Source organism: Actinia tenebrosa, unplaced genomic scaffold, assembly GCF_029948245.1.
Source record: "Actinia tenebrosa isolate PJP-AT-01 unplaced genomic scaffold, QUT_ActTen_1.0 PGA_scaffold15__27_contigs__length_11533743, whole genome shotgun sequence".
Lineage (NCBI taxonomy): Eukaryota > Metazoa > Cnidaria > Anthozoa > Actiniaria > Actiniidae > Actinia > Actinia tenebrosa.
The window spans coordinates 11,456,161-11,526,517 of record NW_028292575.1 but is presented as its reverse complement, the minus strand read 5'-3'; the positions used below and the strand labels follow the sequence as shown (position 1 = coordinate 11,526,517).

Here is a 70,357-nt window from a genome sequence, read left to right as displayed (position 1 = left end):
GACCTTTTTCAAAAACATGCATTATTCATAAAATGTTTAAAATGGCTCATTTTTGGCCAAAAAGCATAGACTATAGCCTATGGTATTGATCGATTTTGGGTGTTTTTCACACCTTTTTAAAAAACATGCATTATTCATAAAATGTTTAAAATGGGTCATTTTTGGCAAAAATGCATGGACTATAGGCTATGGTTTTGATCGTTTTTGGGTCATTTTCACACTTTTTCAAAAAATATGAATTATTTATGAAACTTGAAAAATAGGTGTTTCGGGCCAAAAAGCATGGACTATAGTCCATGGTTTTGATCGATTTCGGCTGTTTTTCACACATTTTCAACTTATATGACTTATTTATGAAACTTGAAAAATGGGGGTTTTGGGCCAAAAAGCATGGACTATAGCCCATGGTTTTGATCGATTTCGGGTGTTTTTCACACCTTTTCAAAAAATATAAATTATTTATGAAACTTGAAAAATGGGTCATTTTTGGCCAAAAAGCATGGACTATAGCCCATGGTTTTGATCGATTTCGGGTGTTTTTCACACCTTTTCAAAAAATATGAATTATTTATGAAACTTGAAAAATGGGTGTTTTTGGCCAAAAAGCATAGACTATAGCCTATGGTATTGATCGTTTTTGGGTGTTTTTCACACCTTTTTAAAAAACATGCAATATTCATAAAATGTTTAAAATGGGTCATTTTTGGCCAAAATGCATGGACTATAGGCCATGGTTTTGATCGTTTTTGGGTCATTTTCACACCTTTTCAAGAAATATGAATTATTTATGAAACTTGAAAAATGGGTGTTTTGGGCCAAAAAGCATGGACTATAGCCCATGGTTTTGATCGATTTCGGGAGTTTTTCACACCTTTTAAAAAAATATGCATTATTTATGAAACTTGAAAAATGGGTGTTTTTGGCCAAAAAGCATGGACTATAGCCCATGGTTTTGATCGTTTTTGGTTGTTTTTTTATACCTTTTCAAAAAATATAAATTATTTATGAAACTTGAAAAATGGGTCATTTTTGGCCAAAAAGCATGGACTATAGCCCATGGTTTTGATCGATTTCGGGTGTTTTTCACACTTTTTCAAAAAATATGAATTATTTATGAAACTTGAAAAATGGGTCATTTTTGGCCAAAAAGCATAGACTCTAGCCCATGGTTTTGATCGATTTCGGGTGTTTTTCACACCTTTTTAAAAAATATGAATTATTTATGAAACTTGAAAAATGGGTGTTTTAGGCCAAAAAGCATGAACTATAGCCCATGGTTTTGATCGTTTTTGGTCATTTTCACACCTTTTCAAAAAATATGAATTATTTATGAAACTTGAAAAATGGGTGTTTTGGGCCAAAAAGCATGGACTATAGCCCATGGTTTTGATCGATTTCGGGTGTTTTCACACCTTTTTAAAAATATGCATTATTTATGAAACTTGAAAAATGGGTGTTTTAGGCCAAAAAGCATGGACTATAGCCCATGGTTTTGATCGTTTTTGGTTGTTTTTTTATACCTTTTTAAAAAATATGCATTATTTATGAAACTTGAAAAATGGGTCATTTTTGGCCAAAAAGCATGGACTATAGCCCATGGTTTTGATCGACCTTTTTCAAAAACATGCATTATTCATAAAATATTTAAAATGGCTCATTTTTGGCCAAAAAGCATAGACTATAGCCCATGGTTTTGATCGATTTCGGTTGTTTTTCACACCTTTTCAAAAAATATGAATTATTTATGAAACTTGAAAAATGGGTTTTTTGGGCAAAAAAGCATGGACTATAGCCCATGGTTTTGATCGATTTCGGGTGTTTTCACACCTTTTCAAAAAATATGAATTATTTATGAAACTTGAAAAATGGGTGTTTTTGGCCAAAAAGCATGGACTATAGCCCATGGTTTTGATCGATTTCGGGTGTTTTTCACACCTTTTCAAATTATATAAATTATTTATGAAACTTGAAAAATGGCTCATTTTTTGCCAAAAAGCATAGACTATAGCCTATGGTATTGATCGTTTTTGGGTGTTTTTCACACCTTTTAAAAACATGCATTATTCATAAAAGGTTTAAAATAGGGTCATTTTTGGCCAAAATGCATGGACTATAGGCCATGGTTTGATCGTTTTTGGGTCATTTTCACCGTTTTCAAAAAATATGAATTATTTATGAAACTTGAAAAATGGGTGTTTTGGGCCAAAAAGCATGGACTATAGCCCATAGTTTTGGATCGACCTTTTTTCAAAAACATGCATTATTCATAAAAATGTTTAAAATGGGCTCATTTTTGGCCAAAAAGCATGGACTATAGCCATATGGTTTGATCGTTTTGGGGTTTTTTCACACCTTTTAAAAAACATTGAATTATTCATAGAATTTTGAAATGGGTCATTTTTGGCCAAAAATAGCATGGGATATAGAAACTTGAAAATGGTTTTTGATCATGTTTTTGAGTCATTTTCACACTTTTTACAAAAAAATATGAAAATGAAATTTATGGCCGAAGAAGAGGGGAATAAGCTCATGGTTGTGTAGGGTGTGGGACTTGGGATTCAAAAAATTTAAAAGTCATTGGCCAAAAATGAATGGACTTAGTCCATGGTTTGATCGTTTTGGGTCATTTTCAATCTTTTCAAAAAAATGACTTATGATTATTTGAACTTGAAAAATGGGTTTTGGCAAAAAGCATGGACTATAGCCCATGGTTTTGATCAAATTCGGGTGTTTTCTCACTTTTCAAAAACAATATGAATTCTTTGTGAAAGTTGGAAAAATGGGTGGTTTATGGTTGGCTTAGCCCATGAGTTTTTATCGATTTGGCGGTCATTTTCACACATTTTCAAAAAAAATGAATTATTTATAAAACTTGCAAAATGGGTATTTTGGCCAAAAGCATGACTATCGCCCATGGTTTGATCGATTTCGGGTGTTTTTCGCCCTTTTCAAAAAATATGAATTTATTATGAAACTTGAAAAATGGGTGTTTTTGGCAAAAAAGAATGGACTATAGCCATGGTTTGATCGTTTTTTGGGGTGGTTTTCACACCCTTTTTGAAAAAATCCTTGCAATATTCATAAAATGTTTAAAATGGGGTCATTTTTCGCCAAAAATCATGGGACTATAATAGCCCATGGTTTTCGATGTTTTTGTCATTTTCACACCTTTTCAAAAAATAGGAATTATTTATGTTGAAAAATTGGGGTTTTTTCCATGGTTTTGATCATTTCGTGTTGTGTGTTTTTCACCTTTTCAAAAAATATGAAATTATTTATGAAAAAAATATGGGTGGGTTTTTGAATGGGACCATATGGTTTTTTATTTCGGTTGTTTTTTTTTAAACCCCCCCCCCCCCCTTGTAAAAAAATGAAACTAAAAAAATGGGTGTTTGGCCCAAAAAGCATGGACGATATAGCCCATGGTTTGATCGATTTTGGGTGTTTTTCACACTTTTTAAAAAAAAACAAAAATGAATTATATCATGTTTAAAGGGGATTTTGCGTGTGTTTTCACAACTCTTTACATAAAAATATGAATTATTTATGAAAACTTGAACACGGGTGTTTTTGGCCGGTTTAAAAAGCATTGGACTATAGCCATGGTTTTATCATGATTTAGGGTGTTTGTAACACCTTTGTAAAAAGTAATGAATTATGTATGAACTAACAAAAATGGGTGTGTTTGGCCAAAAAAGCATGGACTATGCCCATGGTTTTGCTCGATTGGGTGTTTTCACACCTTTTTAAAAAACATGCATTATTCATAACATGTGTTAAAGTGGGGTATTTTGGCCAACAAAGCGATGGACTATGCTATGGTTTTGATCGTTTTTGGGGGGTTTTTCCCCCCTTTTAAAAAAAAAATGCATTATTCATCACTGTTTAAAGTTGGTCCAATTAATTTGGACAGAAAAAGCTCTATGGCCTCAGCCCTTGTTTTGATCGTTTTTGGATGTTTTCTCACATCTTTTCAAAAATATGAATTCTTGGATGAAACTTGAACCAAATGGGTCATTTTTATGGCCAAAAAGCATGGATATAGCCCATGGTTTGGACACACGATTGTTTGGTGTTTTTCACAGCCTTTTACTAAAACATTGCATATTCATAACATGATTTAAAGTGGGTCGACATTTTTGGACCAAAAGCATGGATATCGCCCAGTGCGTTGATCGTTTCATTGGGGTATTTTTCACACCTTTTCAGCAAAACATCCATTATTCATAAAAAGTTAAAACTGGGTAATTTCCGCCAAAAAGCATGGACTAAGCCCATGGCTTTGATGTCTTGGGTCATTTTCACACCTTTTTCAAAAATAGAATTATTTATGAACCTTGAAAAATGGGTGTTTTTTGTCAAAAAGCCATGGACTATAGCTCATGGTTTTTGTCTCGATTTCTGGTGTTTTTTACCCATTTCAAAAAATATGAATATTTATGAACTTGAAAAATGGGTGTTTTTGGCTCAAAAAGCCATGGGACTATAGCCCATGGTTTAGATCGATATCGGGTGTTTTTCAGACCTTTTTAAAATATATGTATTATTTATGAATACTTGAAAAATGGGTGTTTTAGGCCAAAAGCATGGACTATAGCCCCATGATTTTGATCGATTTTGGGAGTTTTTCACACCTTTTTAAAAAACATGCATTATTCATAAAAGTTTAAAATGGGTCATTTTTGGCCAAAAAGCATGGACTATAGCACATGGTTTTTGATCGATATCGGGTTTTTTCACACCTTTTTAAATATATGTATTATTTATGAAACTTGAAAAATGGGTGTTTTTGGCCAAAATGTATGGAGACTTAGCCCATAGTTTTGATCGATTTTGGGTGTTTTTCACACCTTTTTAAAAACATGCATATTTCATAAAAGTTTAAAATGGGTCATTTTTCGCCAAAAAGCATGGACTAAGCACATGGTTTTGTATCGTTTTTGGGTCATTTTCACACCCTTTTCAAAAAATATGGAATTATTTATGAACTTGAAAAATGGTGTTTTTGGCCAAAAAGCATAGACTATAGCCCATGGTTGAGATCGATTTTCGACCTTTTTAAAAATTATGGAAAAATGGCCAAACCGAAGCGTAGGGAATAATACTATAGCCTCGTATTTGGGGGTTATTCCAACCCACCATTTCAAAAAAATATGAATTATTATGCCTTGAAAAAGGGGTGTTTTTGGCCAAAAAATGGACGATAGCCATGGTTTGATCGATTATCTTTTAAAAATCATATGTCTTATTTATTGAAAATGGGGGTTTTGAAAAATGGGTGTTCTGGCCAAAAAGTATGGACTAAGCCCCATGATTTTGATTTGAGCGATTTTGGGTTGGGTGTTTTCACACCTTTTTAAAAAAACCTAAAAAACAGATCTATTCATAAAAGATTTCAGTTTCAAATGGTCATTTTTGGCCGAAAAACCATGGAACTATTAGCCCATGGTTTGCAGACTGAAAATTGGGATGTTCCACACCTTTTTAAAAAACGATGTTTTGGAGTCATTTTCACACACTTTTCAAAATATGAATTATTTATGAAACTTGAAAAATGGGTGTTTTGGCCAAAAAGCATAATTATAGACTATAAGCCCATGGTTTTGATCGATTCGGGTTGTTTTTCTCACCCTTTTCAAAAAATATGAATTATTATGATGAACCTTGAAAAATGGGTGTTTTTGGCCAAAAGCATGGACTATAGCCCATGGTTTTGATCGATTTCGTGTGTTTTTCACACCTTTTCAAAAAATATGAATTATTTATGAAACTTGAAAAATGGGTGTTTTCGGCCAAAAAGCATGGACTATAGCCCATGGTTTTGATCGATTTCGGGTGTTTTTAACACCTTTTTAAAAAGTAAGAATTATTTATGAAACTTGAAAAATGGGTGTTTTTGGCCAGAAAGCATGGACTATAGCCCATGGTTTTGATCGATTTTGGGTTTTTTTCACACCTTTTTAAAAAACATGCATTATTCATAACATGTTTAAAGTGGGTCATTTTTGGCCAAATAGCATGGACTATAGCCTATGGTTTTGATCGTTTCGGGTGTTTTTCACACCTTTTAAAAAAACATGCATTATTCATAAAAAGTTTAAAATGGGTCATTTTTCGCCAAAAAGCATGGACTAAGCACATGGTTTTGATCGTTTTTGGGTCATTTTCACACCTTTTCAAAAAATATGAATTATTTATGAAAGTTGAAAAATGGGTGTTTTGGGCCAAAAAGCATGGACTATAGCCCATGGTTTTGATCGATTTCGGGTGTTTTTCTCACCTTTTCAAAAAATATGAATTATTTATGAAACTTGAAAAATGGGTGTTTTTGGCCAAAAAGCATGGACTATAGCCTATGGTTTTGATCGATTTCGGGTGTTTTTCACACCTTTTCAAAAAATATGAATTATTTATGAAACTTGAAAAATGGGTGTTTTTGGCCAAAAAGCATGGACTATAGCCCATGGTTTTGATCGATTTCGGGTGTTTTTCACACCTTTTCAAATCATATGAATTATTTATGAAACTTGAAAAATGGGTGTTTTTTGGCCAAAAAGCATGGACTATAGCCCATGGTTTTGATCGATTTCGGGTGTTTTTCACACCTTTTTAAAAAAATATGAATTATTTATGAAACTTGAAAAATGGGTGTTTTTGGCAAAAAAGCATGGACTATAGCCCATGGTTTTGATCGTTTTTGGATCATTTTCACCCCTTTTTGAAAAACATGCATTATTCATAACATGTTTAAAGTGGGTCATTTTTGGCCAAAAAGCATGGACTATAGCCCATGGTTTTGATCGATTTCGGGTGTTTTTAACACCTTTTAAAAAAGTAAGAATTATTTATGAAACTTGAAAAATGGGTGTTTTTGGCCAGAAAGCATGGACTATAGCCCATGGTTTTGATCATTTTTGGGTGTTTTTCACACCTTTTTAAAAACATGCATCATTCATAACATGTTTAAAGTGGGTTATTTTTGGCCAAAAAGCATGGACTATAGGCCATGGTTTTGATCGTTTTTGGGTGTTTTTCACACCTTTTTCAAAAACATCCTTTATTCATAAAAAGTTTAAAATGGGTCATTTTTGGCCAAAAAGCATGGACTATAGCCCATGGTTTTGATCGATTTCGGGTGTTTTTAACACCTTTTAAAAAAGTAAGAATTATTTATGAAACTTGAAAAATGGGTGTTTTTGGCCAAAAAGCATGGACTATAGCCCATGGTTTTGATCGTTTTTGGGTCATTTTCACACGTTTTCAAAAAATATGAATTTTTTATGAAACTTGAAAAATGGTTGTTTTTTGCCAAAAAGCATGGACTATAGCCCATGGTTTTGATCGATATCGGATGTTTTTCACACCTTTTTATAATATATATTTATTATTTATGAAACTTGAAAAATGGGTGTTTTTGGCCAAAAAGTATGGACTATAGCCCATGATTTTTATCGATTTTGGGTGTTTTTCACACCTTTTCAAAAAATATGAATTATTTATGAAACTTGAAAAATGGGTGTTTTCGGCCAAAAAGCATGGACTATAGCCCACGGTTTTGATCGATTTCGGGTGTTTTTCACACCTTTTCAAAAAATATGAATTATTTATGAAACTTGAAAAATGGGTGTTTTTGGCCAAAAAGCATGGACTATAGCCCATGGTTTTGATCGATTTCGGGGGTTTTTCACACCTTTTCAAATCATATGAATTATTTATGAAACTTGAAAAATGGGTGTTTTTGGCCAAAAAGCATGGACTATAGCCCATGGTTTTGATCGATTTCGGGTGTTTTTCACACCTTTTAAAAAAAATATGAATTATTTATGAAACTTGAAAAATGGGTGTTTTTGGCAAAAAAGCATGGACTATAGCCCATGGTTTTGATCGTTTTTGGGTCATTTTCACACCTTTTTAAAAAACATGCATTATTCATAACATTTTTAAAAGTGGGTCATTTTTGGCCAAAAAGCATAGACTATAGCCCATGGTTTTGATCGATTTCGGGTGTTTTTAACACCTTTTTAAAAAAGTAAGAATTATTTATGAAACTTGAAAAATGGGTGTTTTAGGCCAAAAAGCATGGACTATAGCCCATGGTTTTGATCGATATCGGGTGTTTTTCACACCTTTTTAAAATATATGAATTATTTATGAAACTTGAAAAATGGGTGTTTTTGGCCAAAAAGTATGGATTATAGCCCATGGTTTTGATCGATTTTGGGTGTTTTTCACACCTTTTTAAAAAACATGTATCATTCATAACATGTTTAAAGTAGGTCATTTTTGGCCAAAAAGCATGGACTATAGCCCATGGTTTTGATCGTTTTTGGGTGTTTTTCACACCTTTTTCAAAAACATCCTTTATTCATAAAAAGTTTAAAATGGGTCATTTTTCGCCAAAAATCATGGACTATAGCCCATGGTTTTTATCGTTTTTGGGTGATTTTGACACCTTTTCAAAAAATATGAATTATTTATGAAACTTGAAAAATGGGTGTTTTTGGCCAAAAAGCATGGACTATAGCCCATGGTTTTGATCGATTTCGGGTGTTTTTCACATCTTTTTAAAAAATATGAATTATTCATCAAATGTTTAAAATGGGTGTTTTTGGCCCAAAAGTATGGACTATAGCCCATGATTTTGATCGATTTTGGGTGTTTTTCACACCTTTTTAAAAAACATGCATTATTCATAACATGTTTAAAGTGGGTCATTTTTGGCCAAAAAGCATGGACTATAGCCCATGGTTTTGATCGTTTTTGGGTGTTTTTCACACCTTTTTTAAAAACATCCTTTATTCATAAAAAGTTTAAAATGGGTCATTTTTCGCCAAAAAGCATGGACTAGGCCCATGGTTTTGATCGTTTTTGGGTCATTTTCACACGTTTTCAAAAAATATGAATTTTTTATGAAACTTGAAAAATGGGTGTTTTTTGCCAAAGAGCATGGACTATAGCCCATGGTTTTGATCGATATCGGGTGTTTTTCACACCTTTTTAAAATATATGTATTATTTATGAAACTTGAAAAATGGGTGTTTTTTGGCCAAAAAGTATGGACTATAGCCCATGATTTTGATCGATTTTGAGTGTTTTTCACACCTTTTCAAAAAATATGAATTATTTATGAAACTTGAAAAATGGGTGTTTTCGGCCAAAAAGCATGGACTATAGCCCATGGTTTTGATCGATTTCGGGTGTTTTTCAAACCTTTTCAAAAAATATGAATTATTTATGAAACTTGAAAAATGGGTGTTTTTGGCCAAAAAGCATGGACTATAGCCCATGGTTTTGATCGATTTTGGGTGTTTTTCACACCTTTTCAAATCATATGAATTATTTATGAAACTTGAAAATGGGTGTTTTTGGCCAAAAGCATGGACTATAGCCCATGGTTTTGATCGATTTCGGGTGTTTTTCACACCTTTTAAAAAAAATTTGAATTATTTATGAAACTTGAAAAATGGGTGTTTTTGGCCAAAAAGCATGGACTATAGCCCATGGTTTTGATCGTTTTTGGGTCATTTTCACACCTTTTTAAAAAACATGCATTATTCATAACATGTTTAAAGTGGGTCATTTTTGGCCAAAAAGCATGGACTATAGCCCATGGTTTTGATCGATTTCGGGCGTTTTTAACACCTTTTTAAAAAAGTAAGAATTATTTATGAAACTTGAAAAATGGGTGTTTTTGGCCAGAAAGCACGGACTATAGCCAATGGTTTTGATGAATTTTGGGTGTTTTTCACACCTTTTTAAAAAACATGCATCATTCATAACATGTTTAAAGTGGGTTATTTTTGGCCAAAAAGCATGGACTATAGGCCATGGTTTTGATCGTTTTTGGGTATTTTTCACACCTATTTCAAAAACATCCATTATTCATAAAAAGTTTAAAATGGGTCATTTTTCGCCAAAAAGCATGGACTAAGCCCATGGCTTTGATCGTTTTTGGGTCGTTTTCACACCTTTTCAAAAAATATGAATTATTTATGAAACTTGAAAAATGGGTGTTTTTGGCCAAAAAAACATGGACTATAGCTCATGGTTTTGTTCGATTTCTGGTGTTTTTCACACCATTTCAAAAAATATGAATTATTTATGAAACTTGAAAAATGGGTGTTTTAGGCCAAAAAGCATGGACTATAGCCCATGGTTTTGATCGATTTCGGGTGTTTTTCACACCTTTTTAAAATATATGAATTATTTATGAAACTTGAAAAATGGGTGTTTTGGGCCAAAAAGCATGGACTATAGCCCATGGTTTTGATCGATTTCGTGTGTTTTTCACACCTTTTCAAAAAATATGAATTATTTATGAAACTTGAAAAATGGGTGTTTTTGGCCAAAAAGCATGGACTATAGCCCATGGTTTTGATCGTTTTCGGGTGTTTTTCACACCTTTTTAAAATATATGAATTATTTATGAAACTTGAAAAATGGGTGTTTTTGGCCAAAAAGTATGGATTATAGCCCATGGTTTTGATCGATTTTGGGTGTTTTTCACACCTTTTTAAAAAACATGCATTATTCATAACATGTTTAAAGTGGGTCATTTTTGGCCAAAAAGCATGGACTATAGCCCATGGTTTTGATCGTTTTTGGGTGTTTTTCACACCTTTTTCAAAAACATCCTTTATTCATAAAAAGTTTAAAATGGGTCATTTTTCGCCAAAAATCATGGACTATAGCCCATGGTTTTTATCGTTTTTGGGTGATTTTGACACCTTTTCAAAAAATATGAATTATTTATGAAACTCTAAAAATGGGTGTTTTTGGCCAAAAAGCATGGACTATAGCCCATGGTTTTGATCGATTTCGGGTGTTTTTCACATCTTTTTAAAAAATATGAATTATTCATAAAATGTTTAAAATGGGTGTTTTTGGCCCAAAAGTATGGACTATAGCCCATGATTTTGATCGATTTGGGGTGTTTTTCACACCTTTTTAAAAAACATGCATTATTCATAACATGTTTAAAGTGGGTCATTTTTGGCCAAAAAGCATGGACTATAGCCCATGGTTTTGATCGTTTTTGGGTGTTTTTCACACCTTTTTCAAAAACATCCTTTATTCATAAAAAGTTTAAAATGGGTCATTTTTCGCCAAAAAGCATGGACTAGGCCCATGGTTTTGATCGTTTTTGGGTCATTTTCACACGTTTTCAAAAAATATGAATTTTTTATGAAACTTGAAAAATGGGTGTTTTAGGCCAAAAAGCATGGACTATAGCCCATGGTTTTGATCGATATCGGGTGTTTTTCACACCTTTTTAAAATATATGTATTATTTATGAAACTTGAAAAATGGGTGTTTTTTGCCAAAAAGTATGGACTATAGCCCATGATTTTGATCGATTTTGGGTGTTTTTCACACCTTTTCAAAAAATATGAATTATTTATGAAACTTGAAAAATGGGTGTTTTTGGCCAAAAAGCATGGACTATAGCCCATGGTTTTGATCGATTTCGGGTGTTTTTCACACCTTTTCAAAAAATATGAATTATTTATGAAACTTGAAAAATGGATGTTTTTGGCCAAAAAGCATGGACTATAGCCCATGGTTTTGATCGATTTCGGGTGTTTTTCACACCTTTTCAAATCATATGAATTATTTATGAAACTTGAAAAATGGGTGTTTTTGGCCAAAAAGCATGGACTATAGCCCATGGTTTTGATCGATATCGGGTGTTTTTCACACCTTTTTAAAATATATGAATTATTTATGAAACTTGAAAAATGGGTGTTTTTGGCCAAAAAGCATGGACTATAGCCAATGGTTTTGATCGATTTCGGGTGTTTTTCACACCTTTTTAAAATATATGAATTATTTATGAAACTTGAAAAATGGGTGTTTTTGGCCAAAAAGCATGGACTATAGCCCATGATTTTGATCGATTTTGGGTGTTTTTCACACCTTTTTAAAAAACATGCATTATTCATAACATGTTTAAAGTGGGTCATTTTTGGCCAAAAAGCATCGACTATAGCCCATGGTTTTGATCGTTTTTGGGTATTTTTCACACCTTTTTCAAAAACATCCTTTATTCATAAAAAGTTTAAAATGGGTCATTTTTCGCCAAAAAGCATGGACTAGGCCCATGGTTTTGATCGTTTTTGGGTCATTTTCACACGTTTTCAAAAAATATGAATTTTTTATGAAACTTGAAAAATGGGTTTTTTTTGCCAAAAAGCATGGACTATAGCCCATGGTTTTAATCGATATCGGGTGTTTTTCACACCTTTTTAAAATATATGTATTATTTATGAAACTTGAAAAATGGGTGTTTTTGGCCAAAAAGTATGGACTATAGCCCATGATTTTGATCAATTTCGGGTGTTTTTAACACCTTTTCAAAAAATATGAATTATTTATGAAACTTGAAAAATGGGTGTTTTCGGCCAAAAAGCATGGACTATAGACCATGGTTTTGATCGATTTCGGGTGTTTTTCACACCTTTTCAAAAAATATGAATTATTTATGAAACTTGAAAAATGGGTGTTTTTGGCCAAAAAGCATGGACTATAGCCCATGGTTTTGATCGATTTCGGGTGTTTTTCACACCTTTTCAAATCATATGAATTATTTATGAAACTTGAAAAATGGGTGTTTTTGGCCAAAAAGCATGGACTATAGCCCATGGTTTTGATCGATTTCGGGTGTTTTTCACATCTTTTTAAAAAATATGAATTATTCATAAAATGTTTAAAATGGGTGTTTTTGGCCCAAAAGTATGGACTATAGCCCATGATTTTGATCGATTTTGGGTGTTTTTCACACCTTTTTAAAAAACATGCATTATTCATAACATGTTTAAAGTGGGTCATTTTTGGCCAAAAAGCATGGACTATAGCCCATGGTTTTGATCGTTTTTGGGTATTTTTCACACCTTTTTCAAAAACATCCTTTATTCATAAAAAGTTTAAAATGGGTCATTTTTCGCCAAAAAGCATGGACTAGGCCCATGGTTTTGATCGTTTTTGGGTCATTTTCACACGTTTTCAAAAAATATGAATTTTTTATGAAACTTGAAAAATGGGTGTTTTTTGCGAAAAAGCATGGACTATAGCCCATGGTTTTGATCGATATCGGGTGTTTTTCACACCTTTTTAAAATATATGTATTATTTATGAAACTTGAAAAATGGGTGTTTTTGGCCAAAAAGTATGGACTATAGCCCATGATTTTGATCAATTTTGGGTGTTTTTCACACCTTTTAAAAAAATATGAATTATTTATGAAACTTGAAAAATGGGTGTTTTCGGCCAAAAAGCATGGACTATAGACCATGGTTTTGATCGATTTCGGGTGTTTTTCACACCTTTTCAAAAAATATGTATTATTTATGAAACTTGAAAAATGGGTGTTTTTGGCCAAAAAGTATGGACTATAGCCCATGGTTTTGATCGATTTCGGGTGTTTTTCACACCTTTTTAAAATATATGAATTATTTATGAAACTTGAAAAATGGGTGTTTTTGGCCAAAAAGTATGGATTATAGCCCATGGTTTTGATCGATTTTGGGTGTTTTTCACACCTTTTTAAAAAACATGCATTATTCATAACATGTTTAAAGTGGGTCATTTTTGGACAAAAAGCATGGACTATAGCCCATGGTTTTGATCGTTTTTGAGTCATTTTCACACCTTTTCAAATTATATGAATTATTTATGAAACTTGAAAAATGGGTGTTTTTGGCCAAAAAGCATGGACTATAGCCCATGGTTTTGATCGATTTCGGGTGTTTTTCACACATTTTCAAATCATATGAATTATTTATGAAACTTGAAAAATGGGTGTTTTTGGCCAAAAAGCATGGACTATAGCCCATGGTTTTGATCGATTTCGGGTGTTTTTCACACCTTTTAAAAAAAATATGAATTATTTATGAAACTTGAAAAATGGGTGTTTTTGGCCAAAAAGCATGGACTATAGCCCATGGTTTTGATCGTTTTTGGGTCATTTTCACACCTTTTTAAAAAACATGCATTATTCATAACATGTTTAAAGTGGGTCATTTTTGGCCAAAAAGCATGGACTATAGCCCATGGTTTTGATCGATTTCGGGTGTTTTTAACACCTTTTAAAAAAGTAAGAATTATTTATGAAACTTGAAAAATGGGTGTTTTTGGCCAGAAAGCATGGACTATAGCCAATGGTTTTGATCAATTTTGGGTGTTTTTCACACCTTTTTAAAAAACATGCATCATTCATAACATGTTTAAAGTGGGTTATTTTTGGCCAAAAAGCATGGACTATAGCCCATGGTTTTTGATCGTTTTTGGGTATTTTTCACACCTTTTTCAAAAACATCCATTATTCATAAAAGTTTAAAATGGGTCATTTTTCGCCAAAAAGCATGGACTAAGCCCATGGCTTTGATCGTTTTTGGGTCGTTTTCACACCTTTTCAAAAAATATGAATTATTTATGAAACTTGAAAAATGGGTGTTTTTGGCCAAAAAACATGGACTATAGCTCATGGTTTTGTTCGATTTCTGGTGTTTTTCACACCATTTCAAAAACTATGAATTATTTATGAAACTTGAAAAATGGGTGTTTTAGGCCAAAATACATGGACTATAGCCCATGGTTTTGATCGATATCGGGTGTTTTTCACACCTTTTTAAAATATATGAATTATTTATGAAACTTGAAAAATGGGTGTTTTTGGCCAAAAAGTATGGACTATAGCCCATGGTTTTGATCGATTTTGGGTGTTTTTCACACCTTTTTAAAAAACATGCATTATTCATAACATGTTTAAAGTGGGTCATTTTTGGCCAAAAAGCATGGACTATAGCCCATGGTTTTGATCGTTTTTGGGTGTTTTTCACACCTTTTTCAAAAACATCCTTTATTCATAAAAAGTTTAAAATGGTCATTTTTCGCCAAAAATCATGGACTATAGCCCATGGTTTTGATCGTTTTTGGGTCATTTTGACACCTTTTCAAAAAATATGAATTATTTATGAAACTTGAAAAATGGGTGTTTTTGGCCAAAAAGCATGGACTATAGCCCATGGTTTTGATCGATATCGGGTGTTTTTCACACCTTTTTAAAATATATGTATTATTTATGAAACTTGAAAAATGGGTGTTTTTGGCCAAAAAGTATGGACTATAGCCCATGATTTTGATCGATTTTGGGTGTTTTTCACACCTTTTCAAAAAATATGAATTATTTATGAAACTTGAAAAATGGGTGTTTTCGGCCGAAAAGCATGGACTATAGCCCATGGTTTTGATCGATTTCGGGTGTTTTTCACACCTTTTCAAAAATATGAATTATTTATGAAACTTGAAAAATGGGTGTTTTTGGCCAAAAGCATGGACTATAGCCCATGGTTTTCATCGATTTCGGGTGTTTTTCACACCTTTTCAAATCATATGAATTATTTATGAAACTTGAAAAATGGGTGTTTTTGGCCAAAAAGCATGGACTATAGCCCATGGTTTTGATCGATTTCGGGTGTTTTTCACACCTTTTAAAAAAAATATGAATTATTTATGAAACTTGAAAAATGGGTGTTTTTGGCAAAAAAGCATGGACTATAGCCTATGGTTTTGATCGTTTTTGGGTCATTTTCACACCTTTTTAAAAAACATGCATTATTCATAACATGTTTAAAGTGGGTCATTTTTGGCCAAAAAGCATGGACTATAGCCCATGGTTTTGATCGATTTCGGGTGTTTTTAACACCTTTTAAAAAGTAAGAATTATTTATGAAACTTGAAAAATGGGTGTTTTTGGCCAGAAAGCATGGACTATAGCCAATGGTTTTGATCAATTTTGGGTGTTTTTCACACCTTTTTAAAAAACATGCATCATTCATAACATGTTTAAAGTGGGTTATTTTTGGCCAAAAAGCATGGACTATAGCCCATGGTTTTGATCGTTTTTGGGTATTTTTCACACCTATTTCAAAAACATCCATTATTCATAAAAAGTTTAAAATGGGTCATTTTTCGCCAAAAAGCATGGACTAAGCCCATGGCTTTGATCGTTTTTGGGTCGTTTTCACACCTTTTCAAAAAATATGAATTATTTATGAAACTTGAAAAATGGGTGTTTTTGGCCAAAAAACATGGACTATAGCTCATGGTTTTGTTCGATTTCTGGTGTTTTTCACACCATTTCAAAAAATATGAATTATTTATGAAACTTGAAAAATGGGTGTTTTAGGCCAAAATACATGGACTATAGCCCATGGTTTTGATCGATATCGGGTGTTTTTCACACCTTTTTAAAATATATGAATTATTTATGAAACTTGAAAAATGGGTGTTTTTGGCCAAAAAGTATGGACTATAGCCCATGGTTTTGATCGATTTTGGGTGTTTTTCACACCTTTTTAAAAAACATGCATTATTCATAACATGTTTAAAGTGGGTTATTTTTGGCCAAAAAGCATGGACTATAGCCCATGGTTTTGATCGTTTTTGGGTGTTTTTCACACCTTTTTCAAAAACATCCTTTATTCATAAAAAGTTTAAAATGGGTCATTTTTCGCCAAAAATCATGGACTATAGCCCATGGTTTTGATCGTTTTTGGGTCATTTTCACACCTTTTCAAAAAATATGAATTATTTATGAAACTTGAAAAATGGGTGTTTTTGGCCAAAAAGCATGGACTATAGCCCATGGTTTTGATCGATTTCGGGTGTTTTTCACACCTTTTTAAAAAATATGAATTATTCATAAAATGTTTAAAATGTGTGTTTTTGGCCCAAAAGTATGGACTATAGCCCATGATTTTGATCGATTTTGGGTGTTTTTCACACCTTTTTAAAAAACATGCATTATTCATAACATGTTTAAAGTGGGTCATTTTTCGCCAAAAAGCATGGACTATAGCCCATGGTTTTGATCGTTTTTGGGTGTTTTTCACACCTTTTTCAAAAACATCCTTTATTCATAAAAAGTTTAAAATGGGTCATTTTTCGCCAAAAAGCATGGACTAGGCCCATGGTTTTGATCGTTTTTGGGTCATTTTCACACGTTTTCAAAAAATATGAATTTTTTATGAAACTTGAAAAATGGGTGTTTTTGGCCAAAAAGCATGGACTATAGCCCATGGTTTTGATCGATATCGGGTGTTTTTCACACCTTTTTAAAATATATGTATTATTTATGAAACTTGAAAAATGGGTGTTTTTGGCCAAAAAGTATGGACTATAGCCCATGATTTTGATCGATTTTGGGTGTTTTTCACACCTTTTCAAAAAATATGAATTATTTATGAAACTTGAAAGATGGGTGTTTTCGGCCGAAAAGCATGGACTATAGCCCATGGTTTTGATCGATTTCGGGTGTTTTTCACACCTTTTCAAAAAATATGAATTATTTATGAAACTTGAAAAATGGGTGTTTTTGGCCAAAAAGCATGGACTATAGCCCATGGTTTTCATCGATTTCGGGTGTTTTTCACACCTTTTCAAATCATATGAATTATTTATGAAACTTGAAAAATGGGTGTTTTTGGCCAAAAAGCATGGACTATAGCCCATGGTTTTGATCGATTTCGGGTGTTTTTCACACCTTTTAAAAAAAATATGAATTATTTATGAAACTTGAAAAATGGGTGTTTTTGGCAAAAAAGCATGGACTATAGCCCTATGGTTTTGATCGTTTTTGGGTCATTTTCACACCTTTTTAAAAAACATGCATTATTCATAACATGTTTAAAGTGGGTCATTTTTGGCCAAAAAGCATGGACTATAGCCCATGGTTTTGATCGATTTCGGGTGTTTTTAACACCTTTTAAAAAAGTAAGAATTATTTATGAAACTTGAAAAATGGGTTTTTTTGGCCAGAAAGCATGGACTATAGCCAATGGTTTTGATCAATTTTGGGTGTTTTTCACACCTTTTTAAAAAACATGCATCATTCATAACATGTTTAAAGTGGGTTATTTTTGGCCAAAAAGCATGGACTATAGGCCATGGCTTTGATCGTTTTTGGGTCGTTTTCACACCTTTTCAAAAAATATGAATTATTTATGAAACTTGAAAAATGGGTGTTTTTGGCCAAAAACATGGACTATAGCTCATGGTTTTGTTCGATTTCTGGTGTTTTTCACACCATTTTCAAAAAATATGAATTATTTATGAAACTTGAAAAATGGGTGTTTTAGGCCAAAAAGCATGGACTATAGCCCATGGTTTTGATCGATATCGGGTGTTTTTCACACCTTTTTAAAATATATGAATTATTTATGAAACTTGAAAAATGGGTGTTTTTGGCAAAAAAGCATGGACTATAGCCCATGGTTTTGATCGTTTTTGGATCATTTTCACCCCTTTTTGAAAAAACATGCATTATTCATAACATGTTTAAAGTGGGTCATTTTTGGCCAAAAAGTATGGACTATAGCCCATGGTTTTGATCGATTTTGGGTGTTTTTCACACCTTTTTAAAAAACATGCATTATTCATAACATGTTTAAAGTGGGTCATTTTTGGCCAAAAAGCATGGACTATAGCCCATGGTTTTGATCGATTTCGGGTGTTTTTAACACCTTTTAAAAAAATATGAATTATTCATAAAATGTTTAAAATGTGTGTTTTTGGCCCAAAAGTATGGACTATAGCCCATGATTTTGATCGATTTTGGGTGTTTTTCACACCTTTTTAAAAAACATGCATTATTCATAACATGTTTAAAGTGGGTCATTTTTCGCCAAAAAGCATGGACTATAGCCCATGGTTTTGATCGTTTTTGGGTGTTTTTCACACCTTTTTCAAAAACATCCTTTATTCATAAAAAGTTTAAAATGGGTCATTTTTCGCCAAAAAGCATGGACTAGGCCCATGGTTTTGATCGTTTTTGGGTCATTTTCACACCTTTTCAAAAAATATGAATTTTTTATGAAACTTGAAAAATGGGTGTTTTTTGCCAAAAAGCATGGACTATAGCCCATGGTTTTGATCGATATCGGGTGTTTTTCACACCTTTTTAAAATATATGTATTATTTATGAAACTTGAAAAATGGGTGTTTTTGGCCAAAAAGTATGGACTATAGCCCATGGTTTTGATCGATTTTGGGTGTTTTTCACACCTTTTCAAAAAATATGAATTATTTATGAAACTTGAAAAATGGGTGTTTTAGGCCAAAAAGCATGGACTATAGCCCATGGTTTTGATCGATTTCGGGTGTTTTTCACACCTTTTCAAAAAATAAGAATTATTTATTAAACTTTAAAAATGGGGTTTTTTGGCCAAAAAGCATGGACTATAGCCCATGGTTTTCATCGATTTCGGGTGTTTTTCACACCTTTCAAATCATATGAATTATTTATGAAACTTGAAAATGGGTGTTTTTGGCCAAAAAGCATGGACTATAGCCCATGGTTTTGATCGATTTCGGGTGTTTTTCACACCTTTTAAAAAAATATGAATTATTTATGAAACTTGAAAAATGGGTGTTTTTGGCCAAAAAGCATGGACTATAGCCCATGGTTTTGATCGTTTTTGGGTCATTTTCACACCTTTTTAAAAACATGCATTATTCATAACATGTTTAAAGTGGGTCATTTTTGGGCCAAAAAGCATGGACTATAGCCCATGGTTTTGATCGATTTCGGGTGTTTTTAACACCTTTTAAAAAAGTAAGAATTATTTATGAAACTTGAAAAATGGGTGTTTTTTGGCCAGAAAGCATGGACTATAGCCAATGGTTTTGATCGATTTCGGGTGTTTTTCACACCTTTTTAAAAAACTATGCATCATTTCATGAAACTTGAAAAGTGGGTTATTTTTGGCCAAAAGCATGGACTATAGCCCATGGTTTTGATCGTTTTTGGGTGTTTTTCACACCTTTTTCAAAAACATCCATTATTCATAAAAAGTTTAAAATTGGTCATTTTTCGCCAAAAAGCATGGACTATAGCCCATGGTTTTGATCGTTTTGGGGTCATTTTCACACCTTTTCAAAAAATATGAATTATTTATGAAACTTGAAAAATGGGTGTTTTTGGCCAAAAAAGCATGGACTATAGCTCATGGTTTTGTTCGATTTCTGGTGTTTTTCACACCATTTTCAAAAAATATGAATTATTTATGAAACTTGAAAAATGGGTGTTTTAGGCCAAAATAGCATGGACTATAGCCCATGGTTTTGATCGATATCGGGTGTTTTTCACACCTTTTTAAAATATATGAATTATTTATGAAACTTGAAAAATGGGTGTTTTTGGCCAAAAAGTATGGGACTATAGCCCATGGTTTTGATCGATTTTGGGTGTTTTTCACACCTTTTTAAAAACATGCATTATTCATAACATGTTTAAAGTGGGTCATTTTTGGCCAAAAAGCATGGACTATAGCCCATGGTTTTGATCGTTTTTGGGTGTTTTTCACACCTTTTTCAAAAACATCCTTTATTCATAAAAAGTTTAAAATGGGTCATTTTTCGCCAAAAATCATGGACTATAGCCCATGGTTTTGATCGTTTTTGGGTCATTTTGACACCTTTTCAAAAAATATGAATTATTTATGAAACTTGAAAAATGGGTGTTTTTGGCCAAAAAGCATGGACTATAGCCCATGGTTTTGATCGATTTCGGGTGTTTTTCACACCTTTTAAAAAATATGAATTATTTATGAAACTTGAAAAATGGGTGTTTTTGGCAAAAAAGCATGGACTATAGCCCATGGTTTTGATCGTTTTTGGGTCATTTTCACACCTTTTTAAAAACATGCATTATTCATAACAGTTTTTAAAGTGGGTCATTTTTGGCCCAAAAAGCATGGACTATAGCCCATGGTTTTGATCGATTTCGGGTGTTTTTAACACCCTTTTAAAAAAGTAAGAATATTTATGAAACTTGAAAAATGGGTGTTTTTGGCCAGAAAGCATGGACTATAGCCAATGGTTTTGATCAATTTTGGGTGTTTTTCACACCTTTTTAAAAAACATGCATCATTCATAACATGTTTAAAGTGGGTTATTTTTGGCCAAAAAGCATGGACTATAGGCCATGGCTTTGATCGTTTTTGGGTCGTTTTCACACCTTTTCAAAAAATATGAATTATTTATGAAACTTGAAAAATGGGTGTTTTTGGCCAAAAAACATGGACTATAGCTCATGGTTTTGTTCGATTTCTGGTGTTTTTCACACCATTTCAAAAAATATGAATTATTTATGAAACTTGAAAAATGGGTGTTTTAGGCCAAAAAGCATGGACTATAGCCCATGGTTTTGATCGATATCGGGTGTTTTTCACACCTTTTTAAAATATATGAATTATTTATGAAACTTGAAAAATGGGTGTTTTTGGCCAAAAAGTATGGATTATAGCCCATGGTTTTGATCGATTTTGGGTGTTTTTCACACCTTTTTAAAAAACATGCATTATTCATAACATGTTTAAAGTGGGTCATTTTTGGCCAAAAAGCATGGACTATAGCCCATGGTTTTGATCGTTTTATGGTGTTTTTCACACCTTTTTCAAAAACATCCTTTATTCATAAAAAGTTTAAAATGGGTCATTTTTCGCCAAAAATCATGGACTATAGCCCATGGTTTTGATCGTTTTTGGGTCATTTTCACACCTTTTCAAAAAATATGAATTATTTATGAAACTTGAAAAATGGGTGTTTTTGGCCAAAAAGCATGGACTATAGCCCATGGTTTTGATCGATTTCGGGTGTTTTTCACACCTTTTTAAAAAATATGAATTATTCATAAAATGTTTAAAATGTGTGTTTTTGGCCCAAAAGTATGGACTATAGCCCATAATTTTGATCGATTTTGGGTGTTTTTCACACCTTTTTAAAAAACATGCATTATTTATAACATGTTTAAAGTGGGTCATTTTTGGCCAAAAAGCATGGACTATAGCCCATGGTTTTGATCGTTTTTGGGTGTTTTTCACACCTTTTTCAAAAACATCCTTTATTCATAAAAAGTTTAAAATGGGTCATTTTTCGCCAAAAAGGATGGACTAGGCCCATGGTTTTGATCGTTTTTGGGTCATTTTCACACGTTTTCAAAAAATATGAATTTTTTATGAAACTTGAAAAATGGGTGTTTTTGGCCAAAAAGCATGGACTATAGCCCATGCTTTTGATCGATATCGGGTTTTTTTCACACCTTTTTAAAATATATGTATTATTTATGAAACTTGAAAAATGGGTGTTTTTGGCCAAAAAGTATGGACTATAGCCCATGATTTTGATCGATTTTGGGTGTTTTTCACACCTTTTTAAAAAACATGCATTATTCATAACATGTTTAAAGTGGGTCATTTTTGGCCAAAAAGCATGGACTATAGCCCATGGTTTTGATCATTTTTGGGTGTTTTTCACACCTTTTTCAAAAACATCCTTTATTCATAAAAAGTTTAAAATGGGTCATTTTTCGCCAAAAAGCATAGACTAAGCCCATGGTTTTGATCGTTTTTGTGTCATTTTCACACGTTTTCAAAAAATATGAATTATTTATGAAACTTGAAAAATGGGTGTTTTGGGCCAAAAAGCATGGACTAAAGCCCATGGTTTTGATCGATTTCGGGTGTTTTTCTCACCTTTTTAAAAAATATGAATTATTTATGAAACTTGAAAAATGGGTGTTTTTGGCCAAAAAGCATGGACTATAGCCCATGGTTTTGATCGATTGCGGGTGTTTTTCTCACCTTTTTAAAAAATATGAATTATTTATGAAACTTGAAAAATGGGTGTTTTTGGCCAAAAAGCATGGACTATAGCCCATGGTTTTGATCGATTTCGGGTGTTTTTCACACCTTTTCAAAAAATATGAATTATTTATGAAACTTGAAAAATGGGTGTTTTTGGCCAAAAAGGATGGACTATAGCCCATGGTTTTGATCGATTTCGTGTGTTTTTCTCACCTTTTCAAAAAATATGAATTATTTATGAAACTTGAAAAATGGGTGTTTTTGGCCAAAAAGCATGGACTATAGCCCATGGTTTTGATCGATTTCGGGTGTTTTTCACACCTTTTCAAAAAATATGAATTATTTATGAAACTTGAAAAATGGGTGTTTTTGGCCAAAAAGCATGGACTATAGCCCATGGTTTTGATCGATTTCGGGTGTTTTTCACACCTTTTCAAAAAATATGAATTATTTATGAAACTTGAAAAATGGGTGTTTTTGGCCAAAAAGCATGGACTATAGCCCATGGTTTTGATCGATATCGGGTGTTTTTCACACCTTTTTAAAATATATGAATTATTTATGAAACTTGAAAAATGGGGGTTTTTGGCCAAAAAGTATGGATTATAGCCCATGGTTTTGATCGATTTTGGGTGTTTTTCACACCTTTTTAAAAAACATGCATTATTCATAACATGTTTAAAGTGGGTCATTTTTGGCCAAAAAGCATGGACTATAGCCCATGGTTTTGATCGTTTTTGGGTGTTTTTCACACCTTTTTCAAAAACATCCTTTATTCATAAAAGTTTAAAATGGGTCATTTTTGGCCAAAAAGCATGGACTAAGCCCATGGTTTTGATCGTTTTTGGGTCATTTTCACACCTTTTCAAAAAATATGAATTATTTATGAAACTTGAAAAATGGGGGTTTTGGGCCAAAAAGCATGGACTAAAGCCCATGGTTTTGATCGATTTCGGGTGTTTTTCTCACCTTTCCAAAAAATATGAATTATTTATGAAACTTGAAAAATGGGTGTTTTTGGCCAAAAAGCATGGACTATAGCCCATGGTTTTGATCGATTTCGGGTATTTTTCACACCTTTTCAAATCATATGAATTATTTATAAAACTTGAAAAATGGGTGTTTTTGGCCAAAAAGCATGGACTATAGCCCATGGTTTTGATCGATTTCGGGTGTTTTTCACACCTTTTTAAAAAAATATGAATTATTTATGAAACTTGAAAAATGGGTGTTTTTGGCCAAAAAGCATGGACTATAGCCCATGGTTTTGATCGTTTTTGGGTCATTTTCACACCTTTTTAAAAAACATGCATTATTCATAACATGTTTAAAGTGGGTCATTTTTGGCCAAAAAGCATGGACTATAGCCCATGGTTTTGATCGATTTCGGGTTTTTTTAACACCTTTTTAAAAAGTAAGAATTATTTATGAAACTTGAAAAATGGGTGTTTTTGGCCAGAAAGCATGGACTATAGCCAATGGTTTTGATCAATTTTGGGTGTTTTTCACACCTTCTTAAAAAACATGCATCATTCATAACATGTTTAAAGTGGGTTATTTTTGGCCAAAAAGCATGGACTATAGGCCATGGTTTTGATCGTTTTTGGGTATTTTTCACACCTATTTCAAAAACATCCATTATTCATAAAAAGTTTAAAATGGGTCATTTTTCGCCAAAAAGCATGGACTAAGCCCATGGCTTTGATCGTTTTTGGGTCGTTTTCACACCTTTTCAAAAAATATGAATTATTTATGAAACTTGAAAAATGGGTGTTTTTGGCCAAAAAACATGGACTATAGCTCATGGTTTTGTTCGATTTCTGGTGTTTTTCACACCATTTCAAAAAATATGAATTATTTATGAAACTTGAAAAATGGGTGTTTTAGGCCAAAAAGCATGGACTATAGCCCATGGTTTTGATCGTTTTTGGGTCATTTTCACACGTTTTAAAAAAATATGAATTATTTATGAAACTTGAAAAATGGGTGTTTTTGGCCAAAAAGCATGGACTATAGCCCATGGTTTTGATCGATTTCGGGTGTTTTTCTCACCTTTTCAAAAAATATGAATTATTTATGAAATTTGAAAAATGGGTGTTTTTGGTCAAAAAGCATGGACTATAGCCCATGGTTTTGATCGATTTCGGGTGTTTTTCACACCTTTTTCAAAAACATGCATTATAAATAAAATTCTCAAAATGGGTCATTTTTGGCCAAAAAGCATGGACTATAGCCTATGGTTTTGATCGTTTTCGGGTGTTTTTCTCACCTTTTCAAAAAATATGAATTATTTATGAACCTTAAAAAATGGGTGTTTTTGGCCAAAAAGCATAGACTCTAGCCCATGGTTTTGATCGATTTTGGGTGTTTTTCACACCTTTTTAAAAAACATGCGTTATTCATAACATGTTTAAAGTGGGTCATTTTTGGCCAAAAAGCATGGACTATAGCCTATGGTTTTGATCGTTTTTGGGTGTTTTTCACACCTTTTTCAAAAACATCCTTTATTCATAAAAAGTTTAAAATGGGTCATTTTTGGCCAAAAAGCATGGACTAAGCCCATGGTTTTGATCGTTTTTGGGTCATTTTCACACCTTTTCAAAAAATATGAATTATTTATGAAACTTGAAAAATGGGTGTTTTTGGCAAAAAAGCATGGACTATAGCCCATGGTTTTGATCGATTTCGGGTGTTTTTCTCACCTTTTCAAAAAATATGAATTATTTATGAAACTTGAAAAATGGGTGTTTTTGGCCAAAAAGCATGGACTATAGCCCATGGTTTTGATCGATTTCGTGTGTTTTTCACACCTTTTCAAAAAATATGAATTATTTATGAAACTTGAAAAATGGGTGTTTTTGGCCAAAAAGCATGGACTATAGCCCATGGTTTTGATCGTTTTTGGGTCATTTTCACACCTTTTCAAAAAATATGAATTATTTATGAAACTTGAAAAATGGGTGTTTTAGGCCAAAAAGCATGGACTATAGCCCATGGTTTTGATCGATATCGGGTGTTTTTCACACCTTTTTAAAATATATGAATTATTTACTAAACTTGAAAAATGGGTGTTTTTGGCCAAAAAGTATGGACTATAGCCCATGGTTTTGATCGATTTCGGGTGTTTTTCACACCTTTTTAAAAAACATGCATTATTCATAACATGTTTAAAGTGGGTCATTTTTGGCCAAAAAGCATGGACTATAGCCCATGGTTTTGATCGTTTTCGGGTGTTTTTCACACCTTTTTAAAAAACATGCATTATTCATAAAATTCTCAAAATGGGTCATTTTTGGCGAAAAATCATGGACTATAGCCCATGGTTTTGATCGTTTTTTGGTCATTTTCACACCTTTTCAAAAAATATGAATTATTTATGAAACTTGAAAAATGGGTGTTTTTGGCCAAAAAGCATGGACTATAGCCCATGGTTTTGATCGATTTCGGGTGTTTTTCACACCTTTTCAAAAAATATGAATTATTTATGAAACTTTAAAAATGGGTGTTTTTGGCCAAAAAGCATGGACTATAGCCCATGGTTTTGATCGATTTTGGGTGTTTTTCACACCTTTTCAAAAAATATGAATTATTTATGAAACTTGAGAAATGGGTGTTTTTGGCCAAAAAGCATGGACTATAGCCCATGGTTTTGATCGATTTTGGGTGTTTTTCACACCTTTTCAAAAAATATGAATGATTTATGAAATTTAAAAAATGGGTGTTTTTGGCCAAAAAGCATGGACTATAGTCCATGGTTTTGATCGATTTTGATTGCTCTTCACACTCTTCAAAGTATTGTTTTATGCAAAAAATGGTCAAAAAATTCCATGGACTATAACTATATGTATTTGATTTTTATTTACTTTTGGTGACAATAAACACAGAAAACTTTTTCATTTGAAAAGTAATTTTATTTGAAATTAAATACCTTCTGAGAATTAGTTACTGATGTTTTATTTTGGGCAATATTATCAGAATGTTAGCATACCCTTTTGAAGTATTTGACTAACATTCATCATTAAGCTAGCCTAAATATTAATCATCAAACAACTTCAGAAGGTCTAAAAAAGGTATAAGTAATTAAGTTATCTTTTAAAGATTAAAAATATTTTATTAGGTTGTGTATTTTTGGAAACTTCTTGCCTATGATTTTAATTTATACTTTTTTTTTAATTGTATTTTATACTTGAAACTTTATTTACTTTGTCCTCTGTAGCTTTCAGATTTCAGACAATATGTGATTTGAGTATCTTGAAAATACACATGAATATGCAGAACTTACCATATTTCCTCTATGAAGCCCCTAACCTCTATTAAGCCCCCCTTCTATGAAGCTCCCAGTACATTTAAGCGCATGCACAGAGGTGCCAAAAACTAAATAAGCTCCCAGCCTCTTATAAGCCCCCATCACTAAAGCCGGTATTTGGTCCTTTTTCCTTGGCAGGCCTCTGCGAGTCATTTTACCTGTTGTGAGTTTATAAATAAAAATAATTATGAATTCCCAGAGATCATAAAAGTTTATTACTATTTATTACTGCTATTTGTATAAACATGTAAAGTCGCTAGCTGCGACCTGTACCCTAAAATTTTGTTTTTCACTGCCATCAATCAAAAGTAATCAGTTTACCAGTACCTTTCTAAGTTTTGACTGGCAGCAGCGAAAAACCAAATTTTGGCATGCAGCTCACAGCTACAGAGTTTGCATGTTCATGAAAATAGCAGTAATAAGACCTCAAGTCTAAAAGCACTGGAAAAATTAGCCCCCATGGGGATTAAATAGAGGAAACATAGTATGATGAATAATCTTATACTCAAAAAAAAACATGCATGTGGTCTGAAATGGTGTAGCTTCAGAAAATATTTATGCATCACCTATGGAGTGGGATTGGAATTTCCAAGGGGTGGGGAGGGACTTATGAGATTACATTGTGTAATTCCAAAAACTATCCATACCTCCTCCATGAGGAGAAATTGGAGTTTCCAGGCGGTTTGGGAAGGTCTGAGGGTATATTTTGTATAACTTGCTGAAACATCCAGAGCAACACTACTCACTTAAATCAATTCTAACAGAGCATCAAGATGTTCAACTGCATAAGGGTGACTGCTCTTGTATTCCTTCAAGGCTTTCCTGGTAGCTTTAGCATTAGTGTTGTAAAGACCTTTATAACCATTGAGTTTGGCAGCAACAAAGGAATCCATCAGCTCTTCATCAGACATGTGTTGGAAATGCTGCATGAGTTGGGGAGACTGTCGTAATCGGTATTTTTGATGGTAACTAAAGAAAGTACAAAGAGAGGGAAAAAATCTAATCTTAGAACTATAATTATGACCTCTATTAAGTGGCCATCCTCTGGGAATCGTGAAGTGGTCACTGAAAAGAGGGTAGTCATTCAATAGATAAGTTATAAAGTACTAGGAAAACTTCTTTGGGACTCTGATAACAGGTCCCGGTTGTACAAGGGGGAAGGCACTTATCCAACTGATAAATCTTATCCATTGGATAAATTATTTATTGGATAACGCTTTGCATCCCTTTATCCACTGGATAAGGATTTATCCATCGGATAGCACAATCCACCCTTCGTACAACTTTACCCTGGTTGATAAATAGAGGTTGGCCACTCTACTCATATGCACCTTTATTTTTTAGTGCCATTTTGGGGCAATAGTTCATTTAGAAAAGTATCAGGCTCATTGGATATTGGGGAAGGAGGAGTGGGAGAAAGATGACAGGAAAATCCAATATCTGAATTCTCTATGACTTGTACGGCATGGGACTCAAATTCCTGGGTAAGGAAACACTCATGTCAAAAAATCTCATTGATGGAAGGATTATAGATATTTATAAAATAACTGTTATGAATGTCGCGTTCTGATTGGCTTGGAGCGCGTGCTTTATGAGAGCACATTGCATGTGCATGCACTTTCCGTTGCGTCACTAAAATAACGGTTATTGTAATTTGTATTTCATAAAAGAAATAAAAAACTTGCTTGTTGTGCTGTGCCGTTATAAAGCACTTGGGGATTGGCAGAACACTCGAGAAGTGTCCAGAAGCACTCCGCTAAGCGTTGTGCTTCTCCTAACACTTCTCCTGTGTTCTGCCAACCCCCGTGTGCTTTATGATTGCACACAGCACATGCGCTCGTTTTCTATTTCTTCAATATTATCTGAAAGTATGCATTTATATCTCATTAAAACATGGCATTTACCCCTCAGCATTATAGAACTGTGAAGCGTCTTCCACTTTTGTCAGTATCTTGCGTTTCATTTTCTTCTGTTTTTCCTTTATGAACTTTTGGGCAATTTTTCTCTGTTTCTCATTGTGAACAAATATAACAGACCTGTACTGTGCTGTTTGGGGCTCTGTTGGGTCATGTAAAGACCAGAAGATTTCTAGAAGGCGTTTGTAGCTAACCTGCGAAGGGTTGAACTGGATTTGGATTGCTTCTGTGTGATCACCACTATCAAAGAAAGAACATTTACTGTAAACTACCAATACTCCATTTTACAGTTCCATTCAAGTGGCCACGAATAATAGTTCCTAGCCGAGGCTGGAGTTTCCGAGCATTGCAAAACTACAGTTTATCTTGCGCATTAACTCCAGCCTTGGCTAGGAACTATTATTCGTGGTCACTGAATGGAACTGTAAAATGGACGGAGTATTGATTAGAATGTTCTTGATATACGTGGATGTGGGAGCCAACATATGGGACTATAATCGCTTATCAATCCTCCCTTTTTTTACCAATATAACAATACTTCATGTAACATAAGCCATGGTCATTCATGTGCCTACCAGAGATTGATTGGATTTAATCAGAGTCCCCCCCCCTCCTCCCCGTGGCCCCTCCACCTAAGTAGACTACCCCACCCCTAAAAAGGCTTGCAAGGTCTAAAGATATCTCATTATGGAATTGTTTTAAAATCATAATCTTCTTTAATTAACCTACAGTGATCTATAAGTAGGATTCAATGTGTTTCCTCCAGTGTACCCTACGCGAGTTCTCTGGACACCCATTATAGCACCATAACGGGCATCCGGACCCCAAAATCAGTTAGCACCAAACGTTGCTACCTCCAAGTTTGAAGCTATACCAAAATGAACGTCTCCCTTGGGCGAAAACTCTCCACATGTGAGCTGGAAAATGCTTAAAAATATCAAAAGATTGAAAACCAAACGCTCCATCTTGACCTCTGATAAAACGTTAAAAAAACACTGGAAGACTGGGTTCTAAGAAAAAACATCACTGCTATGGGAGGGGAGGGTTATACTTTGTTTTAATAAATATAATAATTACTTAATTTAAAGCATTATAATCTTAATATATATCTTTTAAATAAATCACAAGATATAAATATATCATGTTGTATATTTAAAGAAATAAGCTTTTTAAAGCTTTAAAGTGTTATCCAAGAATAAAATCAATAACTTACCCTTCTCTCCCCGTGTTAGTATTTTTGCGGTTAAAGCCTGGCCGCTCAGCTGCCAACTCAGTAAGAAAAAAAACAAAACGATACAAGAAAAGTTTGTTGTAAAAATCCTCTAAAAATGGCTTTTATTTCAGATTTCTTGATTGCAGCGTAAGTATCTTTTATTTATCAATAATTTTTGTACATAAATTGCCTGTTTTCGTGTAATTTTTTTCTAACTTTAAAGACGATCACTACAAATTAAACTCGCCAAAAAAATAAATCGACCTATGCATTCATGAATAAGCAGATTTTCTTGAAATTTTATATAACTCTATATTCGACTTTAAATCTAAATAAAATATATCATACACAAGAATACGTTGGTTAGTTTGCTTTGTGTTGAAATGGTCAGATGCCATGAGGTTGTCATTCCCAAAGGAATCTTTATTTCACTCCTATTTAAAATACTGTATGTGTCTCTGTAGATCCTATGGTTAGAAAAAATGGATTTTAAAAAATCTGACGAGAGTAAGCTATAAACTTGATATCTTAAATTAAGGGGAAGGGATGGGGTGGTCCTAGATTGTTGAAAGTCTTGCTTTACCACTGTTTTCATTGCAACGCATTGATAACAGTCGTAACATGGAAATTGGCAATACACTGCCATCAATCAAACCACTCATTTGAGTACATAAAGATTTATGGGGTCCATAGAAGGAGGTACATGGGAAAATACTCTAACCATATTGATTTATTTGATTGATGGTAGTCTGTTGCCCAATTTTTGTTGAGACTATTTCTCAAATCTGATACCTTTAGTAAGTTTTTATATCACAAATTTAACTATATGTACTTTAATCTCTATCTTACAGGACATTATTGATAAATGCTTGTGCTGTTCTAAACTTCAAACTGTAAGTAAATCCGTCTTTGTGATACTGGTATTACAGCTGTATATAGACAAACTAGCAGACTATTACAAATGCTGCATTATGATTGGCTACCTTACGATAGGTCTATTAGCGCGATAGTCCAGTATTTATCCAAAAGGAATTTGAAACAATTGATCTTATTTTATAGGAAAAAGAAATCCCCAACAGATTCATTTGGTGAGGAGGTACAAGAGTCAACTCTTGGTAAGTCGTAAAGTTTAGTTCAGATCTCGATCTTATTTGGTAGTAAAACCAAGCAAATTCAAAATTGTTGCTGTTAAATTACAAGATCTTTTCACCCATCTTTATAATAGAGATGTTACACATTGTCAAGCATGTACGACACATGAAAAACTTTTTGAAAATGTGCTTGTATTGTGCTGTCGTCACATGCAAGGTCTCTAAATATGCAATCATAATTGCTTCTAACGTCTGAGATTTCAGTTTCATTCAATGGAAAAGCTAAGTCATGATATATATAATGTTTTGAAAGAAGCTGAAACTACAGACGATTGGAATATATTCTAGCTTTAGGTTCATGCCATATAATAGACTAGTTTTCAAATTCATACAAGACTTTTATCAGCTGACAGAAGACCAGCACTAATAAAGCAATGCATCTCTTTATCTCTTTATAGGTGAAAAGTTTAGAGAGTTTTTGTTAAACTTGAGATATTTCAGAATATTCATTGGAATTTGGAATGTTGCAATGATGATATGTATGATAATGTAAGTACTGCATTTTGCTTACCGTATTTTCTTTCTCTTTCAATATCATTGTTTGGTGGACAATGTCAAGCCAAAATTGGCACTTGTCTGCCCAAACACCTCTCAAGCCAATCCTTTTCACCAGTCAATTTGATTGACCATGTGTCACAGCGTGTCCAGCCATTGTAGAGCAGCCATTATTTTTATCCCTTTTATCCAATGTCATACATACCTATTTCAAAAAAAATTGCCTCATGCACCAACCCAAAGTCATTCCTGCCCAGCTATTTTTGGATCTTGGCGATGACAATTTTAAAATATGTAATACATATATCTAATGCACAATTCTTATCCCCTTACATGCTCCACTTTTCATCAGTTCCTCTCCCTCACTTTCCCCTCACCAAAGCTTCAGTGCTGTAACCATTGCTAACTCTTTCTTTCTTTTCAATTTAAAGAATCTTTGGGTCGTGATGTGGAGTACGTCAAATTTCTAAATTATTAATAAGATTTTGTCCAACCCTGCTGTTATATGGAAAGCTTAATCAACTGCTGAATTGACTGGGTGTTAATATTCAAGAAAGAGGGCAGCCTAGACCAGTGATATCTTAGGGGCTTTGGTAAAAAAATATGAGGGCGCATTTTCAAGAGCTCCTTTAGGTGAGCCCTGTTGAACTGAGCTACATATTAGAAGTAAAAAATAAAGAATTTTACCTTATCACAACAGAGTTAGGCTCCAAACTATTTGAAAGCTCAAAGATCGAATTGGAATAGGAAAGTTGGTTTTACTGGAGGGAGGGAACTTGGAGATACACCCTTGAAGCAATTCAATTACTCATACACAACAATTATTATTCTTGGGAATACGACACCAAGTCTGGAATCAAACATGAGTTTTGTTGGTGTGAGGTGATGCAATAGTAGCTCACACCACACCACACCACACCTTTTATCCTTTTTAATGAAACTTCAAGTACAAGTAAATTTAGATTAAAATTTTAGATGGAGAACCTCCAAAACTTGATTTTGATGTAGACTGGTTGTAATTAAGAATACATTTATGACTGTAAGCCCTGTCACTAATAGAGGCTTTGCACCATTGCATGACGGCAGCCATGTTAGATGGCATGAAGAATGCAATAGTTTTACATGAGAAAGAACTCAATTCCCAAGAGCAATGAGATTTTATTGTTCTGCCATCTAACCACCGGCAGTCCAAGCTGTATTATTGTCACTGGCATGTAATGGTGCAAAGCCTCTATGGTTTAAACAAGTAGCCTCCTTTTAAATAGAAATAATTGTACAAAGATACCAAAAGAATTTTGTAAAAAATGGTAATATGATAATATTAAAATCTAGTATAGAACAAGATATCTTTAAGGTTTATTTTGGTGTCATAATCATTAAATAAAAAATTATTACAAATGTTGTAGACATTTATGAGTCTCCTTGTGATGAGTTGACTGCTCGGCAACTGTTAGTTTTAAATAAAAGGTTCATGTTTAATTATTTCTGTCAAAGTAGCAGTTTCCAAATCAAATGTATGTGAGTAGATCTATAGCTGCATATTTGTTCTCTCACATCTGCTTCCAGGAAAAATGCAGGCTTTCTGGGATACTGTCCGTGACATGGGTGTCCATGACCATTATATAGGTGTCCATATCATAGACGTGTTTGTCTTAATGTCCATAATATAGATGACCTTATTAAAGAGGTGTCCACATGATAGACTATGGGATGAAATAATCAGTATCACATCCCAATCGATTTACTTACGACTTTATACCCACGACGCACGATAACATAGGCGATTTTTGCGGCGATTTAGGAAGCGAATTTTGCGGCGATTTTTGAAAATACAATTTAAAAAATTTCTCATGCTTCTAGTAAATAGACTTTTGTCCTGCACGAGCTAATCCTTTACCATTCTTGACTATGTCCACAATGTCGCAAAAATCTAGCCTGCGTGCATCTGAACACGTTTATAGACAGACCATTCTCATAAAGAGTTTGTTCCCTGTGTTTAGTAAACAGTAATAATTAGGACCACACAAAGAACAACGTATTCCCAAGAGGTCAGTACTTAACGCTGATCATTCCCTCATTGTTTTACTACATTGAAGTAAAGTTTATCTGGCGTCATTGGAGATGGTAAGCGTATGTACATCGTACAGTCCGTGTGTTTTGATAGAAATTTGGATATGTTGACCGTATGAAAACACAGAAGCGTGCGTATAAATCAAGACGAAAAAAATCCTGTACATATCACATGTAGCGTTTTCAAGATCTTAAAGTAAGTCAAAACTCTTTTATCATTCCTAATTTTACGTTAATAACTAGAATAATCTTAGAGTTACTACGGGTTTAATTAATTGTTTACAGAATGCAATGATTTTTGAATGCTATGGGATGCAGAAAAATATAATCAATTTGAAGAACACACGTAAAGGTTAATCAAATTGTTTAGAGACTAAAGGCCATTCTATTAATTCAGTAGAAAGGAGTGCTGTGTGATTGTTCCTAAAAGTTTTGTTGATACGACCCGTTGCTAAGCACTTTTGGTAAACCAATCTAAATCTGGCCTCACTCTATCAAAGTATATCAAAGTTCATCTGTCATCTCGAGCTCGGGAACTTTCACAGTGATATTCAGTTCAAGACTGACTTTATTTCTAGTCATTGCACATTCCGAGTCAAAAAAAAGTTTTAAAAACGAATTGCAAACGCAAGGATTTTTCTAAGAAAAAATCCTGAAGTTTTTAACAAAAAATCCTATTTTATGAATCCTAAGTTGGTTATTTTTCTTCGATTTAGTAATTCGTAAGTAAAATATTATTAGAAAAAATATATATCTTCCATATTTTTCAATCCAAAAAAGATGTCTAGTTGTCTTTGACCGTATTTCTGCTTCAGTGAACTCAAATTTGTAGAAGTTCGAGTAACTTTCTAAATGACGGCATCCCGTACCCCAGTCTAAACAATAGCTCTAACACTTCAAATCACGTTCTTTCAGGTATTATCTTGGACAAGAAAAACCTAAGTAATGCTAAGGTTCAAACAACAATCTCGGAGAGATCACGTGGTGAGTCTCTTACCACCCATCTCCGTCATCAAGAACAAGGAACCTTCAGTACAAGAAAGAATCTATTCCGACGACCCTCCTCCCATAGCGTACACTGGCAGCTTCCCTGCTAAAGTTCTTCGACATCTTGACAAAAGCACATTCTATTCTACGCCAACAAAAGGTGAAACGTTGCTGGCGAAGAAGACAATGCATGACGAAGAGCGAAGAACAGAAGGAATAAATGATGTGATAAGAACAGAGGATAAAGACAGCCGCAACGATCATGATAAGAAAAATAAAGCTATCAAAAGTAAAATAAAAAAGAAAGGAATAGTGAGGAAAGTAGATGGAATGATGAAAGAGGATGAAGTACGTTGTTCTAGTGCGCCTGGGTTTAGACAAAAAGAGCAACGCCGAGAACTACCGCTAGAAACAGGTAATCTAACAGCTCCGGTAACACCACGCTTCAACGCGCCCATAATCGATACAAGAAAAAGCGCGCGGAAAACCTCAAGGGTTTACACACCAACACGATCCACAACTCCAAGGGGATTCGCTTCTCCGGACTTAGGAAGCGCAGAACAGGATACAGAGGTAGTGCTTGAGCTACGAGGTGATAGAATCGAAGCGGCTTCCCTTGTTAAGGACTTCTGGGTAGACAGTACCCCAACATCACGTGTCGGCACACCGTGTAGACTTGACTGGCATGGACGAATACCAGAACAAGGCGCGAGCAGTACTAGACCAAAAGTAAGATCAGCTATAAGAGAAGTTCCGTGCGCACAAAAGAGAATAGAAAAAATCCCGAGAGAACCGCCAAAGTTTGAAATCCGTGCTGTTGGGTTTTCGTTGCCTTTCCATGAAAAAAGCGAATCGAATTCCACTCCGAGGACGAAGGAAAGGAAGAATGATACCAAGGTAATTATGAAGGATAAAGCGATTAAGATACCGAGAGCTGAAGGAGAAAGTCTATCATTGTCAAGTTTAACCACGGTTACAGAAACAGAAGCAGACGATACTAGTACTACTATAGATAATAAAGAAAGAAGTCCGAAGGGCGAGACTGATTCGGCTCAAGAATCAACACCAAAAGAAAATAATAACTCACAAGAGAATGAACAAACAGAAAGCAAAGAAAATACAAACGAGGAATGCAATACCAAACAAAAATTATCGAATGAAGACGCAGGAAATGAACCGAACGAAAATAAGGAAAACGTTGTAAAATGCAGTGAAAAACTAGAAGAGTCACTAAAGGAACCAGACAATGAAAATGGGAATGAAATTGAGAAAGAAAATGGGAAAGAAAATGGGAAAGAAAATGGGAAAGAAAATGGGAAAGAAAATGGGAAAGAAAATGGGAAAGAAAATGGGAAAGAAAATGAGAAAGGAAATGAAAGTGGGAATGATAATGAAAATGAACAGAATGAGCCTAAAATGGAAAATGAGAATGATATCATGAAAGAAGAGAAAAAGAGAAATTAATAATTAAAAATAAGTGGACGTAGAGATTCGAAAACTAAAGGCTGTAAGAAGTAACTCCTATTTAAGTTCAAAAATTTCAAACTTCATTTTTTAATGATTTGATGGAAGGATTAAACAAATAAATAAATGAAGTAACAATTTTGTTTTCTGCAAATCTTTTATGTGTTTCTGGATTCACTATCCTTTGCTTGCCTTTGTACTCTTCTTACTTTATTCTTATTCATTTGATAATTCCTTCTCCTCAACTAGAAACATTGAATATCAAATATTATAGTTGTTAACATGACATTCAAACTAAGTGAATGGTTCCAGTTTTGCTGGGTTTTAATCGGCTAATAAGTCTTTGGATTTTATTATCTGCTCCAAATGGTGGGCAAACACTTACCACAATGACTGTTAGCCAGAAAGAATTCTATTGAAAACTTGTGATTCAGTTGATGAAAATTGCATAATAGAAGGCTAATGATGTCTAGTGATACCAAGAAATAGTATTGAAACATATGCTCTCCATTCAATGGGTTAAAAATTTTACCTAGCCTCCTATGCAGACATTCTTAGTGTCTGTCACGCAACATTAGGGAAACGTTGTGTGACAGACACTAACAACGTCTGCGTAGGATGCTAAATTTTACCATGCCTTTATGAATTCTTTTTAATCAAGTTTGTCCACGATCTTTGATCAAAGTCTCCATCATCATCTTCAATTTGGTAAATTTTCTTTGGTTTCTCAGGCTTTAGTCTGCGCAATCTTTCTTTTCTTTCCTCTTCTGTCAATGTTGATGGATCAACTGGCAGTCTTATCAGTTTGAGAGGCTCATGGTATCTTATGGTGTATGATGAGCCATCAGGCTGGACAAGTCTTACTTTATACATTCTTGGGTATGTGGATTTTTTTAGTCTGGTTATCGATGCACTACAAGTGCTGTGGAGAAAAAAATTTCTTGATAAGACAATGATGATATGTATTAGAGTGAGGGCAACATTAGATTTCAATTCAGCCCCCCGCCCCAACCCCCCTTCCTCCCACTGCGTCCTCAACTGGGACTTTTTTCCGATGATAAATATTCATTATTTATGAAATTGTTCGTGGCAAATTGGCAAGTTGAAAGTAAATATTTTCTTAATTCTTTTTCAAAGATTTTTTTTATAGAAAACATCATGTTATACAATACACTAAGGGACTGGTCATAAAGTATAGGGGGGGGGGGGGGGGCAAAATCAGAATAGAATCAGTGTTTTTTGGCTCATCATAAAATGATGCTGAAAATGGGATGACCCAACCCCAGTTTAGAATCAAAATTACAGATAACCCACCCCTGAAAAAATCTAAATCCCAAAAGAATTTTCTTGGTTGCACACGTCAACCACTTATTGTAACATTGACTGTTTCGGCTTCTTCTTTCTCAGTCATCGTTTTCCTCACTATCAGTAATTCCTATTTCATGAGTAACAATGTCAGTTTCTTCGTCACTATCCAAATCTTCAGTATCCTCATCAGTTTCCTCACATAAAGTATCATCATCTTCAGTGTCCTTGCGTGAAGTACCATCTTCTTCATGCTCTTTTTCCGTTGTACTTGTCGTAGTATTTAAAAACTGCATAGACAGCCAAGCATTTATTACTTGGACTTTCTCACTTTTGTACATTTTTGCGCTTGAGCAAGTTGTGCTTTTTTAAAAAGAGGTCCAAGTTTGCAACCCTCTTGTATGTCTTTCCAGTCATAGTCTTTGTATGCTTTGAGTTTCTCTTCCTTATTCTTTCTTTTCATTTGCCCTTTTAATTTTTTTCATTTGAATGTACTACAGATGTTTTACATACTTCCTAACTAGATCCTCTGGAACTGCAAATTTCCTTGAGAAATTCTGATGATGACAATTATAATACTACTCTATTTTGTAATGGCCCACCCTCTTTAGTTGTCAAATTTTATCAACAGCCCACCCCTTTGAAGGAGTTCAAAATTATGTGACCCACCCCCTGATTTTGCCCCCCCCCCCCACCCCCTATACTTTATGACCAGTTCCTAATCATGTTTACCTTTGAGGTCTTGAAGTATTAGCAGCAGCATTCTGTTGAAAATATAAACATCATATATAAAAAAAATAATGCATAATAAAAAGTCATACGCCATGTAAATGATGTTTGAAGTCACCTACATAATATATTTGACTACAACATCCAAAGTAACTTTGAAGAGTTCTGCTTCTCTGGAGGACTGTTTCTAGTCTGTGAAAACAAGCAAGAAAAAACAAGAGAATATTAATGAAAAAAAGGAACCGCAAAAGATAGGCTTACGTGTTAAGTATTCTGGGTTATTTGACTTAAAAACTATAAGAGAATTTGGAGAAAATTTCAGTAAAATAGGAGAAACTTTGTTATACCTCGCAAACATGACAGCAGCCATTTTGAATGTGATTATAAATGGGTATCCACTGGTCTGGTATCGCAGATTCACCACAGAAAGCCCTACGCAAAAAGATAAAACAGTATATTTTTACATGGCAAAATTTTTGAAATAAAATTTGTTTATATAACACTAGATACTACCTTTGTTGGATTCATGATTTAAATTATTGAAATTTAGTTGATTTTTAATGGATAAATTTGGATCGTAGGAATTAGTCGCATTGGGGTTCCTGTGGAATTCGATGTCAATCGCTGTCGTCGTCGTACACTGTATGCAAGTCTTGTGACTTGTATCACAGAAAACATGTGAGGGAGGCATGAATGACTCCACAAACAAAACAACTTGCGGTTTGTCAAAACCAAGGACTCGATCTCTTCTAGACAAGGATCGCTTGATATTAAACCGGTTTGTAGAGGGCGCACAGGAAAATAATCGTGAACTAATCAAGACGTAGTCAATAATATTGAACTTTTTGAGTCCACAAAGAATAAATTTACGACAGCTATACTATAAGTTACCCGGCTTGGAACCATGGCATTGACTTTACAAATTTTCCTTATTCTTATATTTGGATCTATTGTTTGCCAAGGTAAGTTTTTATTAAAATATATTAACCAATTATTGGATAAGTCGGAGAGCATCTTGCCTGATCTTGAAGTAAAATTATCTTATTTGTGAGCTTAGATAATTATTTAAGCTTATTGTTATTTATTTTTGTGGAAATCTGGACTTTCACATCTGATTTTCTTCTCATAAATTCTTGCTTGAGCTTTTATGATAATGTATTAGGATTGTACTTGCCTGGATGATTGTATGATTTATTGGATGAATGGACCATATGACACACAAAGAGCGCAGCTGTTACATAATCACTGTTTAATTAACTTTATGCTTATTATTAATTAGTGATCTATGAGGAAGCCTGACTGACTTGTTAACTGACAAACTAAATGACTGACTGATTGAGACTGATTGGTCTATGGACTGACTGACTGACCAACTGACTGACTGACTGACTGACTGACTGACTGACTGACTGACTGACTGACTGACTGACTGACTGACTGACTGACTGACTGACTGACTGACTGACTGACCAACTGACTTACTGACTCTGCACTAGAAGATACATAAGGCTGTCTGTAACTACACTGCATAGACAGCATTGTTAGTCCTCTGCCATGTTTGATTGACATAAAGGAATAAATAAAATTATAATTCTTTCTAGGAAACAAAGTCATTGAGGTGCTTACAGATGCAGATGGTGACATGCATATTGAAGTAGGACACTCAGGCCACTTTGGAGTATATTTAAAAGCAAAGTATGTTGTACTTAATAAACAGGGCTCTATTCAGTAACACATTTATATGATTTCAATGGAGTTGATACCAATAGCGCTTACCAGTAATAATAAGTTATTCAATATATTATTATCAACAGTTATCCCGTTGAAAACTTGGATTTGATTGCAAATTTTACTAGTAGCAAACCTGGCATTGCAAACCTGTCCAAGGAAGAAGTAAGTCCATGCCTCAACTTTGAATTATCTAGAAGTATTATTGTTATTATACATTGTTATAAAATGTCTTTATGGTGCTAATCCAAAGCATTATGGAAAAGGAATTTTAGTAGTTTGCATACTGCCTGGCATGAGTGGATTTAAGGAATATTTTTGATTTTCCTTTGAACCATGTCACCAGACACATAGCTTCCTTTTACATGTCAGCAGTGAGGTTTGCCTGATGCTGAATGTTCTGCCCCCCCTTCCTCCCTCCTTTCTCAGATTCCTGGATCCTTCCCTGCCCCCCTCCCTCCTTTCTCAGATTCCTGGATCCTTCCCTGCCCCCCTCCCTCCTTTCTCAGATTCCTGGATCCTTCCCTGCCCCCCCTGCCTACTTTCTCAGATTCCTGGATTCTTCCCTGTCTGCTACAAAACAAAAAGGAAAAACAAGGTGTATTTTTCTGGAATTTTGCAGTCAATGTTATATTCTATCATTTACCTCCAGGTTAGCATTTTTTCAAACAGTAAGGAAGATCCATGTTATGTAAAATTTCATGGACTAAAGGTTGGCAAGGCAACTGTAACTGTGAAAAATGCAACACTTGTCAATGAAAGCCATTCAAACACTTCGATAAAGTAAGTTATTTGTACCAGGAATCACTGTCAGCATAGCAGTAAAAGATGCATTTTTCAAAATTATTATTATTTTACTTTTCTGTTTTGCTTGAAGCTGTACGTGTTATGTCAACCAATCACTTTTGACCCCCACCACAAAAAGTTAACAGGGATTTTAAATGCCGGAGCGAGAATGCTGAATGCAATAACCTCTGGGCCCCAGGGTAGGGTTTAGTTTGTTAACCCAATATTTTGGCTATTAGGTATGATGGCATCAAAGTAGTTGTGAGAGTAGTACATTTCCCTCCCCTGATAATCATTAATGCTGTCATCGGCTGGATCTACTTCGTGGCTTGGTCAGTTTCCTTCTACCCACAGGTACATGTACAATAACTTAAATTTTGAAAGTCATACAACTTTTTTTAGCTATAAATGAACTTCTGCTGAACTTCACATTACCAACCTGACCACTTTTCAACGCTCGATAGGATCACATGAATTGTATGTTAGACATACATTATTAAAAAAAGAATTTTCTTTTGACTTAACAGGTGTACTTGAATTGGAAACGAAAAAGGTAGAAACAAAATTCTTTTCACTCATCAATATCAATGCTTATTACAGTCATTCTCAATGTCACCATCAGTGTCATCCTTGCCGTAGATGACTTGCACTAACAGGTCATGTGACCCCATCCTGGTAATGCTTTTGCCATCCAGTGCATATTCCCATACAAATCCTTATAAAACTTTCAATTTTATATCTAAAGCCATTTCTCCTGTTTCACTTATTATGAGCTGGAACTCCGCCTCCCTACTAATAGCAAGATGCTCTTTTCATTTCCGTTTTTTTATTTTGACAAAACTGCTCATTTAAAGGCATTTAGAGTCTGAAGACCTGTTAGTGCAAGCCATCTATTTAGAAGGTTTTGGTTGACAACAATAATTTAAAAGGTGTTTTGGTTGTGCATGCTACTGAGAATGATTTTTGATCATTATGATTTGTAAAGACAAGTGATTTTCAATTCCTTTCAATTCTATTTTTTTCAGTGTGGTTGGTTTGAATTTTGATTTCCTGGCTTATAACATCACTGGTTTCCTTGCATACGGTCTTTTTAATATAGGAATGTTCTGGATACCAACTGTAGAGGTCAGTAATCTGTCAGGAATATAAGCCCAACAGCCTTGAAGACATCAGTCAGATAATTTTGTGTATGTTCTTTTTGTGTTTTAAACAGCATCAGTATGAGAAGCAGCACCCTGGTGGAATAAACCCTGTTCAGCTAAACGATGTTGTTTTTACATTACATGCTATTGCAGTCACCTTGGGGACGATATTTCAGTGCCTTATATATGACGTAAGTATCCATATTTAACATTAATATTTTAAGTACATAAAACAGCATAAAATGCTAGGTTAAATTTAAACCCTGTGCCTGGAAGTTTTTGATTTGCCTATGACTGGGGAGGAAGCTGGAGCTTATAACCAGAAAAGAAAAAAATTGAGATGAAAAGAAAATTGCTCTTTCTTTTATTTTTCTAATCAATCTTTTAATTATGTGTCATTAAATATATAAACACTATAAATGGTAGATAAATGAAACAAAAATATTCAATTTAATTCTCTTAAAGCGTGGAGGTCAAAGAGTGTCCAATATTTGCAAGGTACTTGTTGCTGGTTCATGGTTATTCGCAGCCATAGCCCTGGTGGTTACCTTAACTAACAAGATTACTTGGTTGACGTACCTGTATTACTTCTCTTATATAAAGATAGGAGTAACGCTTATTAAATACATACCACAGGTAAGAGTGTAAACATATCCTCTATTAAATCATCCTTCATAATAAAAGTCTTGGGGGAGGGATCTGCCATAAAACTCACAGAGAAAAGGGGGGCTCGTCAAAAAATATATAAAGGTCAGAAGGGGGCTCAATTTGATATTTTAGTATCAGTTATATGTTCTTACCTCGAATATTTAAGCTTAGAAAATGCATCACTGTTATACACTGAAGATGGGTCAGAGATGAACTCCTGAAACATGTCTGTAAAATCAACCGCAGTTATCCTGACTGTAAAATCAATTATTGAGTTTCTGCTATTCAGACCTCATGTTAGGATTCAGTATATTATTATTGATTTTCCTTTTACCATTTAACTATTTGTTGTAGGCACTAATGAACTATCGTCGTCAAAGCACCTCAGGCTGGAGTATTGGGAATGTTTTGCTTGATTTTACTGGAGGTTCATTTAGTATTCTACAGATGTTTTTGTTAGCTTACAACAATGGTAAATATTGATTAATTATTGTTTATGATTCAATTCAATTTAGTATTTAGTCTCCTCCCCATTTTTACATTTACGTATAACCTATCTCTATTCTTTATCATTTAAGTTATTATTAATAATTATTTTTATCCATGTTTTTAGATGACTGGAAATCCATTTTTGGTGATTTTACAAAGTTTGGCCTTGGGGCTATATCTATCATGTTCGATACATTATTTGTGGTACAACACTATTGTCTATATCCATCCAAAGAAGGTTATAATCCCATTGATGGTCGTCATGAGGTCACAATGCCTGATGGAAGTCTAGATAGACCAGTTGAAGGGTCTCAAGAGCCCTCAGTTAACCGAAAACATTTATTTATATGATGCTAAACAACTTATGCAAATCATATGATCATTTAAATTGACAGCAAGATTATAATGTCGATGACAATCCAAACTGTGGATGTAAGAAAAATGAATGAAAAGCTGTTAATTGATGCCCACCAACAATAGTTTAGTCAAGGTAGTACGGCAGCAAGAGAAAATGAACTAAGAGAAGGAATCCCCGTGCCCCATCATGTGCACACTTTGATTGCTTTTTTTAGAATCATTGATGCTATTTTTAACTCGTTACCATGCCCGCACGATGGTCATGCTTCTCTTTGATGCCTCGTTTTAGGACACGAAAAGCGCCATATTTCACTACGTTCACGACAAAAACAGGCTTTGTTTACTGCAACACTGGAAGCCACCTACCCTCAAGGAATCAACCAATCAGGTTCATCGCTCAAAATATCTCCAAGCTAAAAATAGCATCAAACTGTGCACATGATGGTTACAAGGATATATAGGTAGGATTCCTTCTCTTAGTTCATATTCTCTTGACGGCAGAGTTTCAGTATCTGAAATCCTGGAGACCAGGAAAAAGGCAGAATAACAGAGGTTCAAGATATAAAGGTTGAAACATTATAGCGAGGCAAGTCTACAGAATGCCACCTCAAGTTTGAGATAATTGGAAGTTTGAGATATCTGGGGTACGAGATAACAGGACTCCCAGGACTCTGCTGCATTTTTGTTTGTGTAAGACTTAAAATAAATAGGGTAATAGAAAAAGATCCCCCACCTTTACACTACTATGGAAATTATGTCTCAATACAATAATTTTGTGTACTTCAGTATTTAAGAATCAGACTGGTGTCTAACTGCTAATAGTAATGTTAAGGTAGTAAATAGAGTTTTAAAATAATTTTTTAAAACTTTCTTTGTAAATATGCAAAATGACAGCAGGCACTGACATAAATAAATAAAATAAAAAAAGACTTAAAAATGGAATTTGAAATAAATATTTTATTATCTTCCTAAAATGTATTTTACATTTGATATTAATAAACCTGGTCTACAGACTCCTATTAAACTTGGTTATTGTGCTATATCTTTATATTATGTAATATTAAAGACCAACGGCGCTGTATTTCTATTTTTTGATGTAGGGTTTGAATTTCGATGGAAAACCTAGATTAACCTTGATTTAAAGTTGGGGGCGGCATTGATATTAACAGGGGAAAGTGGGGCTGAATTTAAAACTTGGGACTGGTTTTCCATCGAAATTTCAAACCCTAGATCAAACGATAGAAATATGGCAAGGTTCTTTTTAAATCAGTTAAAAGGCACTTGATTTCTCTGGTTTGCATTGAAATCCAATGCAAACCCTTGCCCTAATATTTTTAACCTTTATCTAGTTACCTTGCTATGCACACCCTGATTGGTTGAGAACCGTGTTGTATCAGTAAACAGAGCATTGTCTTGACAACTTTAATGTATTTCTCCTTTCTCTTAATTAAACAACATATTCTGTTCAGGATTCAGTATTATGGCACTTAAGCACCCACAGCTCTCGAGAAGCGTGAGAAGCACGCCTTTGGCCTATTTTATTCCCAGAGTCATTATTTCTTACTGTGCATGATTGACATATTATTTCATCAAGCATGCAAAGTAAAAAATAAGTGCTTTGGGAACAAGATTGTACTACCACTGCTAAAGCTTCTCTCCGCAATGCTTTCATGCTTTTGTTACTCTTCACAAACCATATAACTGAAACAGCACAGAAAAAGCTGTTTCATTTTCTAATATTAGTATTAACTTAAAGTAATGATATAATATATGCTGGTGCTATGGCAACAGAGGGACCATATCTGTATATGTACTTTAAAATGTTTTTTTTTAATATATGGATTTCGAAAGTAAAAGATAGATGTCTCATACTGCAAATGATCCCCTCTTCTTTGGTCCAGCTTTAAGCTTGAGCCACTTCATAATCTCATCTATACCCTGTCCTGTGCGGAAGCTGGATTCGATGATTGTAATGTCATGCTTAGCGCACAAAATAATGTCATTCAAGCGAAGGATGGTCAGTAATTCTGCCATGGGCATACAACTTGGACTATCTACTTTGTTAAATATCAAAGCAACAGGCATGTTGATAGTCTGTTTGGACGAGAGAACATCGAGAAGTTGAATACAAGACGAGGAGATCTTGGTTCTGTTTGCGGTGTCGATTATAAATACAAGCAGATTTGCATCTTTGAAATACTTGGACCAAATAGGACCCATAGCTCCTCCAAGCTCTCTAAACGTGTATTTCTTCCTGTATAAATTAATGGTAACGAGATTTACTCCAACAGTAGGAATAGTCGGAGGTGCTTCTCCCAAATCATGTCGTCTTTGAGCTTGCGGTAGACTCATTTGGGAAGAAATCGTCTGTAGTCTTTTGAGCATTAAAGTTTTACCTGCACCTTCAGGACCCAGAACGAGTAGATGAGATTCTTCCATTCTAAATCGCTTCAGTATACACACTATTTTTTCAAAGCCGAAAACTGCCTTTTTTTAGTGGAACTGAAGCGAAAGAAAACGTAACAGCTGCTGGCAGACATATTATATCCGATTTGCCCTCGTTAACCATCCGTTAAAATCTCGTCATCGATAATAATCCGAAAAGTATCCGAATCCGAAAATTTATTTTGGGATGACTACGAATGCCGAGTGAATATCGATCTTGATATATTAGAACGTAATCAACATGGCGGATCCTCTAGAAGATCTTGACTTTCCTTCGTCTTCAGATGATAATAAGGTTATTCCTGATGAATCTTTGGATGGATCTTTGAACGAGGTAAACATATATTTACATATTAGTCTATTCTTTATATCGGTGTATTTTAAAATCATATTTTTCAACATCTAGTTGTGCTTTTATATCACAACTAAAAAGCGAAGTGTCCTTCAGACGCTATATTTAGTATTTGATCAGAGGAATATAGTTATCTTTAAGTCATTTTAAAAGAAATTATTGCTTCTTTAAACCAACTCTTAAAGCTAGAGATTATGCGGTTATTTTTTAAAACAGCCGTCTTACAATTTAACTTAGGAATTAATAGTAATATTGAATTAATTAAGAGGAAAATGTAAGACTAAGCAAAGTATAATTTGAAATTGAATCCTGAGAGACACGTAGACAAGAGTCTAAAATTTGACTTCAGATCTGATAAGCTTATGCGCTTGAGTTCTAGATGTTTATCGCTCATTTAAAGTATTTAACTAAATTCTTCTTTAATTTGAAATTTAATATTTTTATATCTTCGTTTGAGGCATAATTTATTACAAAGCTTTACATGTAGACTTAAAGAAAAGGACTTTGTTTTTCTTTTTTCAAAAAGGGAATTTCGCTAAAGAAATGTCAGAAAAAAGAACTTATGAATCAATTTAAAAATGTGAATATCTGTTCACATGTGTTTAATTAAACCTGAATAATTGATAAACGGCTTTCAACCAATTTATCAAATTATGTATTATATTGATACATGTTGCTATAACAATAGGGGGATGCTGCAGTGGGTCATTCAGGTTTCAACAAGGAAACAAGCTTTGATTTCAATGGAGAGTCATCATCTTTGATGTCATCACTCAAGGTTCATGATGATGATGATGATGACAGCAGACATCTTGTGAAGGATCTGTATGTCTTAGTGACTGATCCAGAAAAACATGTAGAAGGTTATGTCAGCTATAACGTCAACACTAAGGTATGTGCTAAACAGTGATTATACAGTGGAGTCTATTATTTTAAACTCCAGGTATCTCAAACATAACTTTGCATAACTACAATTTTACCATGGATATCTTTAAACCCCAATTATTTTGAACTGTTTTCTAGTTTCTTAGAGGTTCAAGATAATATGACCCCACAGAAGAATTCCCTTCTTGTTAACCCAACTTAGAGTCAAGAATGCATTACCAGTTTAAAATTTGAATCTGTATTTAGAAATTGATCAAATGTCGGCTACATTTTTTACTACTATTCTCAGTTTGCACACTATAAATAAAACATCAGGTTCATACAGCTTTAATTGACTGGAATGACCAAAATTGAGGTCTCCTAGTCACCTTTATTAAAGATTTGTTACTGTTTCTTCTAGACAACCAGAGGTCAGTTTGATCATCCAGAGTATAACGTCAGAAGAAGATATCAAGACTTTTTATGGCTGAGACAGAGATTACTGGAATCCTACCCAACACATATTATTCCTGTAAGTTGTAGGACACTGCAATGACAGACCCAGATCCATTTCAAGAGGGGTTTACAGTACAGTAAAAATAAATGGTTAAAAATATGTTTTCAGCTGTTTTTCTGACACCTCGGTTAATAGGGACACCACGTTAATAAGGACAGTTTTGTCCATCCCAATGGTGTCCTTTTTAACAGGGTTCCACTGTACCTAGAAAGGCACTCCTGGCTGCTGTTTGAAAAATATATTCTAGCTTTTCAACTTATATGCTTGTTTTTTCTTCTTTTCCCTTTGAAGCCATTACCTGAAAAGCACTCCTTCTCAAAGCACTTTGGCAGATTTTCGCAGGAGTTTCTTAAAGCAAGAGAAAATTCTTTGAACAAGTTCATGCAGCGGATAGCAGATCATCCAGTTATGTCATTTAATGACAGCCTACATGTGTTTTTAACTGCTAAGTCATGGGTAAGAAGAAAATACAAAATCGCTTTATCTACAGCTTCTATAATTATCACATAGCAGTGTGGGGGTGTCAAGATTTTGTTTACCACTCTTTTCACTGCTACACACTGATTGATACAAGTAGTCGCAACAGGGAAATAGTGCAATACACTGCCACCAATCAGAGAATATAAAGGCACCAACCAATTTTTTGATTGACAGAAGCATATTGCCCAATGTCTCAATGAGCGCATAGCAATGAAAATAGTGGTAATGCATCTTTAAAATTCAAGCCTCGCATATAATTTGAGGCACATTAAGGAATTGTGAATCTTAACTGAATTTATCTGTTCACAAAATCTAATGAATCATTTCCAGCAAAAAATCATGTGTCAGAGTAAACCTGGAATTCATGAAATGCTCTACATTTTTCTATCTTCAAGTATCATGTACTTGTCTTAGCCTGAATTATGCATCACGCATAACACCAGGATCTTCCTGAACTGCGTCTTACAAATGAGTCTATCTTTATATAATTATTATTCTATAGGAGCTTACATCTGTTAAGAAGTCAGGACCAGGTTTAATATCTCGTATGAGTGATTCCATGCGAAATGCGGCTTCATCATGGATGTTAAAAACAAGAGAGCCAGAATTCCAAGAGATGTCGGAATACAACAAGGCATTCAGAGAAAAGATGGTCACCATGGAAACCATCACTGATAAAATCGCTAAAGACCGCTTTGGTAAAAATTGTGAATTCGTATATTTGATTAGCTATATGTGCTGGCAGCAAAGAAGCCATTGATATCATAAGAGTGGTTCAGATGACCATGTAAAATGGCAGTTTTTATTTAATAGTGGAAGACGTTAATCATAGAGAGCCACAAGTTTATCAGTGGCAACTGTCATGTGTCACCCTCTCTGAATAAAATGGATTTTTTATAATTTTTTTCATGGAATTTTGCAGATTTGCTAGAAGATGTCATAGAATTTATTCCAATCTTTCGCCTGTGGGCTAACTCGGAGACTAAGCTAGCAGATCCTCTCACAGGAATGGCAGATGCTCTAGACAAGAACTGTTCTGCTCTCAAAAAACTGGTATGTCACACTTACACTGTATTTAATCAAAAGAAGAAAAAGATGTGCTAGATTGTCTTTTTAATGTCCCTTTATTCTCTTATTTTTATAAGGATATGTATGCAGTAAGTATAATCTGTTAGTTTTTTTCTTGTTTCCCAACTCAGCTCAGAGTTCAAGACTCCAAGTTCATGGAACCTTTAAGAGAGTACGTTTTGTACACCGATGCTATCAAGGTAGGTTAGATATTTATTCATTTTATTTGGAAAACTCTACCAAATTTGACAGCACCTTCTGCATTTGGGATTTTTCTATCTATTTCTAGAGTGCACTGAAGAGTCGGGATACCACTCAAATGGAATATGAAGTGACACTTGAAGAATTGAACAGAAAAAGGGCAGAGAGAGAAGAGGTAAGAATAAGCCACAAGTCTCTCTAGTTTAGTGGTCGTTATAACAATGCTCCAGTTTCACGTTCTCTTGCTTAGGGTTATATATTTTTGTGTAGAATATTCATGTTCCAGACAAGGTCTGTGGATTTCCAAAGTCTTTGTATTGTTGAAGTTGTGCATTCTTTACCTTACCATTGGTAATTGTAAAACATTTTTACGCCGATATGAGTAAATGAGTCTGTGTTCAAGGAACACATCAGTCTTGTTCAAATTTATGTAGTGTTTCACTTTCATCTCATATGAAATCCTATCCAGTCAGACTCAAAAAAGCCGTGCAATTTTAACAGATATTCCTCTCTACAGCTTGAAAAACCCAATGGAGGTGGAGGTGGAAGATTTAGTTCACTCTTTGGTAAAGACACTGAACAGGCAAGGCAAGAGCGAAAGGACAAGTTGGATGCAAATATTGAAGAGGTTTGTTTGCTTATCTGTCTGTCTTTAGTCTGTCTGTGTGTCCATAAAATAAAGTATTTTTCACTCTGTTTCGAAGCTTTCCAAGAGGTTTGTTTGCTTATCTGTCTGTCTTTAGTCTGTCTGTGTGTCCATAAAATGAAGTATTTTTCACTCTGTTTCAAAGCTTTCCAAGTTGGTGGAAACAGGACTCGACAAGATGGAGTGTGCAAATGTTGACCTGAAGGCTGATATCGATCGATGGCACAAGCACAAGAGACAAGATTTTAGAGAACTTATCACAGATTACAGTGAAAGACACATAGCCTATCATGAAGAGGTGAGTCCTGCTTGAAGCTCGTCAGTTCGTGCTCAGAAATTATTGGCATTCATTCATTTTGTCACTGATTCGTTTATTCATGCCATTTATTCCGAATCGCTAATTATTCATTCGTTCGTTCGTGTCCGTCCGTCCGTTATTCCATTCACTCACTCACTCACTCACTCACTCACTCACTCACTCACTCACTCACTCACTCACTCACTCACTCACTCACTCACTCACTCACTCACTCACTCACTCACTCACTCACTCACTCACTCACTCACTCACTCACTCACTCACTCATTCACTCACTCACTCACTCATTCATTCAGTCGTTCACTGATTCATTCATTCATATATTTTTAGTGTCTACACGCATGGCAGGATGTGCTAAAGTTGCTGGTTGGTACCGAGTCAGAAGAGTCACAAGATCTTCACGAAGACCACCCTTAGCTCATATATTTTATTATAATAAATTGCAAAAAATTGTTAAGATTACTAGGAATGTTCTCGCGTAATGGCTTTCGAAAAACTAAATCCAATTCTGTTGATTAAAACGCCATTATGTATCCAGAAAAAAGGCTTAGTTTTTTTCCCCAACAGTCACTAACTATGAAGAGGTTGAAGCTCCACTCTTTGTTGCATCCCGAAGTGGCTGTCATAACTAATACTGAATATTATACTTTGGAGTTTCTCGCTGCTTTTAGATCCAAAAACAACAAGTACAACAGAAATATTATAAAGACTCTACATTAATCGAACTGTAAAATGATAAAATAAACGAATGGAACAAATAAATGACTTTAAAAAACCGAATTTAGTTCGTGATTTCGTATTTCAATCTTTCTACTTTAGATAGACTTACTAACTGAATGCGAGATTTTTGCATCGCTGCTCGAGGTGTACATCCCCCTTTCCGAGATGTCTTGCATCTATCGCGTCTCATTGGCCAGTTCCCAGTTGTACGAAGGGTGGATAACGCTATCCAACGGTTAAATCCTTATCCAGTGGATAAATCGATGCTGTTATCCAATAAATTTATTCACTGGATAAGATTTATCCGTCGGATAGCGCTATCCACCCTTCGTATAAACCGGTTCCAGACCACAATGATCATCTATACATGTTTGAATTCCTTCATAATTCATTTTTCGACAAATTGTGCATCTCATTCGTACACATTTCGGGTGTTCCCTTCACGTAATCGTTCAAGTATAATTGCTTCGACTTAAGCGTTAAACCGATGGTTCCCTTCAAGGGTTTTTTATGTTTGCGAGGATGTATCTTCACTAGTTCTTCATATTCTGTATGAAATCCTTCTTTCTTGATCCATTCCTTTGGCGTTGCCCGAGTAGAAGCAAAAGTAGTCGGTTCATATTCATGTGATGATGTTGACAAAGAAACAAACGAGGTGTGAACATTTCCTTTCAGCAGCCACTCGACGCACTTCTCAATCTTTTCCTCTTTCATTTTTCCATCTTTGTTCTTCCACGAGGAACAAATAAAAGGCTGCATTTTTATCGCATCACGAAGTTTTTGCTTCCTGGTTTCAAGATCTTGACTATTGTCTCGTTTTAAGTGTACCCTTGCCAGTCCAATTCTATCTTTTCTTTTTGTGTTTGTTGATGATTTTGAATTTAAAGATTCCTCTAGTTGCTCTAGTTCTTTTTCTATTTTTTCTCTTGATTTTACTCCCTCTTCGAACTCTTTTCTCCTTGCGTTTGTTGATGATTTTAAGTTTAAAGATTCCTCTAGTTTCTCGACTTCTTTTTCTATTTTTTCTCTTGATTTCACTCCCTCTTCAAACTCGCGATCCGCGCTTATTCTATTCGATGCCAACAACCCCAAAATTACAACAGTAACAATAAACAAGGACAAAATAACACCTCGATTTCTCGTCTTCCTCTCTTTGATCTGTGTTTGTTCTATCAATATTCTAACTTCATATTTGAGGTCTTCAGTCGCTTCCAAACTTTTAAGCAACTTTGCAGCCGTTTCCTGAAAAATTTCTGGCAACAAAGGGCTGGTTCTGTATTGCTCAATGTCATCTTCATTGAACGCTACTGATCCCGCCATTCTCATGATGTTCATCACCAAACTTTTAACATGATCAAAATTGGCTTCAAATTCTTCAGTAGGCATAGACGGTTCATTGGAATGTACGATGGAGTTTCGTTTGTTCTTAAGCAAAACAACGTTTGCTTCTAGCAGATAAAAAAGTTGGTCATGTTCTGTAGGATTTGTCCAAAGCGTTTTTGAACAAGAACCAGGTTGCTTCAAAACCCCCGAAAAAACAGTCAGATTTTTTAGCAAAGTTGTCACCAATGTTATGTCAAGGTCTCCATAATCCAACGTCATGGACGGAGCACCGGAGGGATAAAGGAGATCTTTCTGCATTGGGTCCAGAAAATTTCTTGTTCTTGCTGGAAACAACAAATCATTTACAACTTGAGGAAGGGCGAGAAATTGGCTCAACATCATGGTTGAGGCAGAGCTCGATGGGAACGTTTGGTGTACCAAGTAACGTAGAAGCTCATTCAAGGCCTTGGTTCCAAACTCATTTACAACGTAGTAAAGGCGGAAGAAGTTTTGATTTACTTCTGAGAAAGCCATGGTACATCGTATGATACGCCTGATATATAACTGAAAGATAGTTCCATGAGAAAATAATCAATGAAAAATTGTTTTCAAGTCAGCCTGTATTTGGAATGTTGTGACATGAGGTATAGTGTGACTCAAACATAATTGACATTTTCGGCGCTAGCATTGTGTTACGGTCACCGAGAAGTTCGGACATTGCTCTCGGATTTCCTTACGAGTGTACCAGACTTTTTAAACGAATTATTTACTTGGTTTGTTTAGCTAGTTTTCTGAATGCGAGCAAAATATCATTTTTCTAACTTGATTGAAGCTTTTCTTGCGAACAATGTCCGAACTTCATGACACGTGACGGCTAGCGCCGAAAAGGTGGTAAATTGCGAGTTAGTATTTAGCGAATTTTTAAACTCGCTCGGTCCTATTGCGTCAAAAACACTCAAATAGTTCTGAATTTGGCACATATAGTAGCTCAAACATTTAGGCTGTTAACGGTGTATTCGAAATTTTATTTTTAAGTGGCGTTTGCCGTTACGAGTCGACTTTCCAACAGTGGTTTTTTACTTCAGATTCTTGGTTAGTAGATGGTCATAATTCTGTATTCCAAGAAAATCTATCCATTGCATTATTTTTATGCTTAGTTTTAGCCTATTTCCTCGCTCAAGTGCTTGCAATCGATAGACTGAGCTGCGGTAGTGAAAGCCTAGTCGTGCCATCAACATAACGACATAAGTATACTGTACTAACGATCAATACGTTCCGGTCTTCTCTTCATAGCTTGTTAAATTAAATTAGTTTATTAAAAGTGTAAATAATTCATTAACAAAATTACTTTATTCATTGAAAGCTTACCTCAGAATTTAGATAGAATTGTTGACAACAACATGAGGAAATAGTCTCGATAAGTCATCCCGGGTTTCCGTTTCAAGTCATATTTCTTGGGTATGTCCGCTGGACGTTATGAACTGTTTGTACGACCGCAAAGAAGTAGGAAGAAATTATTGAGCGTTCGTTTATTGATCCATAATTTCTTAGTGTCTACACGCATGGCAGGATGTGCTGAAGCTGCATGTTGGTACCGAGTCAGAAGAGTCGCAAGAAGCCCAGCCTTTGTTGTTTTTTTTTTGCAGTCTCCTCGCGAAATGTGCATTCTTGCGCAAGAGTACCCAAATATGGATTTGAATGACGTGTTCATAGATAAATGTTTTATAGATTGGCTTAGCAGCTAAGGATGTAATTCCGGGCTTTAGAAGTAATATGATAACTTGTGATCCATTTCAGTCACAACCAATCCATTCCAGTCACATCCAAATAACATCCATTTTATCTTAATACCGTCTTAATGGAGGAAAATTTGTCGTAAAAATCTGTAACGATCCACAGATCCACCTATATATACACGATGTATACAGTCCTTTGAAAAACCTTTGCCTTGACCGGCTTCACAGACTCAAACCAGTGCCACGATCAAAAACATTAAAAATTTTTGCTTTTTCTGTGTACAAAATTTCGAAACAGAATCACTGGTTATTTATAATAAAATAAAAATCAAAGGATAGAAGATGCAAATTCGGCGTAAAAAAACGTCTACGTTCCGTACGATCCAGCCAACCGAAGTCCAGTCCATTCCAGCTATGTACGGTTCCTGATTTTCCAAAATTAAAAAACACTCAAAATTAGGGCATTTAGAAGAGGGAAACAAGTTTTAGAAGTTTGGCATGTTTTTGCTATACATTAAGATTATCTATGGCCATTCAAAAGGTGAAAATTCAAAACTTTTTACTGGGTTGCCTTTATTGGGTTGCCTGTGACAGCCAAGTCGTAAAATGCCTTTGTTGTTGTTTTTGTTTTTGTTTTTGTAGTCTCCCTTCTCGCGAAATGTGCATTCTTGTGCAAGAATACCCAGATATGGATTTGAATGACGTGTTCATAGATAAATGGCTTATAGATGGGCTTAGCAGCTGAGGATGTAATTCCGGGCTTTAGAAGTAATATAATTGAGCACGATAAAAGAAGATTTCTAGGATTGTAATTCAGATATTTATTAGTATTAATAGAGCTACTCAGTCGCCAGTATTCTGGCTTCAATCCCGTGGGTTAGTAAAGCCTAAAGGAAAATACGTATATGAGAAAAGTTACATCTCTAATAATCCTATGAAGCACAGAAACACCTAGTTTCTGTCGGTCCCAGTCCATAAGTGTTACTACAGTTACTCTCTACTAAGACGACAAATAGCCAAGTAAAACAGAAATACAATGAAGAACATCACATTGATCGAACTGAAAAATGAAAAACTAAAAGAATACAAAAATCAAGACTTTAAGACTTGACTTTAAATCTCTCTGCTTTAGATAGACTAGCTTGTATATTACCGCGAACGACCGCGGACGTACATCAGTCAATTGCTACAGGTTTCCCATACCAAGACAACTTCACGTTGAATAAAAAGACTTGATTTGCTAGCACTTCTTTTTGAATATCTTATAAAATTATCATGCATTCTAACAAGTATTTTGATCCCTTTGGCCGCCCCGACCTAGGACTATGACTAAGCATCTAATGCTTTCAAATTGTCAATCTGTTTCTCTTCCATTCTTTATACATCTTTGTTTTTCCATGAAGAACGAATTCCAGTGTGCACCTTTATGCTATCATGAAGCTTGGTTTCCTGGTTTCATCTTGACTCGTCTCGTGTCTGATAGGCCACGTTCGATATTTTAAAATTCAAATTTACTTCAGCTATAGCCACATGTATGGTACAAACGCTTGGATCACCAAATACATTTATTAGCAGGAATCAAATAAAGTACCATATAGTACGACGTCGGCCTGACTTTACTGTTTCGTTCTGCGTCATCGGTAGTATCGATATCCGCGTCCTCTGAAATTATCACGACTACTGTCGTAATTTCTGCATCCACAAGATTCTTTTAGCTCCTCAAAATATTTTTCTATCTTCTGTTGGACTTGCTTTTCGATCCAGAAATAAGCGGAAACCACCATCCCAAGCGATGCAATATTAGAAATGATTGAGGAAACACTCAAATTCATTGACCTCGCAATCTCGTGTAATAGCCTTGCTTCTGTGCGCTGTGTTCGTTCGTCTATCAAACTCCTAACCTCATCTCTGAGGTCTTCAGCCGCTTCCAAACTTTCAAGAAATTTTGCAGTCATTTCCTGGAGTTTTTCGGGTGACAAAGGGCTCGCTTCGTAATTTTTAATGTCATCTTCTTTGAAAGCTGCTGATCCCGCCCTTCTCATGATGTTCATCACCAAACTTTTAACATGGTCAAAATCCGCTTCAAATACTGTAGTAGGTAAAGACGGCTTTTTTAAATGTGCGATGGAGTTTCGTTGTTGTTAAGCAAAACGACGTTTGCTTCAAGCGGATAAGAGCTTTGGTCATTTACTGTAGGATTTGTCCAAAGCGTCCGGCTTGAGCATGAACCGGGTTGCTTCAAAACCCCCGAAAAAACAGTCAGTTTTTTTAGTAATTTTGTTACCAATGTTATGTCAAGGTCTCCATAATCCAACGTCATGGACGGAGCACCGGAGGGATAAAGGAGATCTTTCTGCATTGGGTCCAGAAAATTTCTTGTTCTTGCTGGAAACAACAAATCATTCATGACTTGAGGAAGGGCGAGAAATTGGCTCAGCGTCATGGTTGAGGCAGAGCTTGATGGGAACGTTTGGTGTACCAAGTAACGTAGAAGCTCATTCAAGGCCTTGGTTCCAAACTCATTTACAACGTAGTACAGGCGGAAGAAGTTTTGGTTTACTTCTGAGAAAGCCATGGTACATCGTATGATACACCTGATATATAAATGAAAGATAGTTCCATGAGAAGTCTATAGCGCGCGAGGGGTTTTCTCCCAGACATAAGCGGGGATGTGTTGTTGGATATAGTAAGGTTTTCCAAGATTTTTTCTTAGTAATGAAGTAGGTATGCTATTTACATACCGTCAAATCCTGGTTATAAGCCCCGAGGCACCTCATTCGTATGGATTTTTGTAAGGGCTTGTATCTGGGGGGAAAAGAGTTTAGGATGAAGGGGAAACAGTTATTAGTTGTTTCTTCTTATTTTTCCAGTCAAACAGCTTTATGTTCATCAACAAAACAAACATGAGATACCAAAAATGCATTATGGGCTTATAACTGGGGAACGTCAGTTATATCTTGAGTGGGCTTATAACTGGGTGGGCTTATAACTAGGTGGGCTTATAACTGGGTGGGCTTATAACTGGGTGGGCTGGGCTTATAACTGGGTGGGCTTATAACTGGGTGGGCTTATAACTGGGTGGGCTTATAACTGGGTGGGCTTATAACTGGGTGGGCTTATAACTGGGTGGGCTTATAACTGGGTGGGCTTATAACTGGGTGGGCTTATAGCAGCCTGGGAGGCATATGACCGCGGGATTTCCCAGTAATACTATCTTGAACAGTGTATTTTTAAAATGCCAGCGTGACATGGTCACATGAGGTTCAGAAGATCGGTCAAGTTTCAAAAGGCATGTGATTACAACTTGGGTGAAATCCCTTAATATTTTCTATATTCGCTTTCCAATGAATAATCACAATAACAAGTTTGGCCGGGTTCTGTTTTGAAGTTATATAAATATAGACGATTTCTGAGATGCCCGACCGCATTCACAAATATCGCAGGCGCAAGTACGAAAACGAAACATTTTCGGACAGTGTTCGGCTTAAAGGTACCCTAATGCCTAATCACAGACCTTATTTAAGTTGAAGATATGTTCATGAAAATCCAAATTTTTTTTGAAATTGGATGCATTCCTGATTTTTAAATGAGTTTTGAAAACGCACCTTTTCATATAAGGACCGCGCGTAAGGGGGACTGATGCGATTACGCCATCGGGGTGATACGTTCCAAAAGTGAAAGACTTGCGCATTCTTCCAAGGTGGATTCACTCGTACAATAAGTAAAAGCTCAATATTTCGGCTTTTTTTTTTTTTTCTTAAAACTTTTAAAAAAAGCACTCTTGACCCACAAAAAAATTGGTGTATCACCCCGATGACGTAACTCTATACAATTTTTCAGGCTCCTCGAACGCGGTAGTGAAATTTCGAGAGTGAGTGGACACGAGAATTTTGCCAACTTTTTCGTGCCGTAAAAAATCAGGAATTCGTTTGAAACGAAAAAAAAAAATTTGAACAAAACGTGTTTATGACAATGTGAGGATTTGTTCTAAATTGGTCTGTAATCAGGCATTAGGGACACTTTAAGAAACCTTTGGTAACCATAGAGCTTTTGGTGACTTCTAGAACCCCAGAAGAAAAGATTTTGTCTGAAGTGAACTGTTAAAAAATTCATAATCCTGCCTCTGAACCAACATGTGCAAGTGACACGTTTCTCATATTAAAAAATCATATAAATTGCATGGACGTGTCTTGTATAAAAGAACGTATTTATATCTATTCAGTATATAATGTTTTGTATATATAAAGCACGAATACATAAGATGGTACAATAATGTATAAATTTAAAGTTCTTGTGTGTAATTTCCATGGTTTCCCTGAATCCATCGATTCAACCATTCATCACACTTGGAATTTACACTCCACAATGTTTCAACATTTGCAGATAGCGATAGCTTCTTTTCTACTTCCTCCTCATCGTCTGATAGTTTCATCTGTGGAGGCCATTCCTGACTTGTTGCTTTGATAGTAGTATTCTTTCTTGGCGAGATCTCAGGGTCTGAGAAAACGCTTTGATCTTTTCTTGATTGTTGACTGAAATTAGGGTGAGTACTTCATGTATGCCTGATTATAATGTCCTGGCGGTGTGTTTTATGTTATCGTGCATGATGACGCTCTCTCACTGTATCCTAGTGTATCCACTGTATCCATTGTATTCTCTGTATCCTAGCATATCCAGTGTATCCACTGTATCTACTGTATCCAGTGTATCCTAGTGTATCCAGTGTATCCACTGTATCCTAGTGTATCCACTGTATCCTAGTGTATCCACTCTATCCTAGTGTATCCACTGTATCCTCTGTATTCTCTGTATCCTAGTGTATTCAGTGTATCCACTGTATCCAGTGTATCCACTGTATCTTAGTGTAACCTAGTGTATCTTAGTGTATCCAGTGTATCCAGTGTATCCAGTGTATCTACTGTATCCACTGTATCCAGTGTATCCAGTGTATCCTAGTGTATTCAGTGTATCCACTGTATCCAGTGTATCCACTGTATCCTAGTGTATTCAGTGTATCCACTGCATCCAGTGTATCCAGTGTAACCACTGAATCCAGTGTATCCACTGAATCCAGTGTATCCACTGAATCCAGTGTATCTTAGTGTGTCCTCTATATCCTAGTGTATCCACTGGATCCTAGTGTATCCACTGTATCCATTGTATTCTTTGTATCCTAGTGTATCCAGTGTATCCACTGTATCTACTGTATCCAGTGTATCCTAGTGTATTCTCTGTATCCTAGTGTATCCAGTGTATCCAGTGTATCCACTGTATCCACTGTATCCTAGTGTATCCAGTGTATCCAGTGTATCCACTATATCCACTGTATCCACTGTATCCAGTGTATCTTAGTGTATTCAGTGTATCTAATGTATCCAGTGTATCCAGTGTATTCACTGTATCCGCTGTATCCAGTGTATCCAGTGTATCCGCTGTATCCACTGTATCCTAGTGTATCCAGTGTATCCAGTGTATCCTAGTGTATTCAGTGTATCCTAGTGTATCCACTGTATCCACTGTATTCTCTGTATCCTAGTGTATCCAGTGTATCCAGTGTATCCAGTGTATCCAGTGTATCCAGTGTATCCAGTGTATCCAGTGTATCCAGTGTATCCATTGTATCTTAGTGTATCCTAGTGTATCTTAGTGTATCCACTGTATCCAGTGTATCCGCTGAATCCAGTGTATCCTAGTGTATCCAGTGTATCCAGTGTATCCTAGAGTATCCAGTGTATCCACTGTATCCACTGTATCCACTGTATCTTAGTGTATTCAGTGTATCCTAGTGTATCCAATGTATCCAGTGTATCCTAGTGTATCCTAGTGTATCCTAGTGTATCCTAAGTGTATCCAGTGTATCCAGTGTATCTACTGTATCTACTGTATCCACTGTATCCACTGTATCCACTGTATCCACTGTATCCAGTATATCCTAGTGTATTCAGTGTATCCAATGTATCCAGTGTATCCTAGTGTATCCTAGTGTATCCTAGTGTATCCTAGTGTATCCACTGTATCCTAGTGTATCCACTGTATCCACTGTATCCTAGTGTATCCACTGTATCCACTGTATTCTCTGTATCCTAGTGTATCCAGTGTATCCAGTGTATCTACTGCATCCAGTGTATCCTAGTGTATCCAGTGTATCCACTGCATCCATTGTATCTTAGTGTAACCTAGTGTATCTTAGTGTATCCACTGTATCCAGTGTATCCGCTGAATCCAGTGTATCCTAGTGTATCCAGTGTATCCTAGTGTATCTACTGTATCCAGTGTATCCAGTGTATCCTAGTGTATCCAGTGTATCCAGTGTATCCTAGAGTATCCAGTGTATCTACTGTATCCACTGTATCCACTGTATCCGCTGTATCCACTGTATCCTAGTGTATCCAGTGTATCCTAGTTTATTCAGTGTATCCTAGTGTATCCACTGTATCCACTGTATTCTCTGTATCCTAGTATATCCAGTGTATCTACTGTATCCAGTGTATCCAATGTATCCTAGTGTATCCAGTGTATCCAATGTATCCTAGTGTATCCAGTGTATCCATTGTATCCTAGTGTATCCAGTGTATCTACTGTATCCACTGTATCCACTGTATCCAGTGTATCCAGTGTATCCACTGTATCCAGTGTATCCGCTGAATCCAGTGTATCCTAGTGTATCCAGTGTATCCTAGTGTATTCAGTGTATCCTAGTGTATCCACTGGATCCTAGTGTATTCAGTGTATCCACTGTATCCACTGTATTCTCTGTATCCTAGTGTATCCAGTGTATCCAGTGTATCCAGTGTATCTACTGTATCCAGTGTATCCTAGTGTATCCAGTGTATCCCTAAGTGTATTCAGTGTATCCTAGTGTATCCACTGTATTCTCTGTATCCTTTTCGGTCTAGGAGAGTAGGGATGATCCGATCAACGACAACGTTTAGTCAAAAGACTGTATACTTGTGAAGTATGCCAATGATTTGCCCCTTAGTACTTTAGTTAACCAGGAGTATGACCATTCTTGTCAGGAAGTTATAATAATATTTTGGAATGAGCAAATAATAATCATATGAAGATTAATTTGACTAAAACTAAAGAGATCATTGTCAAAGGCAAGGTAGAAACATCTTTGCCTGTTGCTATTTATGACATTGAACAAATTAAATGTATTTTAAATGTATTTTAACTTAAAAGTTGTTGGGCCTTGTTTTCCTTGGTGATCCTACAAACTGGGATTACCAATTTGATCATTTTTATTAACCAAGGCTGGTAAACGAATGTACATTTTGTGTATTTGCAAAAGTTACGGTTATAATCTTTAGATCATCTTCATCATCTTTTTCATGTTTTGATCATTTGATTTATTTATTCTACCTCATTATTAGTTTGATTTTGGTCATTTTGAAGTCGGTAAAATGGGAGGGGGATGATCGAAGTGATAGTCTTTTTAGCGCAAAAGAAAAAAAAAAAAAAAAAAAAAAAAAAAAAAAAAGAAACCAAAAACTAAAAAGATAATTTAATTTGCTAAAACCTTAAATGGCCATGAGGTGTGGGATTTTGCTCTCTGTATCTGTCAATTTTTTCAACTATTGAAACAAAAACTCTAAAATTGAAAAAATGGAATTCAAAGTTTAATCTTAATTAATAAAAAAAATCGAAAATTGGGGCCAAATTTAATAAATCGAGAATTCAATTTTATCAAAAAGACGAATGGCCATAAGGTACACGCATTGAAGAGCCTCCGCTACTAAGCGAGATTCTACCCAAGCAAATGGAAAAAATGTTCAAGCTGATGTAAGTATATTTTTGAGAAACCTGATAACACACTATTTGACTTGTAGTATCCGGTCAAGTCCACATGTTCACAGCCCTTTCATAATTTGGTAGTAGGAAAGAAACAAAGCGGCATGGTCTTCTCATATCAAAATATTATAATCTCCAGTCACATGGTCAACGTTCTTTCTCAGTTGCTGCTCCGCTCCTCTGGAACTCTCTACCTTGTTCAATTAGAGATATTTCCAGTTTATCTTTATTTAAATCTAAACTCAAGACTCATTTATTTAAGTTAGCTTTTTCTTTATAATTATCTATCTTATTTATTTATTCCTTTAACGTTATGTTACTAAGCGCTTAGAACAGACTTGTATAAGCCATATATATTATTATTATATTATTATTATTATTATTATAGAGTTCCCATTGACCCTATTGCCTACAACCTTCCTAATACAAATAAATACAAATACAAATTTATTATGCTCAATATTTTACAGTTACAAAATTTATCAAGAAAAGAAATATATTAAATTGATACATTTTTGATATATGTTAAACTTTATTTTATTTATTTATCCTAGATCACCACTGCCCTTCCAGAACTAGATGGCCAGGAAAATAAAAGGGAAATAAGAAAAAGATTGGCTGAGAGCCTAAGGTATAGACGGAACATGTTAAAGAACACTATACACTGGAAACGTGCCAAACAGGTAATAAATTCAACATCAGTTTGTATAATATGAGAGCCACTAGTAGCTTTAGATTGATACACTTTATTTACAGAGGGAAACCGTAATTACAGAAAAACTGTACTCCACCTCACGGTCCTAGTACTGTGGTTCAGAGGTTATATTTGGTTTATTTTGTATTGGTTACCAATTCTTCTGGGCTTTTTTTAGCTCAATAAATACAAAAACGATGCCTGTGATAGACCTTAAGGGCAAAATTACAGCCATTGTAGATGTAGTGAAAGACAATATTTCAGGAGAACTAGACAAGGAGGCAGATGAAGAAACTGGTTTCAACTTGTGTTCTTCGTAAGTATAATTTTATATTATAAGAGCAATAGTAAATATGATCATGAATGCCTGCAGTTGTTTTGTTATTATTCCAGCTTTTCATGGTTCATGAATTGTCTGCACTATAAATCTGTTTGTTAACTGATGATTATAGAAGTCAATGTGGCCAAGAAAATCTAATCTAAAGGTTATGCAAAATCAGGATGCATGATTTTGTATCAGATATACAACACTACTCTTCACGGTCATGACTTCTATTGTTTTTTGCTCATTAAAATATAACAATTCATGATCATGAGTTTTATAAATTTGATATCCTGCATTTCAATCTTCCCATAATCAAATTATTTATGTATATAATTTTTTTCAGTGATAATCCTTCTTGTGATGCATGGGGCAACAAAAATTGGAAGAGCATCATACTTACGGCACTCAAAAGAAAAGGTATGTCATCAAATTGAATCTGTATAAAATATTATACATTATTTACATGTAACATGGAATATATAAATGATTTTTCTGGCTAGCTAGCAGGCATAGGGTTTAAAAGAACAGAGACATGAAATTTGAGTGAGATTGAAAAAGGATAATGTGAACAATATAGTTAGCCATGGATCTCATCATGCCCCTATTGCATTGCTTTTCTTGTGTTTAAATTTATTTTAAATAATATTGGTGATACAAATTTTTAATTATTTTCAGGTGATTTTGTAAAGCTTATTTTACAGTCAATGTATCCGGCTGGGAGTGAGAACATTTCTTTGGAATCACCAAACAGAAAGAAGTTCTTCCATGAAATAAAGGTAGAATAACAGTGTATATAAGTAGTACTATAAACGAAAAGCAGTTAGATTGAATCAGAGTATAATAATGTTTGATTCACTTTTATATATTTCTCAGGTTGGAGAGACTTTTTATTGGCCTGAGAACCAGCTGTTGGTCAACAATCTTCAATCTACCAACAAACATGTTGCCACCACTACTATTACAAGCAAGCACCGACCATCCCTACTAACAAACACGGTGCCACCACCAATAATTTAAAGAAACACACTGCCACCGCTACCAACAAACATGGTGCCATCACCAGTACAAACAAACATGCTGCTGCTACCCCTACTAACAAACACGGTGCCACCACCAGTACAAACAAACATGCTACTGCCACCCCTACAAACAAACATTGTGCCACTGCCAGTACAAGCAAGCACACTACAATCACCGCTTCCAACAAACACAGTGCTTAACCACCATTACAAGCAAGCACACTAAAACAAGCCATACTAACAAACACGGTGCAACCACCAATAATACAAAGAAACATGCTGCTGCCACCCCTACTAACAAACAAACTGCAACCTCCTGAACCTCCACCCCCACGAACAACCACACTACCATCACAGGTACACCGCCAACAAATGACCAAGATTTCACCACACCATCCCCCACACAGTGTCCCATCCTTACACTTCCCAACAAGCCATGTAAAAGGTACAAGGGTTATGCATATGTACCAGTAACTGATGATCTCCATGATGAACAGCCCCTTCCCACTAAGCGTAGGAGAATAGCCAAGACAAGTTTGGACTTTCTTTTTTAAACAGATTTATATGACATATATAATAGACCATGTATCAATTCTGCCACTCATTATCATGATTTTTAAAATTCATATTTTTCTACATACTGGATCAAAAATGGCTGTATTTCATTGAATTTTTAATAATTTTACATTATCATTGCATGAGCTAAGTTGGCATGAATATAAAAACATTCAAGTTTTATTTAAAAAGTATTCAATTTCTAGATTTTTCAAATTTTATTGAATTGTTGTTGGGATTATTATATATAATTATTTTGAATTATGAACATGCATAGATTTGAAATTTTATTGGATTTATAAGTGTGGATATATATATATATATATTATATATTTTTAATGATTTTGAGAATGTATAGATATTTTTTGAAATTTTATCAATAACATTAAAGTTACAGATCAAACATCTACAGGTGTGGTTTTTTTAATTTTCTGATCATTTTCACATATGGTAAACATGTTTTTTCACACATTTTTCACATGTGTGAAATGAATGTGTGGGTGTGTGTGTAATCTTATTTATTCACTTGTATTTCACATGGTTTCACTTAACTATTTCACATGGTCTTCATGTGGTCTTTTGATTTCACATGAATTTCACATGTTTTTTGTAGTTTTTTGCTTTGTGTATTTCACATACATTTCACACACTTTTAACATGTGAAAAGGACTACGATCGTTTCACATGGTATTCACATGAAACTTTCACACACTTTTCACATGACTTTATGTGAAAAAGTGTGTAAAGTTTATCACATACTTTTCACATAAAATTCACACGTTCCTCCCCAATAGTGTTGGCTGGTTATTTATAGTGTTTATTATAATATGCATGCAAACAAACAAAAGGACTCCAAACGTTTAGCGTCTAGTACTGTAGTCTATTTGGGTAATTTATAGTGCCCATGTTTATTGGAATTACTCTAGTTTTATATTTCAGCAATAGGCCATGCTCATGATACTTATTAAAAAAATTAGTATTAAATGATACAAAATAAATTTATAAGTTATTCAGAAATAAAATGTTAAAAGTTTGTTAAAAGTTGCATTAAACATTGAAAGGATCAGTAAGTTTTCATGGTTATTTAATGGCATTTTTAATAAGTGCCTTATTATTAGTAATGAGATATAGTGCATGATAATTTGATTTTATTAGAGTAATAATGATGCTATAAGTATTCTAATTAGAAACAATAAAATGCTTCAAATTTCATTGTCAAATGAGAATTATGTCCAAATGTATTGAAATAGAACAAAGGCAGTACAGTATCCTGGAAAGAGGGTAATGAGGAATTTGCTTTTCATAACAAAATCACCAACAATGGAAATGGAATTGCGATTTGAGCAAAATGTAGGGTGGGATTATGGGATTTGAACTTAGACTTTGATGGGTACAATTTTGCCTGGGAAATGGGATAAGAAGCCCCTTCAGAATGCTCTGAGGGGTTAGATTGGAGACTATTATGGGGGAAAAGAGGACCAATTGGAAAATACAATAGACCAGTATACAAAAGGGATAAGTAGGAAGCTTAATATGGCCCCCCTTCCCCGTGTCTCCACAGTCCCTGTAGTTTTTTACAGCTTGCTATTGAGCAATCACGAAGTTGGTTAAATATTGTAATGGTAGTTGCAGTACCCTGTTTTGGAAAATGGGAAAAGCAGGGTTTGCAATTTCTGTATAAAATTTGATTTCAGTCCAAAAAGGATAGTTACCCGTAAAGGATTAATGGCTTCCAAATTAATGTTATTCAAGACATGGTTTTCTTTTTATTTGTAGGGCTTTATATAATAATTATATTTAACTCAGCTGATCATGAATTCAAGGGATATTATTTCATGTCTATAGATACAACCTTAGAATTAGTAATTCCTCATGAGGGTAACTCCCATATATTGAGGAGTGTGATGAGCATCATATCTTTTAGGGGTTAAAATTGCAAGTTCTCCCTTGTAGGGGTTAGAATGGAAAGCTGCAGGTTTTAATCATTTGTGGTATCTTTTACAGTATGCAACTGATGGTTTCAAGAGGTAAACAAGAGAAAGCATTTGATTTTTTCATTGCTTTCAACGCAACACTTCTTGTTTTAAATGGTTTAAATTGTGTTTTAAAAATTTGGTTTCTTTTAGGGGAAAAAAATGAGCCACAACCAAGCCCAAATTTTAAAAAAATATTAAAAAAAAAATCATTTCCACCCTTTTTATATCAGAATACCCTCTTCTTCCCAACCCCCAACCCCCCCCCCCCCCCCCCCCCCCACCCGGAGTAATTTCTTATCTGATCAGACTTTTTTCTATCGTATTCTTTAAAAAATCTTTTACATTTCACTTTCCTATTCCACCTGATCTTAAAGACACTCTTACACCATTTACTGTCCCAATTGTTATCACCTATTAAAGGGATAAAAATTAGTTTTCAGCGTGATGAGAGATCTCATTTAAGCACTTCTATATATAAAGAATTGAAAAAATCATTTGTTTAAGCACAATACTCAACTTTTGTGTGTGTAAACCTTGTCAAGTATGAAATGACACTTAAATACCTCAAACATTGGTAATGAAGCCATTGGTATATATACCAGGCTTATTACGCCTATCGGTTCTCGGTATTCATGCAACTATCACATGAATTATAGCTAGGGATAGTAAAAATTAAAAAAGGCACATTGAGAATAATATAATTAGGATTTCTAATAACTAAGGATATCCAATGTTATCAAAGGAACCCAGTAAACCTTAGTTAATAGTGAGTGAGTGCCAGTTCATGAAGTCTTACATGAAGTAGTAGATGAACTAGGATAAAGTAGATAACACTGATATTACACTTGGAATGTGAATGCACTATGAGAATACAGTATGCAATGGAATTAAGGGTTACACTGGATACAGTGGATACACTAAGATACACTGGATACATTAGGATACAGAGAATACACTAAGATACACTAGGATACAGTGGATACACTAGGATACACTATACACTAGGATACAGAGAATACACTGGATACACTAGGATACACTGAATACACTGGATACAGTGGATACACTGGATACAGTAGATACACTAGGATACACTAAGATTACAATGGATACAGTGGATACACTAGGATACAGTGGATACACTGGATACACTGGATACACTAGGATACACTGGATACACGTGGATACAGTGGATACACTGGATACAGTAGATACACTGGATACACTGGATACACTAGGATCCAGTGGATACAGTGGATACAGTGGATACACTGAATACACTAGGATACACTGGATACAGTGGATACACTGAATACACTAGGATCCAGTGGATACACTAGGATACAGAGAATACAGTGGATACAGTGGATACACTAGGATACACTGGATACACTGGATACAGTGGATACACTAGGATACAGTGGATACACTGGATACACTGGATACACTGGATACACTAGGATACAGAGAATACAGTGGATACAGTGGATACACTAGGATACACTGAATACACTAGGATACACTGGATACAGTGGATACACTGGATACACTAGGATGCAGTGAATACACTAGGATGCAGTGAATACACTAGGATACACTAAGATACACTAGGATACACTAAGATACAATGGATACAGTGGATACAGTGGATACACTGAATACACTAGGATACACTGGATACACTGGATACAGTGGATACACTGAATACACTAGGATCCAGTGGATACAGTGGATACAGTGGATACACTGAATACACTAAGATACACTGGATACAGTGGATACAGTGGATACAGTGGATACAGTAGATACACTAGGATACAGTGGATACACTAGGATACAGTGGATACACTGGATACAGTGGATACACTGAATACACTAGGATCCAGTGGATACACTAGGATACAGAGAATACAGTGGATACACTGGATACACTAGGATACACTGGATACACTGGATACAGTGGATACACTAGGATACAGTGGATACACTGGATACACTGGATACACTAGGATACAGAGAATACAGTGGATACAGTGGATACACTAGGATACACTGAATACACTAGGATACACTGGATACAGTGGATACACTGGATACACTGGATACACTAGGATGCAGTGAATACACTAGGATGCAGTGAATACACTAGGATACACTAAGATACACTAGGATACACTAAGATACAATGGATACAGTGGATACAGTGGATACACTGAATACACTAGGATACAGTGGATACAGTGGATACAGTGGATACACTGAATACACTAAGATACACTGGATACAGTGGATACAGTGGATACAGTAGATACACTAGGATACAGTGGATACACTAGGATGCAGTGAATACACTAGGATACACTGGATACACTAGGATACAGAGAATACAGTGGATACAGTGGATACACTAGGATACAGTGGATACACTAGGATACACTAGGATACAGTGGATACAGTGGATACACTGAATACACTGGATACAGTAGATACAGGGGATACACTGGATACACTAGGATACAGAGAATACAATGGATACACTGGATACACTAGGATGCAGTGGATACACTAGGATATAGAGGATACACTAAGATACACTGGATTCAGTGGATACAATGGATACAGTGGATACAGTGGATACACTGAATACACTAGGATACAGTGGATACAGTGGATACAGTGGATACAGTGGATACACTGAATACACTAGGATACAGTGGATACAGTGGATACACTGAATACACTAAGATACACTGGATACAGTGGATACAGTGGATACAGTGGATACAGTAGATACACTAGGATACAGTGGATACACTAGGATACAGTGGATACACTGGATACAGTGGATACACTGAATACACTAGGATCCAGTGGATACACTAGGATACAGAGAATACAGTGGATACACTGGATACACTAGGATACACTGGATACACTGGATACAGTGGATACACTAGGATACAGTGGATACACTGGATACACTAGGATACAGAGAATACAGTGGATACAGTGGATACACTAGGATACACTGAATACACTAGGATACACTGGATACAGTGGATACACTGGATACACTGGATACACTAGGATGCAGTGAATACACTAGGATGCAGTGAATACACTAGGATACACTAAGATACACTAGGATACACTAAGATACAATGGATACAGTGGATACAGTGGATACACTGAATACACTAGGATACAGTGGATACAGTGGATACAGTGGATACACTGAATACACTAAGATACACTGGATACAGTGGATACAGTAGATACACTAGGATACAGTGGATACACTAGGATGCAGTGAATACACTAGGATACACTGGATACACTAGGATACAGAGAATACAGTGGATACAGTGGATACACTAGGATACAGTGGATACACTAGGATACAGTGGATACACTGAATACACTGGATACAGTAGATACAGGGGATACACTGGATACACTAGGATACAGAGAATACAATGGATACACTGGATACACTAGGATGCAGTGGATACACTAGGATATAGAGGATACACTAAGATACACTGGATTCAGTGGATACACTGGATACAGTGGATACAGTGGATACACTGAATACACTAGGATACAGTGGATACAGTGGATACAGTGGATACACTGAATACACTAGGATACAGTGGATACAGTGGATACACTGAATACACTAAGATACACTGGATACAGTGGATACAGTGGATACACTAGGATACACTGGATACAGTGGATACAGTGGATACAGTGGATACAGTGGATACAGTGGATACAGCGGATACAGTGGATAAAGTGGATACACTAGGATACACTGGATACAGTGGATACAATGGATACACTAGATACACTAGGATGCAGTGAATACACTAGGATACAGTGGATACAGTGGAT

The 70,357-nt window shown here is 35.0% G+C and overlaps 9 protein-coding genes across 10 annotated transcripts; 5 read left to right on the top strand and 4 right to left on the bottom strand.

Moving 5' to 3' along the window:
* Positions 1–26,532: 26,532 nt before the first annotated feature.
* On the bottom strand, positions 26,533–29,852 carry LOC116291438 (uncharacterized). Its single transcript, XM_031698607.2, has 4 exons — positions 29,595–29,852; positions 28,854–29,105; positions 27,696–27,918; positions 26,533–27,107 (listed from the first exon to the last, which is right to left on the bottom strand). The coding sequence occupies exons 1-3, from the start codon at positions 29,660–29,662 to the stop codon at positions 27,696–27,698; spliced, it is 543 nt and encodes a 180-aa protein (XP_031554467.1). The 5' UTR covers positions 29,663–29,852; the 3' UTR covers positions 26,533–27,107.
* A 274-nt stretch (positions 29,853–30,126) lies between these two features.
* Positions 30,127–33,126, top strand: LOC116291442 (small integral membrane protein 7). The gene is made up of 5 exons (XM_031698612.2): positions 30,127–30,225; positions 30,930–30,971; positions 31,138–31,193; positions 31,628–31,718; positions 32,156–33,126. Exons 1-5 carry the CDS (start codon positions 30,194–30,196, stop codon positions 32,169–32,171), a joined length of 237 nt encoding a protein of 78 aa, XP_031554472.2. The 5' UTR covers positions 30,127–30,193; the 3' UTR covers positions 32,172–33,126.
* A 395-nt stretch (positions 33,127–33,521) lies between these two features.
* LOC116291441 (uncharacterized) lies at positions 33,522–36,387 on the top strand. The gene is made up of 2 exons (XM_031698611.2): positions 33,522–33,990; positions 34,710–36,387. The coding sequence occupies exon 2, from the start codon at positions 34,740–34,742 to the stop codon at positions 36,243–36,245; it is 1,506 nt and encodes a 501-aa protein (XP_031554471.2). The 5' UTR covers positions 33,522–33,990; positions 34,710–34,739; the 3' UTR covers positions 36,246–36,387.
* On the bottom strand, positions 36,320–38,708 carry LOC116291440 (large ribosomal subunit protein mL55). Of its 2 annotated transcripts, XM_031698610.2 has the most exons (5): positions 38,627–38,708; positions 38,402–38,471; positions 38,283–38,314; positions 36,878–37,167; positions 36,320–36,490 (listed from the first exon to the last, which is right to left on the bottom strand). In XM_031698610.2, exons 1-4 carry the CDS (start codon positions 38,647–38,649, stop codon positions 36,885–36,887), a joined length of 408 nt encoding a protein of 135 aa, XP_031554470.1. In that variant the 5' UTR covers positions 38,650–38,708; the 3' UTR covers positions 36,320–36,490; positions 36,878–36,884. The 2 variants fall into 2 exon arrangements, with proteins under 2 accessions (XP_031554470.1, XP_031554469.1); XM_031698609.2 differs by having other exon boundaries at positions 36,320–37,167.
* A 182-nt stretch (positions 38,709–38,890) lies between these two features.
* LOC116291439 (cystinosin) lies at positions 38,891–44,387 on the top strand. The gene is made up of 11 exons (XM_089030190.1): positions 38,891–39,241; positions 39,881–39,974; positions 40,094–40,172; positions 40,660–40,790; positions 41,033–41,147; positions 41,321–41,346; positions 41,819–41,918; positions 42,007–42,126; positions 42,401–42,571; positions 42,938–43,055; positions 43,197–44,387. The coding sequence occupies exons 1-11, from the start codon at positions 39,184–39,186 to the stop codon at positions 43,421–43,423; spliced, it is 1,239 nt and encodes a 412-aa protein (XP_088886316.1). The 5' UTR covers positions 38,891–39,183; the 3' UTR covers positions 43,424–44,387.
* LOC116300199 (ADP-ribosylation factor-like protein 16) lies at positions 44,367–45,868 on the bottom strand. Its single transcript, XM_089030191.1, has one exon. It carries the CDS (start codon positions 45,866–45,868, stop codon positions 45,296–45,298), a length of 573 nt encoding a protein of 190 aa, XP_088886317.1. The 3' UTR covers positions 44,367–45,295.
* A 209-nt stretch (positions 45,869–46,077) lies between these two features.
* LOC116300180 (sorting nexin-7) lies at positions 46,078–51,101 on the top strand. Its single transcript, XM_031708991.2, has 11 exons — positions 46,078–46,208; positions 46,915–47,118; positions 47,512–47,622; positions 47,899–48,063; positions 48,590–48,785; positions 49,010–49,140; positions 49,287–49,355; positions 49,445–49,531; positions 49,874–49,984; positions 50,148–50,300; positions 50,652–51,101. Exons 1-11 carry the CDS (start codon positions 46,116–46,118, stop codon positions 50,736–50,738), a joined length of 1,407 nt encoding a protein of 468 aa, XP_031564851.2. The 5' UTR covers positions 46,078–46,115; the 3' UTR covers positions 50,739–51,101.
* LOC116300174 (uncharacterized) lies at positions 50,735–53,807 on the bottom strand. The gene is made up of 2 exons (XM_031708980.1): positions 53,733–53,807; positions 50,735–52,928 (listed from the first exon to the last, which is right to left on the bottom strand). The coding sequence occupies exon 2, from the start codon at positions 52,896–52,898 to the stop codon at positions 51,423–51,425; it is 1,476 nt and encodes a 491-aa protein (XP_031564840.1). The 5' UTR covers positions 52,899–52,928; positions 53,733–53,807; the 3' UTR covers positions 50,735–51,422.
* Positions 53,808–62,416: 8,609 nt separating this feature from the next.
* LOC116300234 (uncharacterized) lies at positions 62,417–64,703 on the top strand. The gene is made up of 5 exons (XM_089030908.1): positions 62,417–62,574; positions 62,764–62,901; positions 63,254–63,327; positions 63,586–63,686; positions 63,784–64,703. Exons 2-5 carry the CDS (start codon positions 62,783–62,785, stop codon positions 63,925–63,927), a joined length of 438 nt encoding a protein of 145 aa, XP_088887034.1. The 5' UTR covers positions 62,417–62,574; positions 62,764–62,782; the 3' UTR covers positions 63,928–64,703.
* The last annotated feature ends 5,654 nt before the right edge of the window (positions 64,704–70,357 follow it).

Coding starts and splice junctions, on each gene's coding strand:
- LOC116291440 (XM_031698609.2), bottom strand. CDS start 38,649: ATGGCTGCTGTCATGTTTGCGAG. Junction 38,472..38,626: donor GCTGCTGTCATGTTTGCGAG/GTATAACAAAGT, acceptor TTGTTTTCACAG/ACTAGAAACAGTCCTCCAGA. Junction 38,315..38,401: donor GTTGTAGTCAAATATATTAT/GTAGGTGACTTC, acceptor TATTTTCAACAG/AATGCTGCTGCTAATACTTC.
- LOC116300199 (XM_089030191.1), bottom strand. CDS start 45,868: ATGGAAGAATCTCATCTACTCGTTCTGGGTCCTGAAGGTGCAGGTAAA.
- LOC116300180 (XM_031708991.2), top strand. CDS start 46,116: ATGGCGGATCCTCTAGAAGATCTTGACTTTCCTTCGTCTTCAGATGAT. Junction 48,064..48,589: donor TTTTAACTGCTAAGTCATGG/GTAAGAAGAAAA, acceptor ATTATTCTATAG/GAGCTTACATCTGTTAAGAA. Junction 49,985..50,147: donor TGGATGCAAATATTGAAGAG/GTTTGTTTGCTT, acceptor TCTGTTTCAAAG/CTTTCCAAGTTGGTGGAAAC.
- LOC116291441 (XM_031698611.2), top strand. CDS start 34,740: ATGCTAAGGTTCAAACAACAATCTCGGAGAGATCACGTGGTGAGTCTC.
- LOC116291438 (XM_031698607.2), bottom strand. CDS start 29,662: ATGGGTGTCCAGAGAACTCGCGTAGGGTACACTGGAGGAAACACATTG. Junction 29,106..29,594: donor AATCCTACTTATAGATCACT/GTAGGTTAATTA, acceptor TTTCTTTGATAG/TGGTGATCACACAGAAGCAA. Junction 27,919..28,853: donor CAGTTCTATAATGCTGAGGG/GTAAATGCCATG, acceptor TACTTTCTTTAG/TTACCATCAAAAATACCGAT.
- LOC116300174 (XM_031708980.1), bottom strand. CDS start 52,898: ATGGCTTTCTCAGAAGTAAATCAAAACTTCTTCCGCCTTTACTACGTT.
- LOC116291442 (XM_031698612.2), top strand. CDS start 30,194: ATGGCTTTTATTTCAGATTTCTTGATTGCAGC. Junction 30,972..31,137: donor GCTGTTCTAAACTTCAAACT/GTAAGTAAATCC, acceptor CTTATTTTATAG/GAAAAAGAAATCCCCAACAG. Junction 31,194..31,627: donor GGTACAAGAGTCAACTCTTG/GTAAGTCGTAAA, acceptor ATCTCTTTATAG/GTGAAAAGTTTAGAGAGTTT.
- LOC116291439 (XM_089030190.1), top strand. CDS start 39,184: ATGGCATTGACTTTACAAATTTTCCTTATTCTTATATTTGGATCTATT. Junction 40,173..40,659: donor CAAACCTGTCCAAGGAAGAA/GTAAGTCCATGC, acceptor ATTTACCTCCAG/GTTAGCATTTTTTCAAACAG. Junction 41,347..41,818: donor TTGAATTGGAAACGAAAAAG/GTAGAAACAAAA, acceptor TATTTTTTTCAG/TGTGGTTGGTTTGAATTTTG.
- LOC116300234 (XM_089030908.1), top strand. CDS start 62,783: ATGCCTGTGATAGACCTTAAGGGCAAAATTACAGCCATTGTAGATGTA. Junction 62,902..63,253: donor GGTTTCAACTTGTGTTCTTC/GTAAGTATAATT, acceptor AATTTTTTTCAG/TGATAATCCTTCTTGTGATG. Junction 63,328..63,585: donor TACGGCACTCAAAAGAAAAG/GTATGTCATCAA, acceptor AATTATTTTCAG/GTGATTTTGTAAAGCTTATT.